Genomic DNA, 72,089 nt, shown 5'->3' with positions numbered 1-72,089 from the left:
AGGGTCCTGATATGGAAAATCACAAAAAAGTTTGCTGGAGGCAGAAAGACTATCAGTAAGCCTGGAGAAATAAAATTGTTGTGTACAAGAAGTGGAGTACTTGGGGCATACCCTGTCTTTAAATGGTATCAGGCCCAAACTGCAGTTGGTCATGGCCACTGAGAAAGTGCCTTCACCTACAGACGGGGACCAACTTTGGTACTTTTTGGGTTTAGCAGAGTACTCGTCCAATTTTTTAAAACACGTCTCCGACAAGGTATATGTGTTGCACCTATTAATGAAGAAATGGGCAAAGTACAAATGAACCGAGAAATGTCAGTTGGTATTTGAGATTGTCAAGGAGACTAATGTCAAGGCTGTAATTTTGAAACCTTTTGACCCACAAGACAGGACTATAGTGGTTGTAAATGCTAGTGTGTATGGTCTTGGAGCTGTGCTGATGCAGCAATAGGGAGGTCAAGAGAGGGTAGTCACATTCACATACTCTACCTTAGAGAAGTAGGCATTAGCTTGTTGGTGGCATGTGCAGCATTTTAAGATCTTTGGGGCCGATTAAGATGGCAGTGAGGACCACCGGCCCGGCGGTCGTGGATTAACCGCCATCACCGTTGAAATTTCCACAGCCAAATTAGGATGGCGGTGGGAAGGAGAAAGGTACCTCGCGGACAGAAAGACCTTCCGCCGTGGTCCCGCAAGGCGGACCCTTTCTGCCCACCTCACGGGCCCAGGTACAATGGGTCAATGGAGGCGGTGCCGTGCAGGCACTGCCGTGGGCATTATGATGCCTGTATTTTCCGGCGGAGTTCCCGCTGCAAAAAGACAGGCAGAAAATGCCTTAGGGGGCCCGTTGCGGACCCCCAGGAGGGTGAGGGGTGTGGGGGGCTGCACGTAGGGTGTACCTATAATACCCCCTACATTTGCATGTACAAGGTGGCAGGCACCGCACTGTGCCTGCTACGTTGTACATGCAAATGCAAAACATGTATTTTTACATTGTGGCGGGTGCTGCCACCTGCCACAATGTAAACATAGAGGATGCGCCCGCCAGTGTGGCGGGTGCATCCTAATTCATTGTACGGGACCGCCTCACCTATGGCGGGCGGTCCCTTTTCCAGCAGCCATCTTAATTGGCCCCTAAGTTTGGGGGACTGTGTTTGAGTTGTACACAGACCACAAGCTTCTCCTGATGCTTTTCTTCATAAAGGGAGCAGGACGAGCATCTCCAAGAATAGCCAAGTGGTTGTATCGACTGTAGGATTTCAACTTTGAAATCAAGCAAGTTTCGGGCACGAAGAACGTGTATACAGACAGCTTGTCTCATTTGTCTATTCAGTGCGAGAATGAACAGAGGATGGTGATTGGGTAGTGACCAGAGTTGAAGGGCCATACAGAGGTGCTATTTCTCAGAATGAGAGAGGCAGACAATGCCATCTGGAAAGACTCTCCAGCTGCTCATTTCTTGTTTGTCTCAGACTGGTAATATAAATGAAAATGGATTGGCAGAGTTGTGTGACTATAAGACTATGGACTCAGTTATCAGTGGTGGATGGTATAGTTAGAAAGTGCAATAGGTTGGTGGTGCCTGTCGGAGTGCATTTGAGGCTAATAAAATTGCTGGATGGAGGACATGGTGGAATGTCAGCCATGAAAAAGGACCGTAGGTGGATTTTTGGTGGATAGTGATTGGCAGATAAAAAGAGACATTTGTGAAGGATTGCTGTGCATCCATGTGCAATGTAAAATCACATACTGTGGTTGAAACTCCCATTCAGGCATGAAATGTCTTTCCAGTGTGTGACAAAGGTTGGGAATAGATATATTTGGTCCCTTCCATTGTGGACAGTTGGAATTCCAAGTGCCCAGAGTTGGCATTCATGAAGGAGATATGAGCATCCAATGTTGTAATATTTTGTGAGGAGGTATTCAGGAGAGAATGTTGTCCTGAGTGGATAGTGTCAGACAATGGTCCACATTTTGTAGCCGAGGAATTTGAACAATTCTTGGAAAAACATGGTATAAGGCACCATAAAACTGAGGTATATTATCTCAGAAAAAATGGTCTTGTGGAGCGATTCAATCGAGTGTTGAAGTAATGCATACTGCTGGCTGTTGAGTCTTGGCCAGATTGCAAAGAGGAAGTTAAGAATATGTTGTCGAATTACAACACACTCCGTCACTGGTGAAACACCTTTGCATCTGCAAAGAGGAAGGGTTGCATGTACGAAGGTGATAAGTGTTTGGATGGAGAGAGTGAATCACAAGTGTGGATAAGGATAAAGTGAAGGAAAGTGTGAAGGGGACCAAAACAAAAATGTGGAGAGGTACAATGACAATTTGAAGAAAAAATCTCAAAGCCTTAAAGTGGGTGAGTGGGTAAGAGTTGGCGGTATAAGAAGATCTTCAGGATGGTCGAATCCTCAGAAAATAAACGCTGTAAAAGGAAACACTGTTTGGTTGAAGGATGAAAAAAATAGAATGTCAGGGATGTCACAAGATACAATGATGAAGAATGCGATGCGTGTTAAGAAATGCTGCAGCTCTTGTGGGGCATCTGGCAGCGCACAAAGTGACTGGTGGTGCCTGAGTTGCAATGGAATGTGGGCATTTCAATGTGCTTATGACTCTTTGTGCTCTGCAGCCTGACTCCAATACACATCTAGGGCTGGGTGATAGCTACACTTGGTGCATGCTTTCCAAACCACCACCATACAGGAAGGGCTGAGCGCGACAAGGGTTAAATCTGTATTCTTCTGAGTACTGATGGTCTTCCTGGCCTGGGCTGGGAGAAAGAGAGAGAGTTCACACTTTCCATTTGTATAGGTTGTGTCCTGCCCTCACACAAAGGGCTGATTGATTTACCCCATACTGATGTCTTGAGCCAAGGCTAGGTTGAAGGGTTGTTGCACACTTCTAAAGTTTCCTTTGAAGTCCCCCTCGAACAAATACTTTTTTGAGTACAAGTACAGAAGGCTGACCCCATGATTTTAGACACTGCATGGGACTTGTAACCGGACGCTGCTGGCTAAACATTCTGCACATTGCCAGAGGACTGCTGTGCTGCCAGGTGGGTCTGCCATTTGGACTATTAGCTTGTTTTTTTGGCCTGTTGGGCTGTTGGAGAGACTGCTACCTTGCAATCTGCCTCAGGCGTGGGCCTCGGGCCTGCTCCCTGCTAACTGTGTGTGTCCTACCAAGAGTCTTGTCCAAGGCATGCTGGCTTTTCCCCTGCTGCTGGGAATCTACCTCTGCCTTAGCACTGTTCAGTTCGGCAAGTCACAAACAAACAAACGTCCTGCACCGCGCTGTTGCTTTCTGCAGGACCGGCCATCTAACTTATGGGAACTGATGCCACAGCACCTGCTAAGTGAACCTGACCGGACCTCCTGTGTGTTGATGAGTATTACTGCTGAGCTGAGGACCAGAGACCGGCGCGTTCCACTCGTGACTTGTGCTGCATAGCTTGTGCACATGGAGTCCATGAGCCATGCCTTGCACAAATCGCAATCACCCCCTGTGTGCGAACCAGCGCAGATCGCAATCCCAAATTTGGGTAACAGAGGAGTTGTCAAGCAACCCCAGGAAACATGAGGGAGCCTCCCACTAAAGATTTGAGTCTCGCCTTCAGATTCACTGATGCCCACATTGCCATGGGACTTGCAGGGCCGACATGGGAAAGAAACACTTCACTCATCTGAACTTCGGGAGTGCTGGACCCTGAAGATGCTTGCATGGCTGGTGAAGTCACACCTGCCTTCCTCACATGAAATAGTACTTTGGGGGCTGAGTCAGATGCACCACTGTTTCGTGTTCCTTCCCTGGTGGTCTGGCCACTTTTTAAAAAGTAGAGAGAGGCTGTGCTAATTTAGTAGCTGCACTGCACGCTCACGGACAGCTGCCTTAGGTAATCCTGCACACAGGAGACCCAGCAAGTCCTCACCGCTAAAAACTAGTTGGTGCCACCCCTTACATTTCTTGGGGGAGCATTTGCTTGATTATTGCAATCTTGGGTGAGACCTCAACGGAGGTCCCCATTTCTTTGTTTGAGGGAATTTACTGAAATTACTGTACCACTTCTAGCAGGCACACAGGTGCTCCTGCAGCCTAAGTATTATGCCAATCTATCCTTCTAAGCTCACACCAATTACTGTAACACTGCTACAAGGGGTGCAGGGGTTCCTGTGCTGTGTGACTTATGGTTACTAATGTAATTATGGTGATATTTTGTGATTTATATACTACTGGTAATAGTTGGTGATTCATGTGTTTTTCATCTCACTAACTGCTGCATTTCATGCCTTGATGTGATAATATGTATAGTTTTAATTTTTTATATTCTCAGGATAACAAGTACTATTTTAGGATTTGCATAGTAAAGTTTTGATTTATATTTTAGGTACAATATACTATCTATATTTTCATACAACCCTGTGTAAAGTCTCTTTTGTAGTGCATTCATTGTGTTACTCGATGAGTGTGTCGCATAAACGCTTTTCACATTGCCTTTGATGATAAGCCTGACTGCTCTGTACCAAGCTACGAGAGCGTGAGCACAGGTTATCTTTGTTGTGTAACTTACTTGACCTGACTAGAGTGGTGAGTGCTGCCTGGCTTAAGTTCATACCCTAGCCAACCAGAAACCCCATTTCTAACATGAGACTTGGGGAAGCCAAGCAAGTTTGATGGCCACTCATGTTGTTAAATCTTATTATATAATAAATCAATCTTATTATATATTGAATGCATTTAATGTGTAGATTCATTGCATTTATTTAATATTATAAAAAGGGGAATGTGTTATGACTTAACTGACAGCCACATTCTCTCTGGTAACTGTAGAATTCCAGAATGTGCCTATGTGACAAATGGATTGATCTGCCAGGGGTTGGATGACTTGCGTCTAGCTGTCTAATAAAATATGTTTATAACTAAATTTGAGTGGTTAATCTCAAATAGTAGATGTGAATTTCTCCTCTGGAAAACAGCAGTAATTCAAAACCATTACCAGAAAAACCTGTGAATCAGGCACGAGATCAGGTAAGTCCAAGTTGTGATGTCTGATACCCTCTTCAATCCATTTGCAGACCTCCTGGTAAATAATAGTGCCAAAGTAAAGGCTAGGTGGATGGTGTGTTAGAGCATTCTGTTTTCCAAGTTTGATAATTTGGAAAGGTTTGCTGCTCCTGGGAATCTGAATCTCTGAGTATAGGTAGTAATTAGGGGGACTAGTCAGTGCCTATGTGAGAGGAGGTTGAAGAACTTCGGAGCAACTTTATTGTCATTTGACACAATGCAACACAACAACCAAAGTTCTCCGCAGCATTGTGTGGAAGGAATACAGTAGGACAGCACCATATCTACAAGCATATTGTATGGTGGGTCACATTTCCAGCACGGTGCACAGTCAGGCTGCCTAGCGTCATTTACACACCTTTGCACCATGATGTAAAAGTGTGTTTGTGAGCCTAGTATAGGATTTGTACTGAAAGGGTACCCAACAACTTAGACGACGTTTAAAACGTTTCCCACTTTGAATGTCTGGTGTAGAGTGCACCATCTATCCAAATGTTGAAAAGTTTGGAGAAATAAAACCTTTTGACCTATTTTGCCCCTGCCTCCAGGAAGGGTAATTTCTGGACACAAGGCCCTCTCTACCAATGTTATGAGATAAGGCTTTCAGTCAAAAACATGCTTAAGTGATAGCGTGGCAATACCAATGCAAAATGCTGAAATTCTGTCATAGAATTGTTTGAGGAAAAATATACACACTTATAGAAATTTCTGATCTTGTAATCTTTAATGTAACATTTGGCCATTTTGTTGTAATGAACTTGAAACTTGAATATTATTTACAGAGAAACATAGGTATTTCTGTTTTGTGACATTGAGGATATGAAGCTTTAGCTTAAAGAATGAAACATACTCAATCTTGAAGGATACTTACTTTATTAGGAGACACAACTGGAATGGTAGTGCTTTAAAATAAAGGAATAAACATTGTATTTGCTGTTTTTAAGTAGCTTTACTCTGCCAGATTTCAGTCTTTGAGCAGAAAAATGACGACTCCCTGTCGTCAGATATGGAGGTGGAAAAAATCTGTCTCAAAGATCACAAGTACCCTATTTGTACTGCTCCTCACTAGGGAATTCTACTATAATGACAATTCAAGAGAATTATGTTTACAGTTTAGATGAAGTCTCATTAGAATACTATAATGTATTCTCTAAACTATTTGTCCAGATGTTGATATAGACTGGATATGGATATCAATAGAAGTTCAAAAGTTTAATTATTGAAGCCAGCATTAATAACACACATCAACAATATAAGTGAAGGCCTGGAGGTCTGAGGGGTCTGTAGATGAGAGTTCCTCTGAGGGTGGTGTTGGGGTCGGTATGGATCTGGAAGTGCAGGTGTTCGGCAGTGCTGAGGGTGTTGTCGGTGTAGGTCGTGTTTCTGAGAGTGTTCCTGTGGACGATGGTGATTCCTCCCCCTACTCCGTTGATGCAGCCCTTGAGGGTGATCTTATAGCCTTCCAGGATGGCTATGGAAATGTCAGGTGCTGAGGAGGGGTTCAACCAGGCCTCTGTAAGGAAGGCGACATCTCGGGTGTTGGAGTCGAGTAGGTCCCAGAGTTCAATGGCGTATTTGCGGGAGGAGCGGGTGTTGAGAAGGATTCATCTGAGGTGGTTGAGTTCTTTGGTAGGTGAGGTGGCGGGCCGGATGCTGGGGAAGCTGCAGTTCCGGCAGGAGAAGGGTCCTTGGGTGCGCTTTGGGCGGCCAGGCAGCAGGTGCGTGATCGTCCGACGTTGAGAGCGTGGAGGGTGCTGAAGTTGTAGTGGAGACGGACGTCGTGGCGGTCGCGGGGGTCTGGCACTGGGTGAGGTCAGGGGCAGATGGGCTTGCTTCGGGCGCACCTTCGGCGCGCCAACGGTGCGGCCGCACAGCAGCCAGCATATATGGGGAGGTGGGAGGGAGGAGCGGTAGGAGCGGGCCGGCGAATGGGCGAGCAGGGGGCAGGGCCGCAGGGACGGTGCGGCAGGAAAAACGAGTGGGGGGCGGCGGGAAAACAGAGGGCAAGGGGCACAGAAATCACAGGGGAGAGATCCTAGCAGTGTTTGTGTGGGTTGTAGAGTGCCGATCTCTGTTGTTGACACGCCCCGCCTTGCCTTGCCTCGCACCGTACTGCCGTCGACGTGGAGGTGGAGGAGGAGGAGCGTGTGATGCTCGGAAGCTCGAACGCCTGGAGCAGAGGACGAACGCCGTGAAAAACGTAGCGGGAAACGCCGCGAACCTTGAATTTAGGTCTGGGGACTGTGGCCCAGCAATATGATAGCTGCCCCACGGAGGGCTCGGAAAACATTAAAAAACGGAGCGATAAACGCCGATAATCACCGTTAATCACCGCAGACCCCCTAAGGCATTGACAGCTAATGCAGTATATAGTGCAGCTGGTGTACATGTGCAGAGAGGTACACCCCCCGCAATCTCCCTAACCGCCTGGGCTGCGTAGCGCTGCACGGAAAGTGGTGGGTGGATTTGTTACCTTGATTCCTGATTTTAGAGGCCCCAGCACGCAGCACAAAGAGCCCACAAAGAGCCCCCAAATACCTCAGGTCGTGGCGGAGTAACCGTGGACTGGTGGACCAAGAAGGGCGCGAGCAGTGGCCAGCAGCGATGCCAGGGGGACATCGCAGAGTAGGACCTCGAGTATATCATCAAGGCTGAACATTTCCAACAAGCCTGAAACTGTTGGATCCCTTGAAGTTCCGGTTCAGGGGTTAAGACAGGAAAGACTTCCAGAGAAGGAAGAGAAAGAAGAGTTCATCACTAACCCTCGGCAAGGCAGGCTGGTGGTCAGTGCACAACAGAGGTAAGTGAGCGACAGTGCTGAGAAGTGTGGATGAGTGTTCCGAACAAGTTAGAATTTATTAATATCAACCGGAGATTATTTTCTCACATCTTAAAGTAAGAAGAAAGGAAATCTAGTAAAGATAAAACAAACAACCCCCACAGTTAATCTTATAAAAGGGTATGGGCCCCAAATTAAGACAGAAAGTACGGAAGGTCACGCAAGACAACAGCCTGGAGACGAGTGAAATACCGGCAGAATCCAGGACAATGGAAAAAAGTCAAGAGAGTTTGATATCCCAGGAGAACATTCCAGAGGAGAGACGAAAGAAAGGGAAATGCAAAAAAGGAACAAAAAAGGCCCCGCAAGCGAAAAAGGGGTGCTCCTCAGTATCTGCGAAAAAGAAGACAAGTGAGTCCTCTAACCCTGTAAAGGAGTTTTTAGGTAAATACTATAAAGTCCAAAATGTGGACTCGGATGAGGAGGAGTGTCCCGAGATAACAAATATAGAAATAGATATTGAGGACCAAGTGGATCCTACCCAGAGTGAGTTATCAGAAAAAAATCTGGAAGATGATATGGAGGATTTTAAGTTATTAAATCTATCACTCCACAGTCAGAACTCAGATCTGTTGGTACCACGTCTCTCTTCATCCCCAAAACTGTTTTCCCTTCAAATGTTAGGGAACAATGAGCATATGAGAAGAGACAGCCTCGAGACAAGTTTCGTTTGGGGGGCAACCTCAAACCAAGTACAACGGAGTGAAGAAGGGGGGAATAAATCAAATACGCAGAACCCGGGAAAAACCGGAAGCCAATTAAACCCTGAGAGAAATAGTCAACAGGATCACGATATCTCAGCTGCCCCAACCACCTCTATGATGGACCTGCTCCTAATGCTACAAAAAACTCTGCAAGGGATCCTTGAAGTTACATTGTTGAACAATGGGGTTCTGAATGCCCAAAAGCAACACCTAAAGAAGATCGAGGTTGAGTTGTCTGGAATTAATAAGACCAGTAGGAACTCCCCAAGTCACTGAACGAAGCTTGGGAACTGATCTGGTCGAGCCGTTAGATAATGTGTATATTTATAGGCGCCCAATGTTGGTAAGAAGGAGATCCAATCATGTAAGAGGTCACACCAAATGTAGGGCAGGTAAAAAGCAGGCCAGACAGGTAGCGCTAAGGGAAAAGTCGAAGACAAAGGAACATAGAGGTACATTAAATGCCACGGCCCAGTCCTTTGTTCCATCCAGACCCTTGGAAATAGAAATGAAAAGGAACGCCCAAAACACACCGAAAAAGAGGCTGATTGGCAAGGTACCAAAAGAGACAGCAGGAAAGAATAAACCTATAAGTCAGAGAATAACTACCTCAGTAAAAAGCCAAAGGCAGACCCCCTGAGAAACCGTAACCTGGAAGATTTATCCCAGTTGCATAAGCAACTAAAGGGAGCAGCAGGGAAGAAAGGACTAACAGCCTGATTCATCATTGTTAAATCCGGTCGCAAAGGGCCAGATTCTGAGAATCTGGCCCTTTGCGAGCGCTATTTTTGCATTTGGGATTCATCATCCCAAATGCAAAAATCGCTATTTAAGAATTCGCATATTTGCGAGGAATAGAATTTAAGGAATCTCTAGTAGAGATTCCTTAAATGCTATTCTTGAAACATTTTTAAATTGCGAATTCGCAAAAATTTCCCGCTAGTTACCGCGAGGTCAAACCTCGTGGTAAATAGCGGAAACTTAGACAAATGCATTTAAATGCATTTTTCTAAGTTTCATGTTACACACACATGTCCTTGGGACATGTGTGTGCGCAACACCAATGTAGCATACATTTCAGGGGTGCTACAGGGTGTCCTTTGGACACCCCTGTACCCTTGAAATCGCAATTTCAATATGCGAATCGCTAATTGCGATTCGCACATTGAAATGTCTTCCCATTCATTCCTATGGGCCTTTGGGCCCATAGGAATGAATGGGGAGATATTCCTTAATTGCGATTAGCAATTTGCTAATCGCAATTAAGGAGTAATTAGAAATCGCACTTTATTTAGCGATTTCTTTGTGAATAGCATTTTGCTATTCCTTAATAGCGATTCCTTAATAATCGCTATTAAGGAATAGCAAATACTCACCTTGATGAATCAGGCTGTAAGACAGACAACTATAGCGTCCCCCGAGGAAGGAGAAGACCAGGTGATCAATAAATGGGTCTATTTAGAATCAGCGGAAGAAGGCCAAAGGGGTAAGAAGTCAAGAAAAATAAAACCCATAAATAGATTACAAATTTTGGCGATCTTCTCTAAATGTGTAAGCCTGAGTGGGATCGATACAAAAGATCTAAGACAGGTGGGCTTCATAGACAGCATGCCAGGTAGAGAAATAACAAAGGTCTTGTTGTACTCAGATCTGGTAAAAAAGACAATTTTGAAGGCAGCCAGTGAGATCCTCCTAGAGGGAGTAAAGGTGTACACTGAAAAGGACTTAAGGGGGAATGCACTGCCAGGGAGGGACTTCCTAAATTGCCACGCTGGTCTGAGGAAGAGACAGGTGAGACTACATCAGGGAAATGAGGAAGGGGGTAACCGATTAAAGGTAGTGATAAATAACACTGCGAAAGAGGATTGGTGGGGCAATTGGAGTCAATGCAGTTATCTAGGTGATGCAATCGAGTACGGGCTGGATGGAAGTGGGGTCGATGGGGGATTAAGCGAGATAGAATAGGAGAGAGGGGTGCCCGCTGCCCTAAGTCTCTTAACATGGAATGTAAATGGGCTAGGCAATGACGAAAAAAAGGAACAGATAAAGTCTCGAGTAAACGAAGTAGCAATTGCCTGCCTACAAGAGACTTGGGCGTGCGGCGAAACCCCTACCTTCGAGGGCTACTGCCAGCTAAATCGACCGGCAACAAGACAAAGACTTGGTTGCCCTTCGGGGGGAATAATGACTCTTATCTCAACGAAAACATTAAGGAATGTGACATTGTTAAAAGCAAAGTGTAAATGGTCATTGGTGTGCAGGATAAACACTCTCTCCCAGGATAAGGCTTATGAAAAGCTAATTGTCATAAATGTATATATACAGTGGGACAATAGAAGTGACTATGTAAGAGAGATGGGTAACTTCAAACAGGATGTAGAGGATATCCTTGAAAAGTACTCCTCAGACACAATATTAATCTTAGGGGATTTTAACCATAAGCTATATCCAATGAAGACCGATTGTTGGAACACGGAATTACTAGATATCTATGGAATAAGACATGCTAACTTCCTATTATGTGACCCTTCAAAGCTGGATTGGGAATTGGTCAACTACTTGGGGGAAAAGAAACTCTCTTGCCTAAATGGCAGGTTTAAATCAGACTGCCCTGCAAAGAAGACTTTTAAAAAAGGTTCACAAAATTCCCCAATTGATTATGTTTTTATGCCAGCTTGGAACTTCCCCTTAGTGCAAGACTTTAAGGTATCACACGGTGAGGGTAGTGACCATAACATACTCTCTGCGAGATTAAAATGGGGAAGGGCGGAACTAAGGGAAAAGGTGATTCACCAAGAAGTGGATTACCCTATAAAGGCAACAACCAGAGTAACCGAAGAGTATGTGGAAAAGTTAAAATCGTTCCAAAAAAATACAGAATTAATAAACCTGGAAAAAGTAAATCTAAAATGGTATGAGGAGAAAATTGCCCAATCAGTTCAATGCCTTAGGATAGAACTGAAAAAGAAGAAAAGAAAAGGATTAAGGGAACATGCCAGCCGTCTGAAATGGTTTTCAGTGGACTGCCAAACAAAAAAAAGGGAGATAAGGGCAGAAGCTAGAAAACAGAAGAAAGAATTCAACCCAGAAAGGAAAAAACACATTATTTCCATAAAAATAGAGCTTAAAAAGATGGTACTCGACGCGAAAAGGGAATATAAAGAGAAATGCTGGGGAGAGCTGCTAGAATCAATAGAAAACAAGAACTTAAGACAATTCTGGAAATTGATAAAAGCAGCATCGTCTCCAGCCGGAGACATGATTTGCGTCGTAAGTGAGGCAGCCTGGGACAAATAGATAAGGGAACTGTACGAAGCCAGATTAGATCCAGGAGCAAGTGTACTCCCAGACTGGCAGGAAATTTCAGATGATTTTAAATCAGACTTCACAGAAGACCGTGTTGCAGAAACAATTAAGAAGTTAAACCTAACTAGAGCGGCAGGGCCTGACAACCTTCCAGCCATAATTTTAAAATCCCAAATAAAATGGTCGGCAAAGTTCTTTTCCCACCTATTCCTTCTAGTTCTATCAGAGGGAAAAATGCCCACAAACTGGAAGGGGGCAATAATCAGACCTATCCACAAAAAGGGTAGCCCAGGGGAACCACAAAACTATAGATTGATAAATCTCCTGGATATAGGGGAAAAGGTCTTCTCAAAACTAGTCTTAAATAGACTAAATGGCTGGGTTGAGGAGAACTCAATAATACCGATCGAACAGGGAGGGTTCAGAGCAGGACACTCAACGATAGACCACTGCTTCTCCCTATGGGCCATAGCAAGGAAGTCTTCTGATCAGAACGGAAAACTCTGTTGCTGCTTTGTGGACTTCCGAGCAGCATTTGACTCGGTGGACAGGGACTGTCTTTGGGAAATACTAACAAAGAAAAATATCCCAAAAGATCTGTTGACAGTACTAAAAGAATTGCACCGGGAAAATTGGGCCCAAGTGATTAGAGATACTGAGTGGTCATTAATGCCGAAAATTCCAATTGGAAATGGTCTTAGGCAAGGCTGCGTCTTGGCCCCTCAGTTATTCTCCATCTTCCTATCCGATTTACCAAAATGCCTAGAAGTGAAGGGTAGTACCAGCCCAAGAATGGATGGAAAAAAGGTACCGTGTCTGCTATACGCAGATGATCTAGTAATAGTGGACCAAACAGAAATTGGCCTCCAAAAGAAACTAAACTCTTTTAATGAATACTGTAAAAAGCAATTTTTAAAGGTAAACCTAGACAAGACGAAAATTCTGTGCTTTGGAAAAAAAGCAATTAAGTTTAACTCCATGGCTGCTAAGGCAATTCCCCTCCTGTGCTGGGAATTGCTATTTGACATTATTTTATGACGAGCTGGGCTCGTCATCAGTGTACGAGGAGGCTACACCATGACGAGCCCAGCTCGTCATCAGCTTGGAAGGGGTTAATTGGTTTTTAGGGGATCTTAAACTAGAATCTGTACACGAATACCGATACCTAGGTGTGTGGTTCGATGAAAAATTAAATTGGCAAACACACCTTGAAGCCCAAAAAGCAAAGTCACAAACTTCAATTGCTGGTTTAAAAATGTTTAACCGGGCCTAGGGGGATAGGTCTCATCGACCACTATTGTAAGCTTACAATGCGATGATCCGACCACAAGTCCTCTTTGGAGCAGAGATCCTTTATTTGAGCGGTAAGGGAGTCTGGGACCTGGAGGAAGGTAAATGCTTGAAAAAGCTCTTATCCCTACCCCCATCAGCAATGGTGCAAGCCATAAGAATAGAGCTAGGGACAACTGCCTGGGGGGTCCAGGCACAATGTGCAGCAATTAGATTTTGGAATCGCCTCGAAAATGATCAAAAGGTCGCCCAATGGTGTTGAAATGAGATTCAACACAGTGACCTAAAATGGGCAAAAATGTGTAGGAAGAGATTATTACAGGCCTGCGAAAATATAAATGTGGATATATCTGGTGCTTCGCTAACAATCGAGTGCTCTAAACAAGAGCTAAGAATTAAAGGACAAGTGGTTCCTAGAAGCACGGACAGGGAATATCTTGGTAAAAAAGATTGGTGGAGTTCATGATGAATGCATGGGCAAAGGAAACCTGGTTCCCCTACTTGGATCTATTGCCTAACCCGTGGTTTAGACAAGAGATCCTAAGGTTACGTATTGGGATCAACCCATGGATATCAAATAAAGAACTCAAAACCAAAATGTTGGACCCAAATAGGCACTGTAAATGCAGGTTGGGCACAAAAGGGGACACCTTACACTTTTTGTTGGACTGTATAAATATTTTAGAACAACGTAAATTTTGGCTGCGGCCATTATTCGTAAAATATGACATAAGGAATTGGAGTTCTGGACTTTTTTGGTTCCGTCCAGAGGTGTCAGGGAACAACACCCAAAGACCCCGGAGTTCCACCTGTCTTGGTGCACAAATAAACAGAAACACGGGCTTCTCGATGGTGGCGTCAAAGACCAAAGGTTTATTACTGCAGGGACACAGAAGTCACAGAAACTACACAAGGGCAGTGTCTAGGAGCCTGTTCGATTTGTACAAAGAGGGTTGCTCCTTATATACTAAAAATTGGGCTTCAGGCGAATTCTTCACATGTTAGTACATTCCCAAACCTTTGTGTCCTAAACAATAAATATTTGGTGTTGCACAGGAATCGTCGACAATATCTGATGTCAAAACATTACGAACGAGGGGTTCCCACTTTTCCATCATAATCTCATGTCAAGTTTTCATTCAAGACCCGGACCGCCTCATCGTAAAGTTTGTTACCTCCCCCTAATAAAGGCCCAGAAGGAAAGGAGTAGAGCCAGGTGCAGAAGATAGAAAAGCAGGATAAGGGATGTTTGTGGGTTGTAAATGGGCAAGGCTACCAGCTTCGGCCGCCTAATCATGATCAGGCCAACGACCACGAGAACCAGTATAGCAGGACTAGCCTCGGGCAGAGGAGGCAGCCTTTGTCGAGTCATGCAGCTACAGCGTGTTCTGTTCTAAGGTGCACGTGTCACTAGAGAGGTGAATCTCCGGCTAAGGCTACGTGTCCTTAATCGAAGTGAAATGATCAGAGGTTATTGCGTATGTGAGGGCAAGAAACACAAAATGGCTGCCATGATCTAAGATGGATGCCATGGGTAGATCGGAAATATGTTCGTAACAGGAGTACTCTTGCTCGTAGCGTAGCGAAAACACCAGGATATGCTAAATGGATCATTTGCGGTTCGCTGATACTAATATAATGTATTTCCGACAATATTGAAAACACGGGTTCAAATTGTCACGGACCCTCAGACCCTCCTTTTGCCCTTACATAGGCAATTACTCAGTCTATGTCAGAGTCTAATTCTATGCTCATCAGGTCAGTGACATGTTGTTGTATCATCATCCTTTCTCGTGCCTTTTCTCCAAACGCAGGTGGTTTTCTAAAACAGGTTGCAGCACAAAGACTACACAAAGCTGGACCACACTGGATAATCAGGCAACATGAGAATAGGAATACTAAGATGACACCAACGACCATTAGAACCTTCCATCCCCACGCTGATATCAGAGTCCAAAACCACTCCATGAAGGACCAGTTTCCCTTGTCTACGTGTATAGAGTCGGAAATCTTGTGTAGCTTAGAGATCGCCTCATAGACTGTTGGAGCATTATTGGGAATAAAGACACAGCAGCTCGATTGGATCATTCTGCATACCCCACCTCGATCTGCAAGTATTACGTCTAGAACCATACGGTTCTGCAACGTCATGAGTCTATCCGCCTGAAGCTCAGCTGTCAAATTGCTAAGGGCACCAGCAGTTTTGGTGATAGTAGATTCAACTACCCGTGTTAGCTGACGTATGTTTCTACTATTGGCCATAGGCCCCCAGAACGGAAGGAAACCTTTAAAGAAGTCTCCAGCTTCCTGACCAGCAGTATCTTCCTTGCTGAAGACACCTCTTGCTACTCTGGTCTTGTGATAATCGGGTGAAGCAGTGTATGTTGGAGGCAACAATCGAGCAATATAACATGAACCTGAAAAGTCGGCAGGCAACCATGTATACGCTCTGTCTAGACAGATGAAGTAAGTACCCCTAGCAGTAAGAAAAGCAGGGGAAGAGTTAGCCGGAAACACGTAAATCTCTACGCACTCACTCCTCCCTAGCTGAGCTCTCGGATTTCTCCCATTACCTTGCAAACAGACTTGACCTCGGTGAGGTACGACCCAGATTGGAGTTGAGCTTTTACGCTTGCTTTCTCCCAAACTAAGGCGATACTCTGAAGAATTCCAACTTAAATATACCCGCAATTCGTCTCTAGGGTAAGATGGAGTATTATTGACGTCCTTGATCATGTCAATAATTCCCTGGACTAAAGCTTTGTTGGCAGAGTTATATTTAGTGGAACGTGGTGGACGCGGAGGATAGGTTTCAAGGGCATAAGCAAAGATGGTTTGAAAGGCCTGAAATGATCCATTATAGCTGAAAGGCAAAACCAGATAGGGAATACCTTTATCCATAGTGTGGGGTATCAAGCCACACACCCAGCAGTCTGTAGTGTTAACTACTAGTTGGTGTTGGTGCAAGAGCTGTACAAAAGTGTTATTGATAAATTCTGAGCGTCGAGCTTGCTCATGTTCAGGAAACGAGTGAAAAGAGTGCATAGAAGAAACAGTAGAAGTAGCAGGATCAAGGGGAGGTACTGTAGTTACTGGCACAAAGATCAATTTTATACCAAAGACGATTCCACCCACTAACGTTATTAAAACAATAAAAAATGTAATGGCACATTGCATCAAAAAGCATTTGCTATGAAGAATTCTGTAAAGTCTGTTTCTGCGAACATAAATCACATTCTCTCGTTGCAGCGCAGGAAGCTCCATCTTCTACAATCCGCTCGCGACCACTGATGATGTGTACGTAGATGAAAATGCCTCTATTAGCCCTGGGAGTTCCCAAAACCAACAGAAAGATCGACCTTGTGTCAGACCCCCGCAAATTCAACTAGGCACACAGCCACGACCCTACGGCTACCCAGACGGCAAGGCAATTTTAAAAACAATAAAACAATAGCAAACTTCCTGGCTGAAGGCAAAAGTTCAAAATTTCAAAGTATCACAATAGGCAGTTGCCTGCTTTATTTGTCCATATTACGAGGTCGTAAGTTGTATCTTAGTTTTGCAGGAACTGTTTGATCGGCAAATAACGTATCACTAGTAGTTGTTGCACTGTTCAGGTTCGCAGATGACAGAGTTTGTTCTGATGCAGTGGACAAATGTTCAGAGTTCAAAGGAGTCTTTTCGGGAGGATAGTCAGAGTTCGGAGTGTCAGTTATCAATTTGGCATCGCTGAAGGGGATAAACTTTGGCGTTTGTTCAAATTCAGAGGCACCAATTCCCTTCTTCACCCAGTCGTCGTAAGGAAGTGGCAAAGGTACACGTTTGACATGAGTTGCGTGTATCCAGTGCTTACGTCCAGCCACACGAACGGCAGTTCTCGTTGCAAGCAGCACCTGGAAGGGGCCGACAAACTTGGGTTAAAGGTTCTTCGTCCTCGCGAAATTTCGTACCACAACGTGGTCACCGGGTTTCAGCTGATGACCTGGACTCTCCGGAGGCTTTGGTAATGCATCGAAAACCTGTTGGTGAATAAGACTCAATTTAGCAGTCAAGTCGTAAAGGTAATCGAGCAACATAGGATATTCTAGAGAACAAAACTCCTTTGGCCTAGGCACTCCCCACACATTTGCCGGACGGCCAAAAACAATTTCGTAAGGGCTAAGCCCTACTCTAGAATGTACAGTTGCTCTCGTTGATAACAAAGCCAAGGGTAATGCGTCCGGCCAAGATAAACCCGTGGATGCTTGTATTTTAGCAAGTTTTAGTTTGAGGGTGCCATTGTAACCCTCAACCAAACCAGCAGACTGGGGATGGTTTGCACTGTGGAACTTCTGTTTGATCCCTAAACCGGCACACACACTCTGCATAACTTTCCCTATAAACTCACTTCCGTTATCTGACCATACAATCCGTGGCATTCCATACCTAGGGAAATATTCTTTGAGAAGAATTTTGGCAGTTGACAGGGCAGTATTGTCCTTTAGTGGATATGCTTCGATCCATCTGGAAAAAGCACAAACTACCACCAGAACGTATTTTAGATTATTACACCGATCCATGTGTATGAAATCTAACTGAATTACCTCAAAGGGGCAGGAAGGAGGAGCGAAGTGACCAGCAGGAGTTGGGGTTTTCTTGCCAGGATTATGCATCAGGCATACCATACAATTTTTCACCACTCTCTCTGCACATTTACTGATCCCATCATTCTTCCAGACTGGAGCCAACATCTTACAGATTCCTTTAGAACTTATATGCGCTACTCCATGCGCCATTGCCACCACTGCAAGCACATACGCATCAGGCAACATCCAACGCTGTTGTTCTGACAGATCAATCCAACACCCACTCGAATCCAACTTGCCCGTACTTTCTTTCCATGCACGTTTTTCCTCCTCAGTTGCCTCTTTCTGAATCTCTTTCACACTTTCCACTGTATCCTCACACATTCCAGATTCAGAAATCCATCTTGCAGACGTAGCAACATACATTCTACTCATCATGTCTCTAGCTGTCTGTTTAGCAGTTTCATCAGCAAAAGCATTCCCACGACCAACATCATCCGTGATTGCTTTATGAGCACTGCATTTCACAATTGCAACTTCAATCGGCAAGGTTAGAGATTCCAACAAGTCGTTAACTAGCTGACCATGTTGAATCTTAGTCCCATGGGACGTAATGAAACCTCTTTCTTTCCACAAACGGCCAAAACTATGGGCCACGCCAAACGCGTACTGACTATCTGTGAACACATTCACTCTCTTTCCCTTAGCTAAAACACACGCTCTTGTTAGAGCTATTAATTCTGCAGCTTGGGCAGAATTCTGACTCACTCTTGCAGTCTCCACAATCGTTCTCAAAGTCGTTACCGCATAAGCAGCAGTCACATCACCACTCTCCAATTTAAAACATGACCCATCCACATACAACGTGCCATCTGGATCTGACAACGGAGTGTCTTTCAAATCAATTCGTCCTTTTGTCTCTTCCTCAGTTCTAAAACAGCAATCATGGGGTTCGGAATCACTCGACTCTTGATTAGCCGGCAACAATGTTGCTGGATTCAATACATTGCATCTTTTGATTTGAATATGACTTGCTAGAAGTGTCAGCTCGTAGCCAGATAATCTCGCACTGGTAAGGTGTTGTGTCTTGGTTCGATTCATGAGTGTATCCACAGCATGAGGAACCATAACCACTAGCATGTTGTTCATCACCAAACCAGCAGATTGTCGAATGGAAGCCGCAGCTGCCGCTGTAGCTCTCAAACAACTAGGTAACGCTCTAGCTACCGGATCCAATGTTGATGAAAAATACGCACAAGGGCGTTGTTTATCACCAAATTTTTGTGTCAGAACACTCAACGCGCAACCTTCTCTCTCGTGAACATAGAGCGTGAATGGCTTGCTGTAATCAGGTGTACCCAATACAGGAGCTGAACACAATGCTTTTCGTAACTCAGAAAAACTCTCTTGACATTCATCAGACCACGGTACCGGACTCGGAACATTTTTCCCAGTCAAGGCTACCAATGGTTTCGCTAAAAGAGAAAAATTTGGGATCCACTGCCTACAGTAAGAGGTAATACCTAGAAAGGCACGTACTTCTCTCTGTGTGCGGGGAACACTCATCTGCGTAATTGCTTTTATTCTCTCTGGGGTCAACTTCCTTCCCTCCTTTGACAAGAGATGACCTAGGTAGGTCACTTCTTGGCAGCAGTATTGCAATTTCGAAGGTGACACCTTGTGATTCAAATTGGACAAATGATGCAATAACGAAATTGTAGCTGCTTTGCAAGTTTCCTTGTCATCGGCAGCCACTAGAAGATCGTCTACATACTGCACTAGGGCAGAACCTTGAGGAAGGACAAAGGAATCTAACTGACTTTTTAACGCTTGACTGTAAATAGATGAGCTCTCACAATAGCCTTGTGGAGCGCGTTTAAATCTGAAGCTTCGACCTCCTAGACAGAAGCCGAAAATATCTCTACTTTCCTCGGCTATCGGAATGCTGAAAAAGGCATTCTTTAAGTCGATGACTGAAAACCATGTTGCTGTTGCAGGAATCAATGTTAACAGGGCAGTAATGTCTGGAACCACAGGGAACTGTGGGACCACAATCTTATTAACTTCTCTGAGGTCAATGACAAACCTATATACTGGAGGCTTTGTCGGGTCAGTACGTTTTAAAATCGGTAATACAGGACTGTTACAGACGTTTCCTCTAGTTTCTTCAACCACACCTTTCTTAATCAAATCTTGCACAATCAGTAAAAGTGCACGTTCACCTTCACTAGATATTTTGTATTGAGGAATTCGTGGAAATTTTACATTTGCTTTCAAAGTGACTACATATGGTGGTATTTCCAAAAGGCCTACATCATTAGGACCAGTCGCCCAAAGAGTATCAGGGAGTGAACGTAGCTCTGGCGGGAGTGCATCCATTGACAAGTACATCGGAGAGGTGATTCTATTACCCAATGTAAGCTGTACTCCTTCCGGAGAACAGTACAATGTCGCATATAGGCGTTTTAACAAGTCTAAACCAAGTAGATTTTCATTACAACCTGTCGTCAAAATCAGGGGTGCTTTCAATTGACACGGTCCAACAGAAATAGATAAAGGACCAGATATGGGGTTGTAAACAGGGGCGCCTGAGAAACCTACAGAAACATTTGTTAAGCCGGACAAAGGTGCGCCAGGGAGTTTCGCATGAATAATAGAACTTTTTGCGGCACCAGTATCCAACAGAAACGGTTCGACTACACCTGATGTTGCTACTGCGACATAAGGCCCACTCTGATCCACTGGACCTGATACTACTCCCTCTCTCTGTCCATGGCTGTCCTAGTACCCATTTTGCTGAAATCCCTCATCCACTTCACAATAGTCCTCAACAAGATACTGTTGAGATCTATTTTGCTGGACAGACTGTCCATTTCGTTGATCAAAGTGGTTGGAAGGGCGATCATTCGTTTGTGGAGGCATAGCACCTCGTCCTCGACCTCTAGAATTCTGCACAAAACCACCACGACCTCTCTGAGCTGCTGCTGCGTTATTTTGTGCTAAGACCGGACACTCATTTTTATAATGACCTTCTTTCTTACAGTACGCACACTGGTTCCACTGATATTGAGGTCTTGGTGAACTATAATCTGCCCTTTGGTACGACCCTTGCTGCGTATTAGTCTGATTCATGCGAGGCGGATACGCCTGTTGCAAAAGAACTTTAGTCTTTAAGTCTTTTGTTTTCTTATCTGATTTCTCTTTCTCCTCTTTATCCCTATTTTCATAATATTGTGCAGTTGCAAGTATTTGCGCAGTTGTAGAGACAGCCCACGCACTCTCGGAATCCTTTAATGTATTGCATAGTTCAGGTAACAAATTATGTACGAATTTATCGACAAACAATCTCTGTCCTCCTTCTGTGCTCATATCCTGACCACTATGATCTACAAAAGTCTCTTCGAACCTCGTGAAGAAGTCAGAGACACTTTCGTCTTTCTTCTGCCTGCATGCGGACAACTTGTCCCAGTTAACGCGCAATGCGGGCATCAGAGTCTTCATTAAGTCGATTATCCTACCTGGAAGATTAGCAACTAGAGGTTCGGGTTTGGAACCACCTATTTGCTGACCATCTGCTGCAATGATTGCTGCCCAATCACCACCTAGGGCAACTGGATGATTCTCTTTACGAATTTTAGCCCAAATTGGCTGCGGAACTACATTACCAAATAACATGTCAATGTCCGCCAGATTCATTACACAAGCCTCAACTGTTTGTGCTAACTCCTTATAATATCCAGCAGGATTCTTACGCGGATCTGGCAGGGCCTGTTTTACTGCTAACACTTCGGCTCGCTTCCACGGAATGTGTATCCACACTCTATGGAATTGCGCCGGAGCGGCTGCAAAACCATTAATGGCATCAGCTTGCACAGCTTCGCGCCAAATAGGAGGAACCTCCCTCATTGGATATTGGCCAGTCCGCTTCGTACTACTTTTCTCTAAGTCTCTCGGTGAACGAAGAGATGGATCATTTCTGAAACTTAAAATCAGTTCCATCGCTTCTTTTATATCTTGACCGACTATCATACCTGCAGCAAACTCTTTTTGAACATTAATTAATTCTTCTAGGTTCGATTCAGAATCATCTTCTTCTAACTCATCACGCAACAGGGAGCACATCTCGTCAAAAACATATCGTTGCGTTGGTTCCTTCCACTGCATAAAAGTATCTAGTACATCTCTCGTGCTATATCTCCTACTCTTCGAAATCCATCTGAGAGCCTGTTATGGCTGTCTTTTTGCTAGCTCTCTGGAGAAGGAGAATGATGGAGAGTGACTCCAGCCTATCACCCCCATAGCATAGGGATTAGGCCGATAGACAGGGACTCTGTCATACATATATAAAGGCATTTGCGTGTTACTTCCCTTAGAGTAAGGCTTATGAATTTAAGTGAGGGGTTAGATATATAAGTATTAGTCATGATTCACTCATTTGCTAACATGCCGATCTGTTTTTCATGGAGCTATGCATATTATGGGCTCCGTAGGCCTTAAACGAGACAGACTCCATTTTGCTTTCTGCCTGGTAGCTCGAGAAGGCTTTCTAGGTCAAGTGTGATGTTTTAGTTTTAAGCTGTTGTTCGCTTGGAGAGAACCGGTTCAGGCTGACCCTTATCGAAGGAATGTATTTTTCTCCACTCCGAAGACACAACTTCAGGCCGGCCGGCTGGGAAAGTGTCCTTGGTACGGGGAGGTACAAGAATTTGGTGGGCGGCAGGTTACTGGCCGTGAATTTCCATGAAGGAACGGGCTTTGATATTAGCGAAGGTGTTAGTCTTTTTGTCAGTTAGTCCGTAGGCGGCATCTAGCCGTTAGCATCTCTGCCATTATTCACTTTCATGGTGGACAAGTCGCCATCTTTGAAGTCGGAGAAAGATTTAAGACCGAAACTCTCTGAAGATAGACTGAACGAGAAGTGGCGCGGAGCGCACTAATGCAGAGAGAGAGAGAGACGGTAGCTAATTAACAGCAAGGTTCCGAGGTCCTGAGGGAGAGCAGACGAGTTTGAGCCTAGCAGTGCAGACGTGTACTTGTGACGGCTGAGGGTGACTGCGAGGCGAGCCAGGACCCAGAGACGAGACAGGAGCCTAGATGACTGCCGATTCCCGATTTCCCATTAACCAGGTGAAGTCCGACCGATTCTTATAGTATGTGCACCCTAACCTTTATCTTTTATTCCCTTTGCAAATGTATTATTGCATAGTAATATGATTCATGTTTATCGTTAATAAATATCCTAATTCATATAGAATTACCGTGTGCCTGGTGCTTATGTTCAATCTTGGTAAACGATACTCCTAGGTGAAAACTAGGCACGTGAATGGATGAGTAATCCCAATCAGGTAAGTGGTGATCACACAAATAGGGAGTGAGTGAACCTTTGATGCCAAAAGCAGCGAGTACACTATACAATCTGGACCCATATCCAAAGTCATTATTGTAGTTTCATTCCGAGTAGACAGCTGAGATAATATCCCTATATATATATGTATAGGTGTTCATAGGAATGTGGTCGTCGTTGATATGCGGCGTTAATGAGAGCACTGGGGGGTCGAACCAGTGTTTATACCCACAGGATTGTGGCTTGAGGTAATGAGAGCACTAGGTGGTCGAACTAGTGTGTAGGTTTCGCAGGATCGCGAACGGTTTGGAAAAGGGAGCATTGGGTTCTGCAGGCCCGTGTGTAGACGCACCAGATTGTGTGTCAGATCTGCCCTAGGGTAGAACGGTCTGGGTCGGGGTGACCGCGAGGCCAACTGATGTGAATAAGATATTGTAGAAAATCTGTATATGTATATTGTCATTCCCCATTCTTAGGTGCAACTTGTATATTTATCTGTATATTTACTTATTGTGAATACGATCTAAGAAGGGAAGGTGAGTACGTTTTGGCTGGGTCACAGGGGCCCCTGGGGGCTGATCCCATCTAAACAGAAAATCCAGCCATTACATCTGGCGTCACGAACTGTTTACGAAGCCTGTGTGCATTGTGTTGTTTTCATCTCGTTGGTTTGCGCTCGGCTTGTACGTATAAAATTTTGTTTATAATTGTGTATATAATTTTTTGTGTGTCATTATGTTTGTGAAAAAATCACCGTCGGTTTTTAAATTACCGATCCAGATTCCCGGCTAAGAGTCTACGCCTTACGAGGCTTTGGCCCGTGAGTGGGCTGATTCTACTGGTTTGAGTGAAAATTGGTCTTCATTCTTGGAGCAGGCGGAGCCTGCTGATGTGATTTCGTGCCTACAGAAAGCGCCAGTAGTGAAGGGTGATGAGCTTCCTATTTTAGGACGCAGAGGGTGGATTATTCTTAATGCATACAGAATAATGCATGAGAGGTTTGTGCAACTACAGAAACAGTTTAAAGATTCGGAAGGACAGTGTGTCGAGTTGCAAAATGCGCACACTTTGTTGCGTTGTCAAAATAAATTGCTTGCCGATAAACTTGAAACATATCAGACCATTGCCGAAAGGGCTGCGGTCCGTATTGCACGATATAAGTATAAACATCGTCGTGGACGTGTGTCTTCACGCAAAGTGCGTATGGTTGTCGCAAAAGCTGGAATGGATTGGAACCCCGATGAGTGGGACGGTAATATCTGGGATTCTCATACTTCTGACTCCTCGGCAGAGGAGGGTGACAAGCGCGAGTCTTCTCGCTCCGGACGTGATTGTAAATCTGCTTCGTGCATTGATTCAACTCCCGATTGTGACCGTGCTCGTTCTTCCCGTGCGGATAACGTAGCTTGCCCTGATTGTGCTGTTAAATCTAAGATGCGGGCTTCCTCGGAGGCTCTTCCCGCAGTTTCTGCTCACCCGATCTTTCGACGAAAATTACAACAAGCCCCTGGTAATCCGGGTGGTATTGCTCTTGACTGTATTGAAGATTTTACTCAGCAGGAGATCAGCGACATCCTGCAACGATTTAAACAACGGCCTGGTGAGACCTTGCTTACCTGGATGGTGCGCCTTTATGAGCTTGGCGCTTCCGGTATTATGCTCGATGCTGTTGATTGCTTACGATTTTGCTCTTTGAGTTCTGATTCTACTATTCAGGACCATTTTCGGAATTTTAATGGTAATGTCCAAACTTCTTTGCTCCAGCTTGCGTCTGATGGCTGTAATCATAAATATCCAACTGAGTCTGATTGGCCCTCTGATGAAAAGCCGTGGTATACTCTGCGCGATGCGTCGCAACGTTTAAAGGAAGAAGTCATGAAAACGTGTATCTTCCTTAGTACTGCTGACAGATTATTGGATGGTCTTTTAACATCTTCTGTGCGTAACCGCATTATACGTACTTCTCCTGTTGCTTACAAGCAGGTCATGATGACTTTATTGATTAACCAAACTGGCAATCCTTTGTCTGCTGTGCTTGAGTCTGTTCGTCAGCTTGGTGAGCTGGGTGAATGGTTTAAACCTGAAAGACAATCCCGACCTGAGGGTCGTACTGGTGGGGACTATAAGTTCTCTAGACGTGACATGTTTTTTGCTCTCCTTGCGGATGGTATCAAAAGGGAAGAGATTGATGGTGAACCTAATAATGTCCTATGGGATATGTTTCGTAAGCGTGGTTTGGATCGAAAGGAAGGTGCACGTCGTGTGCGAAAGAATGAGTATGATCGTGGTTCGGATGACAGTGGTGATGAGAGGCGACGTGTGAATTCTGATCGCCGTGATGATCGGCGCCATGAACGTGGTGGTTCCCCCCGTCGTAATGAGGGGAGGGGGAGAGAGGATGATCGTGAGAGGGGAGGAGATGATCGTGGCTCTAGCGGACGTGGAGATGCAAGGAGTTATTCCCCTGACGTACGAAGGAGGGAGGATCGTAACAGACTCTCTGACCGTAACTCACAACTTTTTGAACCCGATACTAATCCGTTTCGTACTGGAGACGGATATGAACAAGAAATTCTGATACCCAAGAAAACTGAAAACATTTACCCTGATCTGTCTTGGTTGACGGAACGCAGGAAAAATGACTAGGAAATAGGTCAAGCTCCGGTACGCAGGTGGGCCCACAGAGATTACAGACCCTATGTAGATATTGAGATTTTTTGGAAACATCGTAATATCCAAAGGGCCCGAGCGTTAGTTGATACTGGGGCGGAGGCCACTTTAATTCATGGTAAGTCGAGAAAATTTCATGGACAATCTTTTACAATTACCGGTCTGGGTGGTAAAGAAACACCCGCAGTTCAAACTGCGCTTGAAATTAAAATTGGTAGGATTCCTCGTAGAGAATACTCTGTGTTGGTCGTGCCACTTTTGGAATACATTATTGGAATTGACATTTTGAAAGGTATGGCTTTGCATTTGGATGATGGTTACTATCAATTTGGTACTAGACAGTACATTTCGACCAGACCCGTACGGGTTGGCCGTTTACGCATGCCACCTATGAAGATCCCTTTAGCGACGAAAGTGATTTCTCAGAAACAATATCGCATCCTGGGTGGTCATGAAGAAATTACAGCTACGATTCAGGATTTGGTTGACGCGGGAGTCATTACTCCGGTCACATCTGCTTGGAATAATCCTGTTTGGCCCGTGCGCAAAAGTGACAACTCTTGGCGCATGACTGTTGATTATCGAGAATTGAACAAACATACACCTAAATTGACTGTTGCAGTGCCTGACATTGTTACACTGATTGAGAGAATTCAAAAGCATCCAGGTACGTGGTATGCTTCTATTGATATTGCTAATGCATTCTTTTCAATTCCGATTGCCCCCGAATGCCAGGAGCAATTCAGTTTTACATGGAATGGACGTCAAATGACGTTCCGGAGTCTTCCTCAAGGCTATGTACATAGTCCTACGATCTGTCACCGGCTGGTGGCGGAACATTTGTCTGAAGTGCCTACGATTCCACGAGTTCAGATTTGTCATTATATTGATGACATCTTGATTCAAGGTGAAACACAAGACCAGGTACAGTCCCATTTAGATCAAATTATTGATTGTTTGCGAGCGAAAGGTTGGGAAATTAATCCTGACAAATTACAAACTCCATCCCAAGCTGTAAGATTTCTAGGAATTAATTGGCATGAGGGTCACAGAGAGGTGATTCCACAGGTTAAACGAACAATACTTGATTTTGCTGTTCCCAGAAATAGGAAAGAGGCGCAATCCTTTATCGGATTGTTTGGATTTTGGCGTCAGCATATTCCCCATTTGAGTCAGATTTTGGCTCCTTTGTATCGAGTCACTCGTAAAAAGAATGCGTTTGAATGGGGTGAACCTCAACAGACTGCTTTTAATTTGGCTAAAGAAGCTATTCAGTATGCTTTGGATTTGTGGCCCGTGAGTGATGGTGATGTGGATTTGAATGTGTCCGTGGAAGGTCTGTATGCCAATTGGAGTTTGTGGCAAAAGCAGGGCAGACAAAAAGTGCCATTAGGTTTTTGGACCAAAAAGTTGCCAGAGGCTGGTGAGCGTTACTCACCTTTTGAAAAACAGTTGCTTGCTTGTTACTGGGCTCTGGTGGATACCGAGCAATTGACTTTAGGCCATGCTGTGATTTTGAGGCCTGAAATTCCCATCATGCAGTGGGTTTTGAGTTCACCGAAGTCCCATCGAATTGGACATGCTCAGGAGGCTAGTGTGATTAAATGGAAATGGTATATTCAGGACAGAGCACGTGTGGGTCCGAAAGGTGTGGCGGTTTTACATGAGCGAGTGGCGCAGGCGCCCTCCAATGAGGTTGAAAGTGAGTGTTCGGTTCCCGTAGTGCAGGAGTCTCCCGTGAAGTGGGGTAAATCATTTGATGATCTGTCCGCGGAGGATAGAAAACATGTGTGGTTTACGGATGGTTCTGCGAAGTTCATTGGTGACAAAAGACATTGGAAAGCTGTCTCCTATAATCCGATTACACAGAAATTATTGAGCACAACTGTAGACGGTAAGAGTAGTCAGTATGCTGAACTCTATGCAGTTTACCAAGTTTTGAAACAGGAGTTACCAGGTACATGTCATATTTTCACTGATTCCTGGTCCACTGCAAATGGACTAGCGGTGTGGCTGCCGACATGGCACTCGCATAATTGGGAATTGCATTCAAAAGAGTTGTGGGGTAAAGAGTTGTGGCAAGATATTTGGGAACTGCTTCCGCAGAGTACTGTAACAATCTTTCACGTGGATGCTCATACTTCGATTGACTCCCTTGACAAATTTTTCCATAACATTGCAGATGAACAGTCTAAAATTTCTGAGGCAGTGGTTGACATGCAAGAATCTGATTTGGCGGGATTGGCGAAATGGGCCCATCAGAAAGCAGGACATTTTGGAGAGAAAGCCACTAACAGGTGGGCTGCTGATAGAGGAATTCATATTCCCTTTTCTTTAATTAAAGATGCCATTCTACATTGTCCCATTTGCCAACATTCTAGAAAGAAGGAGGTGCCTCAAATTGTTCGAGGTCACTTACATCGAGGTAAATTGCCCGCCCAAATTTGGCAGATTGATTATATTGGTCCGCTTCCCATGAGCAGAAATTGTCAATACATTTGTACAGTGGTTGATACTTATAGTGGCCTTTTGGTCGCTTTCCCTTGCAAGAATGCTACCCAAGTGAATACTATTAAAACCTTGGAGCTAATTATTCTGTACTATGGTGTCCCATTCCAAATTCAATCAGACAATGCATCCCACTTTCGTGGAAGATTGGTGCAGGAATTCTGTATGGAGAATAATATAGATTGGGTGTTTCATATTCCATATTATCCACAAGCTTCAGGACTGATTGAGAGAATGAATGGCTTGTTGAAAGAACAGTTGCGCAAGTTGACTAATGACCGTTACAGCCAGTGGAGAGATGTCCTACTTCAAGCTTTATTAATTTTAAATAACCGTCCTTTGTTACATGCTGAATCTCCTTTGATGCGTTTGTTTCCTCCACATGTTGATGCGAAACCTAATTCTATTGCAACTACGGTCACATATTGGGAAATTACCCCCGGTGCTCTGGCTCCGTGTAGAGCAACCCCAGGCTCCGCAGGCCTCGACCTGCATGCATTAAATGATGCACACTTCCCAGGAAAAGATCGAATCATTGTTGAAACTGGCATTGGTGTCTCTATACCTGCCGGTAGTTTTGGATTAATTGCCCCTAGATCTGGCCTGGCCCTGAAAGGTGTACAAGTACTCGGAGGAGTGATTGACAGTGATTATCAGGGAGAGATTAAGGTTCTCTTGCTTAATAGCAGTGAGACTGATTTGTTGATCAAAAAGTCTGACCGTGTTGCTCAGTTACTGATTATGCCTGTATTCAGTGGTGAGATCAAGAAAGGCTCTGCCCCAACGTTGCTAACTGTGCGAGGACAAAAAGGCTTCGGATCGTCTGATCTTCCTGGAGCTAAAATATGGGTGCAATCGCCTAAAAATCCTCCTGAACAGGCTGATATTATTGCGACCGGTCATGACAACACCGTTTTGGTGATGAAGCCAGGGAGAGATGGCTGGGAAGCTGTCCCAGCTGATAAATGTTACTTACGAGAATGATTAAGGCCTGTGTTTCTATTCTTTCAGATCATTCTTTGGACTGCTGCTGCAGGATGTGTCGGCGTTGGACTCCTTTTGGCTTGCTACGCCGGGAGAGGAGAGGATCCACCGACGCCGAGTGATGGGACAATAAGAGCCGCGCGGTCCGCGTGGCGCGCCTCTTCAAATTTTTGGATCACACTCGCGAAGCGAGTGACGAACTCTCCGCATTTTTGCCTTACCCCCATGAAGTCCGTCACTGACATTTTAGCGACCTGTTTGGTTGCTGTCCCTGCATCTACTGAAACTCTTCATTATGTGTTTAATGTATCTAATGCCCGACCTAATGTTATTCTGGGCGATTTCGCGGCCCATGAATTTTGTCCCTCATGTACTCTTCTTCCAGACCTGGATGTCCCTATTAATTCCAGGATTACTACTTTTAATATTACCCCTGGTGATCTTTGTTTTATTATGACCTGCAATCCTAAGGCCATTTCTGAGTGTCTGCGGTTGAAACTCCAAGCCGCTACTACTTTTTCATTTCATCAACGTTTGCTGTGTTCAAAAGGACTTCCTAATTCATGTCTTTCAGTGAATAACAATATGACCTGTAAAAGTTTGGTTGTAGCCACTAGCCATTATCGTTCAATGTTATTACCAGCTGGATGGCTCTTTTCCTGCGGGAATTCATCTTGGCCCTATATTCCTGCAAATATCTCTGGTGGCCCATGTGCTATCACTAGGTTAAGTTTGCTAATGTTTTCTTCACGTCCTTCTTCCCATTCTCGTATTGTCCGAGACTCTATGTCATTACATGAAAATTGTGATTCCTCTGTTCATCTTTTTTCTAGATCTGAATATCTTGGTTTAGCTTTTTCTATTATTGGTGTTCCGGCATTGGCCGTTTATAATGCCAAAACAATCGGCAAAATGGCCTGCTGGATGGTGAAGTCAATCAATCAAACGTCTGCTGTTTTATCTGATTTATTATTAGATTCCCAAGGTGAACGTAGAGCTATTTTGCAAAACCGTGCTGCAATCGATTATTTGTTGTTGAAACATGGGCACGAGTGCTCTGAATTTGAAGGTCTATGCTGTTTTAATTTATCTGACCATTCTAACGATATCCAATCCCATATTAATAAACTCCACGACTTGACTGCAGAAATTAGAGAACACATAGATCAGGGTTTCTTTGACTGGCTTTTTAACTGGCTCCCTGACATGCATTTTTTACGACAAATTTTGGGAGGGGTTATTGTTGCTGTTTGTATCCTTATAGCGATTTGCTGCTTTATTCAGTGTATCCCTTCCCTATTCCAATTTTTTAGACTTACTAAGACTCGTAGATCAGTTAGTTTTGTTTCATATTATTCGTCTACTGACGTTAGTTCCATTTAGTCGGTGGATGATAGACTGGAGTCAAGGGGTGTAATGTTATGGCTGTCTTTTTGCTAGCTCTCTGGAGAAGGAGAATGATGGAGAGTGACTCCAGCCTATCACCCCCATAGCATAGGGATTAGGCCGATAGACAGGGACTCTGTCATACATATATAAAGGCATTTGCGTGTTACTTCCCTTAGAGTAAGGCTTATGAATTTAAGTGAGGGGTTAGATATATAAGTATTAGTCATGATTCACTCATTTGCTAACATGCCGATCTGTTTTTCATGGAGCTATGCATATTATGGGCTCCGTAGGCCTTAAACGAGACAGACTCCATTTTGCTTTCTGCCTGGTAGCTCGAGAAGGCTTTCTAGGTCAAGTGTGATGTTTTAGTTTTAAGCTGTTGTTCGCTTGGAGAGAACCGGTTCAGGCTGACCCTTATCGAAGGAATGTATTTTTCTCCACTCCGAAGACACAACTTCAGGCCGGCCGGCTGGGAAAGTGTCCTTGGTACGGGGAGGTACAAGAATTTGGTGGGCGGCAGGTTACTGGCCGTGAATTTCCATGAAGGAACGGGCTTTGATATTAGCGAAGGTGTTAGTCTTTTTGTCAGTTAGTCCGTAGGCGGCATCTAGCCGTTAGCATCTCTGCCATTATTCACTTTCATGGTGGACAAGTCGCCATCTTTGAAGTCGGAGAAAGATTTAAGACCGAAACTCTCTGAAGATAGACTGAACGAGAAGTGGCGCGGAGCGCACTAATGCAGAGAGAGAGAGAGACGGTAGCTAATTAACAGCAAGGTTCCGAGGTCCTGAGGGAGAGCAGACGAGTTTGAGCCTAGCAGTGCAGACGTGTACTTGTGACGGCTGAGGGTGACTGCGAGGCGAGCCAGGACCCAGAGACGAGACAGGAGCCTAGATGACTGCCGATTCCCGATTTCCCATTAACCAGGTGAAGTCCGACCGATTCTTATAGTATGTGCACCCTAACCTTTATCTTTTATTCCCTTTGCAAATGTATTATTGCATAGTAATATGATTCATGTTTATCGTTAATAAATATCCTAATTCATATAGAATTACCGTGTGCCTGGTGCTTATGTTCAATCTTGGTAAACGATACTCCTAGGTGAAAACTAGGCACGTGAATGGATGAGTAATCCCAATCAGGTAAGTGGTGATCACACAAATAGGGAGTGAGTGAACCTTTGATGCCAAAAGCAGCGAGTACACTATACAATCTGGACCCATATCCAAAGTCATTATTGTAGTTTCATTCCGAGTAGACAGCTGAGATAATATCCCTATATATATATGTATAGGTGTTCATAGGAATGTGGTCGTCGTTGATATGCGGCGTTAATGAGAGCACTGGGGGGTCGAACCAGTGTTTATACCCACAGGATTGTGGCTTGAGGTAATGAGAGCACTAGGTGGTCGAACTAGTGTGTAGGTTTCGCAGGATCGCGAACGGTTTGGAAAAGAGAGCATTGGGTTCTGCAGGCCCGTGTGTAGACGCACCAGATTGTGTGTCAGATCTGCCCTAGGGTAGAACGGTCTGGGTCGGGGTGACCGCGAGGCCAACTGATGTGAATAAGATATTGTAGAAAATCTGTATATGTATATTGTCATTCCCCATTCTTAGGTGCAACTTGTATATTTATCTGTATATTTACTTATTGTGAATACGATCTAAGAAGGGAAGGTGAGTACGTTTTGGCTGGGTCACAGGGGCCCCTGGGGGCTGATCCCATCTAAACAGAAAATCCAGCCATTACAGAGCCGTGGAATCTAATATTCCCCGTTCCTCAGTACTTGGGAGCTGACTACGTCTTTGTACAGAGTCAGAAGTAGGAGTCTTAATTAAAGTTTTATAGAGAGGAGACAGAATGCTAGAAACAGAATCAGTAATTTTTCGACGAACAGAAAGCGGAGTCAACATACTGGCAGATGCGGAGAACACAGTAGTAGTTGGAATAGATAGCGGGACAGTAGGAGTATCGAGGAAGATAGTTTGTGGAATAGTAGGTGTAAGCGACACAGGTATAGGTAGAGAAGTCGGCAACCCAGGAAGAGGAGGTGCCGTAGGTACATTCACATTAACCACAGGAGGTACAGGAGCTTGATTCTGAGGGGCGGGAGCAGGAATACCAGGTTGTCCAGCAACCAGTAATTGAACATTCGGTACAGGTGGAGCCGTAGCACCTTGTGCATACGGTGGAGGTGACCATAACAGATAAGACAACAGAGGATCGTTTTCGGGATCCTCCAGTATCTTAGTTGTTTTCGATGGCAAGGCAGGATAGCACTTGTCGATCGCTAAATTATGCTCTCTAATGGCCACCTCTATGGCCTTCTCAGACTCGTTGACTTGCAGCTGCTTAGCCGCTTGTTCTAAAGTCAACTCTTCTTGCTCTTTCTGTTCTTTCTTTAACCTTTTAATTTCTCTCTGTTTAGATTCTTTTTGCCAGTAGCGGAACGAATCAAACATTGCCGGCCGGGCTTTCTTCCTAAACAATTTCGCTTCTAAATTGTCAAGGATTTCTGGTTCAAAACTACCATGTAGTGGCCAACTAAGGACACCATCCTTTTTAGTGTATCGGACCCACACCTCATTATAAGATATAGGGCCCACACCATGCTTACAGTACAGATCATATAAGGGAGTCCCAATCGGAGGAACCAGACATGAGTCCTCCAATCGTGAATCACTGTTGCAACCAAAACAGGACAACATACAATTTCTCCGACTTACCATTTTGCAATCCGGAACACAGAACAAACAAAACAAGAAACAGATATGTGCACCTGAACCAAGAACTTAGGCCTACCAAAAGCAAACTGGATACCCAAACTGAACCAAATAGATTATCGTAACTAGAACAACCAGTGATAATCTTACAAAACCAAACCAAACCAAGAACCAAAAAGGATTTTTTTTCAACCCTCACGAAGTAACCAACTAGCAACCACTAAATACTTAACTGAGGCACTGAAGACGTCACCAAGGAGAAACCCGTCACGTTTCGCCGTACTAAGGACTGCACCTCGGGTCCAAGACAGGGCGACGGTCAAGGCAACGGCCCACTGCAGCCGTCCGAACGGGAACCCTCGTGGAAGAGAACTTCGGGCCACTTTTGCGATATGCCGGGATCGATGAAGTGGGGCGCCTCCCTCAGGAATCGTCACACGAAGCTTCTCGAACTCTTCAGGCTTTTGGACCGGTACCGAATGACGTCGCCCCACATTGGGCGCCAATTGGAGTTCTGGACTTTTTTGGTTCCGTCCAGAGGTGTCAGGGAACAACACCCAAAGACCCCGGAGTTCCACCTGTCTTGGTGCACAAATAAACAGAAACACGGGCTTCTCGATGGTGGCGTCAAAGACCAAAGGTTTATTACTGCAGGGACACAGAAGTCACAGAAACTACACAAGGGCAGTGTCTAGGAGCCTGTTCGATTTGTACAAAGAGGGTTGCTCCTTATATACTAAAAATTGGGCTTCAGGCGAATTCTTCACATGTTAGTACATTCCCAAACCTTTGTGTCCTAAACAATAAATATTTGGTGTTGCACAGGAATCGTCGACAATATCTGATGTCAAAACATTACGAACGAGGGGTTCCCACTTTTCCATCATAATCTCATGTCAAGTTTTCATTCAAGACCCGGACCGCCTCATCGTAAAGTTCGTTACCTCCCCCTAATAAAGGCCCAGAAGGAAAGGAGTAGAGCCAGGTGCAGAAGATAGAAAAGCAGGATAAGGGATGTTTGTGGGTTGTAAATGGGCAAGGCTACCAGCTTCGGCCGCCTAATCATGATCAGGCCAACGACCACGAGAACCAGTATAGCAGGACTAGCCTCGGGCAGAGGAGGCAGCCTTTGTCGAGTCATGCAGCTACAGCGTGTTCTGTTCTAAGGTGCACGTGTCACTAGAGAGGTGAATCTCCGGCTAAGGCTACGTGTCCTTAATCGAAGTGAAATGATCAGAGGTTATTGCGTATGTGAGGGCAAGAAACACAAAATGGCTGCCATGATCTAAGATGGATGCCATGGGTAGATCGGAAATATGTTCGTAACAGGAGTGCTCTTGCTCGTAGCGTAGCGAAAACACCAGGATATGCTAAATGGATCATTTGCGGTTCGCTGATACTAATATTATGTATTTCCGACAATATTGAAACCACGGGTTCAAATTGTCACGGAACCTCAGAATAGGAGTCAAGCACTTCCTCTACTTACGGAACTTCCAAGCATTGACATTGTAATTGCACTAGGGAAATTATAAAGGTTGTACAGAGTTTTTTAATACGTCAGAAATAGATTTTAAGGTTTTAAATTGATTTGTGTCTAGAGATAACCGGTTTTATGAATTTTATAATGACATAAATTGTTGGGGTAATTGATAATATGTGTGCCCAGCTTTAAATGTCATATGTCTGGAAGAAGGCCATTCACACATTCTCTTTAAAGGAATGAGAGTTCAATGAGAATTTTGTATGTATTACTGTTGATGGACATTGTCTCTTATTTTTTTATCTTTAATGAAAGTAAGTACTGTGTATTGGTTTAAAGATTACGATCTAAATAAACTAACCCTTTGAACTTGAATTTGAACACAGGGGAAAAAAACGAAGTTAGGCAAGGTTAGACACAGGGCACACAATAAAGAAGCGCACAAAATGAAAAGGGCACAAATGAAGTACAGGGCGCAGGACAGAGGAGCAGTACAAGTGGCAATGAAGCGCCAAGGCAGTACAGATCAAGAGCAGTGAGTGAGCCTCAAACTCGCGACCGGTAGCAGTGGCGAGCTGGGGGAGGGTGCTCACACCAAGGAGAGCTGTAGCGGAGGTGAGGGGAGCAACCTGCCTGCAAGACTATACTCTTCCGAAGACAGTTGAGAAATTGACTATACCCAAGATAACTGCACCATCTGCGTCCATGCAACAGAGCCCTGAAAACAGAAACACCCTCATGTGTAATCTTCAGACTACAACCCAGGAAATGCAAAAAACACACCCAGCAAAGTACTTTCATTATGCAGGTAAGCAGAAAAGGCTGACATATGGTACGCTGTGGCATTATATGATTGTATACATCCATATATAATTGTTATGGTCCACAATAATACTTACTGTCATAATATAGAGAGGTCAGCAACAAACTGTATCTTAGACCTATTAAATTCACATAATACATGTTTTCTATGAGGTTTTTCCATCATTAGCACTATACAGACAAAGCTCCAAACACCATCAAATTAACAACATATGAGGCTGTGTTCTCAGATGTGATAATCAATCAAAAAAAAATGCGAGGCTCAGAAGTGTAAGACTCCCAAGTGTCAATGGCCTATTTTGTTTTTGTCTGATTTCAATCGATCAATCAACCATTTGTTGAGCGCGCTACATACCCAGGTCTCAAGGCCTAGGGGAGGGGATGGGGGGCCACTAATGATCAAACAGCCAGGTCTTGAGAAGTCTCCTGAAGGTCAGCAGGTCTTGGGTCTGTCGTAGGCTCGGGGGGATGGTGTTCTAGGTCTTGGTGGGGAGGTGGGAGAAGGATCTCCCGCCAGTGGTTGTTCTTCGGATGCGCAGGGCGGTGGCGAGAGCTTGGTCGGGGCTCCTGCGTAGAGGGCGTTTCTGTAGTCAAGTCTGCTGCTGACGAGGGCCTGTTTGACTGTTCTTCTTGTATCTGTCGGGATCCACCTGTAGATCTTGCGGAGCATGCGGAGGGTGTTGAAGCAGGAGGAGGAGACGGCGTTGACTTGCTTGGTCATGGAGAGCATTGAGTTGAGGATGATTCCCAGGTTGCGTGCGTGGTCGGTGGGTGTCGGGGCTGCCCCTAGTGCCGTCGGCCACCAGGAGTCGTCCCAGGCTGATGGGTTGGAGCCGAGGATGAGGACCTCCGTTTTGCCCGAGTTCAGCCTCAGTCGGCTGATCCTCATCCAGTCGGCGACAGCCTTCATTCCTTCATGGAGGTTGGCTTTGGCGGTGATGGGGTCCTTGGTGAGGGAGAGGGTCAGTTGAGTGTCGTTGGTGTTGGAGATTATGTTGAGGTTGTGCTATTTCAATAATAGAATTTGAAGATCCATGTCCTATATTGGAGTTTTTATTTTTAAGAATATATTTAGGAATTTCTGGATGTGGGATCATTATGTGAATATATGGCCACCCTCTTCATTGCAAACACTAGACCGCAAATAAAAGTTCCTTAATTATATTTATTGTGTCACAATTCTGCATGTGCTTTCTCAGTATGCACTGGAATTTTTTATCCTACTCAAATCACTGGTGGTGATGACAGCCTTTTTTGTATTAGAACCTCAGGATGTAAGTATCTCAGGTTAATGCAGGAAAACAATGACTAGCCCTACAACGGAAAGGGACTGGTTAGTATAGATAAGGGTAGGGTCCAACATAAAGTTACTGGAGACGTGTAAGGTTAAGGAAAACGGGATTAAGGACGTCTCCCTTCATAACTACAAAGTAAATATTAAAAATAAACAAATTAATTATTTAATATTTTAATATTATTCGGGAAATGTAGAAAGGTTAAAAGCTTAAAGAAAGGGAGCAAAGGGGCTTCTGAAAATATACAACTCAGAGGTATTGAAAATATAATAATACAAATATACTGAGATTAATCACCTCGAATATATTCGCTCTTCGAATCTCGATTTGAATAATCACTTTGAGGTAAAGTACATCAAAGTGATTATTGAAATCGAGATTTACACATGGAATCCTATGGGGAACAAACAGGCAGATTTCTCGCAGTTGCCTGTGCCAGAAGCAAGCTCTGCGTCTGCAACCCTCTAACTTAATAACACAATGTCGTGCCTTAGACGAACAGAGGGCCCTCGACTTCCAAATCCATATGTGAAATAATCTGAATTCCAATGGCAATCGGTGGAACATTCTCCCTTAGGAAGAATCCAGAGCAGGAGGAGTGAAAGGGGTGCATTAATATTAAAGATCTCACTCCACGAACAAGTTTAAACTCTCTGTAAAAATGTGCATGGAGCTAAAATAGAATCCACTCCTCAATCCTCAGATATATATACATTATATCTCAGCGGCTAGCGTTGTCTACTTTGCAGCAATGCACAACGTTACTAATAAATCACTGAAATCACTGCATGGACTGTCACAGCCTATACCATTTCACTGGATTTTATTATAAGGCAATATAGTTTATTGCATCATCCTCGCCGAGTGCACCTCAATAATTAGCCATATGGCAAGGTATATAACAGGCATAAAATATACATGAATCATTTGCTCACCAATCATACATGCTATATGTCTTTGAGGGTTATGAAGTAGCTGTAATTCAAAAAACTTCAACCAGATGCCTCGAGCTTCTAACGTGGTGACAAATCGTCAGAAATTGACTTGAGAAGACAAGCTGCCTTACTGTATCGCAGATTCCTCCCCCTGGGACATAAAGTCCTCCAACGCACAAAGGGTCTTATTTAGAGTTTGGCAGATGGCATACTCCGTCAAAAGGTGACAGATATCCTGTCCGCTGTATTACTAGTGCCTAGGGCTGTAATGCACTTGTAATACAGTGGAAAGGAAACCCTCCTACTTTGTGATGGACAAGCTCATCCGTTGAACTCTAAATAAGGCACAGAAGGGCATATTATCAAGAACGGAGTTAAAATTATAGTCGCTTTAGCGGGAGGAAACTGCAGCTAAAGCGGCGATAATGGGCTTGATAATATGCCGGAAAGAATTCCAATAGAAGCCCATGTTCACACCAGAACATGGGCTTCTATGGGAATTCACAAGGGCATATTATCAAGCCCAATGTTGCCGCTTTAGTGGCAGTTTCCTGCCGCTAAAGCGACGATTATTTTAACGCCGTTTCTTGATAATATGCCCCCAAGAGTACAAGGGCTGTGTCATTTTACACCGTGCGAGAAAAAGCCGAAGTGAATGAAAGAATGCAAGGCAACAGAAGGAAGTTGGGCAATGCAATGCTAGACTGCATACTTAAAATACTTACACAGCCAGTTTTGTAATCAGTGGAAGAAGGATGCAGTTTTCAAGGTCACACTGAAAAAGTGCTAAACCTGTGATAGGCAGCAGCACTCTCTTCTGAGGACCAGAACGTAGGGAGTCATTTAGAGTTCTGCGGACAGGTTACTCCGTCACAAAAGTTATGGCTTTCCCTTTCGCTGTATTCCAATTGTCATAGGATATAATGCACTTGTGATATGGCAAACGGGATATCCGTCACATTTTTGATAAAATAATCTGTCTGCAAACTCCAAATCAGTACCTTAGTTTTCATCATCAGACTTGACCCAGAGCAAAAAAGAGGAAAGGAAAAGGAAAGAAGAAGGTGGAAGAGAAAATTGGAGATACAGTAACAAAAGGAGAAAAGAGGGATGAAAAAGAACCGACAACGTGTAAGAGTGAGATAAAGAGAGAGGAATTGAAGAGTCGTGAAAGACATAGGCATGTGTGAAATTAAGATAACAGCAACCTTTGTATTTTGCAACCCTGCAGCTCAAGCTGTGGACTCCCATAAAAATAATATATTTGTGTACCTATTTTTACAAATTATGCACTGTGCTAAAAAGACTGTGGTTCTCTTGAACAAAAACAGATGTGTTTCCAAACACTTATGTACCACCTGGAGGAGGGCGTTCACATCAATTGCGTGCCTTACTCACAAAATGTTCATACAGATGTAATAGTGAAATTTAATTATCTTAAGGACATGTTATTCCAAATAAAACACATTTGACACCTTTTTCGAAATCCTGGCCCATATTTACAAAAATGTGTTGCACGCACTTGCACCACACCACACAACTGAAATGAAAGCATAAGTGTGCTTGTCTTTTTAAAGGTCCACATGTAGAGCGTTAAATTGTGTTGTCAAAAACGGTCACCAAATCATTAGTAAAAGAGGGCCTCTACATGAACTTATTTCATGCAGTGCATTAAATAAATATCAATTAGCCATTTTGAAAATCCTTTTTTGTTGAAAATAGTTTTTCCACCATGCTTTTCCTACCCACACCCTGTGATATCTGTGGGTAGTAGTGCATTTTCTCAAACACTCATGAGTACTTACACTTAGACAGCAGCGGCCCATCCACGACGGTGGAGGGACCATGTCACTTCACCTTTTGGCAAAATGTGCAGGTTCTTGGCTGTCTAAGATGAACTTGTTGGGCTGGGAATGTCACAACTTCTGTGGGTGTGGCCTCCTCAGCCTGAAATAGGTCCTTGAGGTCCTCCCCAAGTGATGAGGGGGAGTGACAGTGATAGCCTCATAAGTGACGTTTCAGTTTTAAGCCCTGAAATGGCCAGAGCTGAGTTTCTATCACTGTCAATGTGTCACAGAGTGGGGTGGGGTCAGCAGTCTCACTGACCCCATCCTACTCTGTGAAGAGGTAAAGACTGCAGCCTTCCCTCATTGGCTAACTAAAGGCCTTGGAATAGATCAGCCTCTGTGCCTCATATCTTATGAGGATTTTCGTGCTTGGCAACGCACCTAGTTTATTGTTGGTGGTAACTGTCTCAGTCTGGGTGAACGTTGCATGTTATTTTGTATGAAATTAAACCTAAGGTCAGCCAATGAGGGATGGCAGCAGTCCCAAGCCTCTTGGCACCTTAGAGGCTTCTCTCCCGAGAGCTGCAGCAGGTCAGTGCTGTGTTTTATGTGACTGTTTGGTGCGAGCGTGTATGTATGAATATATGTGTATTGTGTGAGAGTATTTGCATGTGGATGCATTGGTTAAGTGAAAATACATATGTGTGTGTGTGTCTGCACCCCTCTAAGCTGTACTTACTGGTACATACTAGTCGCCCCCGCACTTCGATGTTTTAAGACTTCTTTCCAAGTGATTATTATTGTGAGAATTAATTCTGCTCTTTTACCCAAATATTTTCTATATAACACTTTAGTGGATGTTGGCCATATGTCCATGGAACATCTCTAACTACTCCTCAGACACATCTCTGATAACTTTTTGAATGTGTAAGGCATATGTGTATGTATGCAATGCACTATTATATCTATGATAACAACACCATTAATCATGCATCTCTGTCGGATTCATAACTTACATGTTAGCTAATATGTCAAGGGGGAACTTCCAAGGAGGACACCATCACGGCTATTAAAGCCTGATCATAACCGGCAGCAGTGCACTCCCATTCCACTGACACTGGTGAAATGGTGTTGGCAATACTAATATATAAGGGTACGCTGGACAACATAAACTAAGGGCTTGGTGTCCAGACTATTTTGTGACAATTCTGCAGGATATGTTGACCTATAGGCCAGCTAGCTTACATTGCCACCAGAAGCTCCCCCACCAACCTTATCAGTGAGTGAATGGTTTCTGGCAACTACTGAACATGACAACCCTGACCTCTCTGGGATTATGGAAACAGTACAAAACCTTTTGCTCAGACACCTGTGCTCCCTTATTCTTACAGAGGTATACAGAGAATACACAGTGGTACGTTTTCAATATATTTATTGAACCAACATTATTCTTGTATAAAATGCAGGTGCTGCAATGTTTACCATACAGAAGCAGTTAAAAGTTATTTCAAGCACCAAATTGTGAATTATTTATATATTTCTACCATGGTGCTAAGACAATGTATATATGCAGGCATGTCAAACAAGGCAGTAATTGAAAGTACTCCGATTAAGCAACCGCTACTCTAAGTGTACTCAGAGTGTCTGTAGGTATAGAGCAAATAACCCCCCTAAGGGACGATCCACCCCCATTACCTGGTGGGAGAAAATGAAGGACCCCGTCTTGGTCATGAAATAACACCCCTCATGGAATGACACTACCACTGCGTGATGAAGTCTCAGCATACAAGGACCCTCGGTGTCAGCTTAAGTGCCTCCTCTCCTCATCTATCGGGATGCACATCTTTTATAATAGAAAGCAGCCTTGCGATGTGCGCATAGATTAGTTATGTTATTGATATGTAGATAGCCCTGTTTCCCCATGGATGAAGATAGGGATGACATTTGTATATAGTTCGAGAAGAGACATTGTACTTGATATTCATGGCGTTGTGAGAATGTTGTGCAAAGCTAGATGTGTAAACAAGTTTAGCTGCAGGAAAACAAACACAACATTGTCACGTATGTGCAAAAGGACACTGCTGAAAAATAGGGCAATGTAAGAAATAAGTTGCTTTACTACATGGGCCCAGCTCAGGAATATAACACCCACTCATCATACTAAGGGTCCGTACATAAAAAGCTATCTGGAACCATTCTAAAAAAGCATGAAAGCCATGATAATATATAAGATAAAAGCCTGAAAACTGATGAAAAATCATTTAAAAGCAAGCTTCCCTTAAAAATATGTCATAAAAGTCGTAAGAGTTAATATACTGTTTGAAATAACAAGCACTCAGAAAGCCATGGTGCCTAGAAGAGAGAAAACAAATTGCTGTTTTGGTTCATTTTGTTTAAAAACAGGGGAAATCGTTCCCACACGGAAAAGACAATTTGTTTGAAGTGTTTTGAATGGTAGACGCAGCATTGCAGTTGCCAACAAGGTCAGACGATGATCTCAGAGGCACACCTTGAAGCAGGATCATGGAGCAAAGGTGATTCCATCCAACTCCCACAGCACCCGCTGAGGGAGGTGTTGTTACTCATAAGTGATCTGCAGAGCCGCTGTTCACAACACTAAGAGCTGAGGCATTCCAGGGTAGCTCCAAGAAAACATAAATCATCAATGGAATAAGCAGGGGACAACAATACACATGGGCCTTTAAGGGGTCCATCAGTACTTCACTGAACAGTGGTGCAACCAATTGTGATTCAAGATATATATTCAGGACACATTTGTGGCTGAAAAGCAGACAGCAGAAGTCAGGTTCTATGCAGTCAAGTCAGACAGGGCTGAAGGATAGGAATCAGTGCTCATTTTGCTCTTGAAGCCAAGGTGTGCCAAAGCACTGTACCATTTGCTCACTGCAACGCAGCACCTGCAGGGCTGTATCCATTCCAGGTTGAACTGAAAACATCCCTGAGATCCATGTCATCAGAAAGAAAGGACAAGTGTTGCTTCACCTGGGAAATTGTTGTGGTTTTTAGCCAATCTAGGCACAACTTCCCATTAACACCTTGTATGCTCATGACGGAGCCGCTCCGTCATGAGCCGCGGTTGCGCTGTGCTCATGACGGAGCGGTTCCGTCATGGCCCTGCCGCTGCGCCTGTGCGGCATGATTTCGCGCCTGCGTGGCGCGTTCTATTAAGCGGGCGGGGCCATGACGGAACTGCTCCGTCATGAGCACAGCGCAACCGCAGCTCGTGACGGAGAGGCTCCGTCACGAGCATGCGAGCGCCGCTCGGGCCCCCCCAGCGCTGCGGCAGAATTGCCGCCGCAGTGAAGGGGTTAATATATGATGTCGCCACCCCAAGGGTCTTGTTTGTACATATCGCTAATCAGACCTATTGATCCTAAACCCTTCAGTGCAGCCCAGGAATATAGATTGACACCTATTTGTGGCATAAGGCCAAACCAACCATCTTTTCTAATTGGGGTTTGATTAATTGAAAGAACCATTACGTATCATGGTACCTAATGTATCCTCATTGAAGTGCGTTAACTGCTGCCAACTCTCGAAGTGCGAGATTGCAGGAATCCGTGGTGTGTTCTAATCTTTAATTTTTGCTATACCAAGACATGAAGTTTGTTGCACTTTTTTAGTAAGGAAAATCATTTGGTGTACTATGAGGCATGCTCTAAATAAGGCCTCTGTTCCCTGTCTTTCCAAAAGTCAAAACCCTGTATAGACACCTGTGAATTAAAGGAAGTAAAGTTTATCAGCTTGACATTTGTTAGCATATTCTTCTTTGCAGGTGTAGATGCAAGCTTATAATAATACGAGGCTGGGTCTGATGTTTCAAAACCTGAAAATAAGTAAACTTTTGTGCAAATGTCTTTGTAGTGTTGGGCAGTGTTACCATTGTGTGTAATTATAAACAGCATGTGAGATATTAGCTTGGTGTGAAAAATGATAAACATAATGTTGGTAACAGAACATATCATCATAATTAGATGTACCATCATTCAATTCATCAAAGAAAATGCAGCACATTGCTTGGTTTCATCATCCAACTCTCCAGAACACCCCTCAGGTCAATCAAGTGCTATTTCAGTTTCTGGCTGTTCCTCTACAGCTTGCTTAACTCACTCCTGTGATCTCTTGACCACCACTGGCTCTTCTGGGAGAGGTACTGGTATTTCATCAAGTGGACATGAAACCCTGCCAGTATGGCCAGCATGGATCTAACTGGGGAGACCTCTGCACTTCACAGCAGTTTTAGTCATGAGTATGACCTGGTATGGGCCTCACCAATGAGTTTCCAAGCACAACTTCCATACGTACTTCTTCACCACAACCCTGTCTCCAGTACTTAGGTCATGACACTGCTCCTAGTTTAGCAGGGCTATAGCAGCTTCAAACTGATGAGACACATTGCACACCACATCAGCAAATTCTTTGCAATAGACTAGCATCAGTCCATCAGCAAAGTTCACGTGGAAATTTGCAGGTACAGCTGGCAATCTCATTGCCCTTCCCATGATGATCTCATGGAGAGACAGTCCTGTCCTACGTTCATGTGTGCTGTGGTGGCTCATCCACACCAATGGCAAAGCATCTGGCCATTTAAAAGACTTAGAAGCACATACTTCGGCAGGTCTTGATTTCAGTGTCCCATTGACTTCTTCCACCAGACCTGAATCCTCAGGTTGGTAAATACAACAGAGTCTCTGTTCAACCTGCAAGGCAGCACACAGCATCCTCAGCAATTTGTTATTGAAGTGTGTGCCTCGGTCTGATTTCAAGGAAGCCAGGAAGCTGAACCTTTATATCAACCACCTAAACAACAGCTATGCATCATTCTGACCTTTCGTGGGAGAAGTCCAGTGAAAGATTAGGAGGGTCCACTGAGCGTCGCTGTTGCAACAGAGAAACTAGCGGAACGAGCGGAACGAACGGAGCACGGAGAACGAGAAGCAGCGAGAGCAAACACTGCAGAGAGCCGCCCAAACCCGCCTGCTTGCCTTGCCGTGCCCTGTTGTCTTGCTGGCGGTTGGGCCACACAGGGGGTGCCACCGCTACGGCTACGGTTGCTGATGGTTGCTGGAGGTGTTCCTGCTGGGAGCCAGCACCTGTGCCTGCCGCCGCTGGAGGAGCCCTGCTTTGAGCCCACCTCTCCGCAAGGAGCCCCACGGAGTGAAGCCAGCGCTGTGTCCACGGCCCACGCGCAACGGTGAGCTACCTCCGCTGAACCGCAGGATAGTGCAGCTGGGAGTGGGCGCGAGGGGGGAGAGTGGGAGAGCAGCAAGAGGCTCAAAGCAGATTAAAATTCCGCCACAGCTTGACCCCCAATGCCTACAGTTACCAGAGACACTGCCTCAGTAAGGAGGAACTTTTATTGCAATTTCCGCCTCAACAATTTGAGCAATCTCTAGTGAAGTGCAGCACTGCAGTCTTTTAAGTACCCTTGGGTGAAGTTGTTGAGCTTATTTGAAGCAGTGATAAGGACTGGAAGCAGTGACGAGGAGAGACCAAAAGCTCCTTCTGACACCGAGTGAGGTACAAATACAGTATTCACGACCAGAGCCCTACCTGACAGCGCCTCGACGAGGGAGCGCTCGGAGAGCAACACTTTGCGGACCAGCAACCAACACCGGATTCCCGCCACCAGTCGCGCCGCCGCCTCGGGACTACGTTTCCCATCAGGCTCAGCGGCGGCGCGTTCCCCGACGCGGCAAAAGCGCCGGGAGGGGCACTACTAATCTGTAAGCCCTCGGTGGAGCGGGGGGGAGGTACAATCACAGGATTCACGACCAGAGCCCTACCTGACAGCGCCTCGACGAGGGAGCGCTCGGAGAGCAACACTTTGCGGACCAGCAACCAACACCGGATTCCCGCCACCAGTCGCGCCGCCGCCTCGGGACTACGTTTCCCATCAGGCTCAGCGGCGGCGCGCTCCCCGATGCGGCAAAAGCACCGGGAGGGGCACTACTAATCTGTAAGCCCTCGGTGGAGCGGGGGGGAGGTACAATCACAGTATTCACGACCAGAGCCCTACCTGACAGCGCCTCGACGAGGGAGCGCTCGGAGAGCAACACTTTGCGGACCAGCAACCAACACCGGATTCCCGCCACCAGTCGCGCCGCCGCCTCGGGACTACGCTTCCCATCAGGCTCAGCGGCGGCGCGTTCCCCGACGCGGCAAAAGCGCCGGGAGGGGCACTACTAATCTGTAAGCCCTCAGCGTCGCGGGACGCGAGCGGGACGCCCGGGGCGAAGCCCGGGCAAAGGGCGGGCCCTCTACGGCCCTCAAAGGCCAGATAAGGCCAGGCTGGGCCATATTCCTTTGCAGCTAGGATCATGCCTACATCAGGATCTGCCGTTTTAATACCTGCAGCAGAGACCCCTATTCTCGGACCCCTTGATAAATTCTTCTTCAAGGCAACAGGTGAAATTGACAGAGACCTGGCCCTGGCAGAGCGCCGTATTGAGCGGCGCCAATCCATAGAGTTATTAAAAAACATCACTCTATTACCAGATCCGACTCCTACTCCTGAGCCCCTTCCTCTTAACTCGACCCTAAAAAACATTGATGAAGATCTAATGAACACGGACAATGTTCCCTCAGTGTTCCGATCCTATTTTTCACCAAAAAATGGATCTTCTCTCCCATCCCCATTAAAATCCACTCACAATACTACCTCTGCATCCCCCGATCTCATCGATTTGGTTACTCCAAATTTGCCAAAGAATGCAGAGTTCGTCCCTCCCGAAATAATTGAAATCCCTTCCTCTTTGCCCACCCAAAAAGTAACCATGTTTCAACCTTTGCCACTTGTTTTAAAGTTAGACAAACCTCAACTCAACTTTCTAAAAATCAACCCAATAAAAAACAGGTTACTATTAGATCTCCACCCAAAAAAAGAAGTAAAAAAGCCGCTATGAAAACTATTCCTAAAATCCAAACTTCGGCTAAAGATCTATTGACCAAAGAACTACTACAAATTGTGGAAGGAACATCCAGACCATCTAGGGAAAGCTTTACTTCCTGCGTGCCCCCTACGATTAAAGATTTTGTAGACGCCATGGAACACCTTGTTAAGGCATTGCTAATACCCATACACGAGAGAGTCAAAAGAATAGCTACCCAACTTGACACTCTCTCAGAATCACTGACCCAAAAACAACCAACTAAGGGGGCCGCAAACGCAGTCTCAAATTTCACAGTTGGTAACAAACCTAGTCATGATCTAGAACTTAAAACTTCAAATACAAAACTCACTACAGGGGGAAACAAATTCAAAAACAGAAAAAATCTCCAAAACACAGAAATCAAACAAGCAATCTATGGCTTCAAATCAGCAAAAAACCCATCCCCCAACACAAACAAAAAAGACAGTAACCACTCATAATCCTGTTCCCCCTCCAAAAGTGTCTTCTGATACTCATTCAACACAAATTAATTCCCTCATAGCTTCAGCTAAAATGGGCAAGGCACAAACCACTTCTGAAAAAATGCAGCCGCAGCCCCACAGGAAAAACGTCCACCCAAAAGATATGTTGACTTACCCCCTGCTGCAGCACAGAACGTTATCGTTCTGACGGGAGTGTTACCATTACCTCCTACAGGAGGCTATGAAAACCATCACAGCCTAAAAAATAAGGTGATTTTTTGGCTCAGAGAAAATAGGCCCCTACCCCCTCACATAAATGGTGACATAATAATGGTAAAAAGAACCCATTGGATTGGGATCCGCCCCAAAGATATTGAAGGGGACGTAGTAATTGTTACTTTTAAAGACCCAAGGGTCATTACGCACATTATAGACTGGTTTTCGGGTCTTAACAGGGGTCCTATTTCACCAAAACCCCTAGCCTATTTTTATCCTGAGGCATTAATGCACCCTAAATTACATCAATCAAAACCTTACTATGATAATCCCACGCCTGTGCATTACAGGAATTACAACCGAAGGAACGGAATAAGAGAACAGCCATTTTTTCCTCTGATTGATTATACTCATCTGGGCATTACCCAGAGGGGTTCCTTCAACCCCCCCCCGTTCGTTAATCCAATATGGAATTTACCTTGCCACAACTACTATGAGACACTGAACGGGCTGGACGACGTAGAATGACTCAATCAATACAAGGAACTAAATCATGATAGGGGGAGTCGGGATCATATAATTACTTATACTGATGCCATACAGAACGATCCACTAGATGGGTCCATTAAAAACCTTACAGTAAACGAGTCTAGAAACAGAGTAACAATTCTAGAAAGGGGTAATCCCATAAGTCTATCCTGTCTTTCCTTAAATACATCTGACAACCTAATCTCCATCCAAAAGGCAGACCGAGACAATACGCTCATCCTCCAATTCCTTTCATGGAATCTGGCAGGACTCTCTTCAAAAACTACAATACCGGACTGGCTACAGGTTGTTAACCAATATTCCATCTTGTGTTTTCAGGAAACCTGGGCCATTTCTCCCATCCATCTCCAAGGTTTTCAGACATTTCACTTCCCGGCTGCCATGAGTAAACAGGGCAGACATAAAGGGGGGCTATGCTCTTATATTAGCGTAGAAGCTGCTCATAGGATTAGGAAAACAATACTGAGAGACTCTTTTCAGGTAATTGTAATGGACATTGCCCCGTCACTGTCATTGTTAATTGTCAACTTCTACAACAATCTCCCGGTAGAAAAATTGGGGGCTGACTTGGAAAATCTTCATCAAGCGTTGCTAAATATTAAAGAATCATCTGGCGGAGAGTGTGCAATAGCCTTCTTGGGCGATCTCAATTGCCATATTTGCCCACACATGGTTAGAGACGATTGTGACATCTTCGTGGCATATGATTCAGACTCTGTCAACGCTACGTTTAACCATTTTTTGCACACAATACCTGGGGATCTTTTCAATAATTTTGTGACCTCATTTAATCTACGTTTTGTAAATGAGCTTCTTCACACCCCGCGACCTCACAAATCAACCTTTCATGGCAGAGGTTTAAATACCACCATAGATTTTATTCTATTCTCAAAAACACACGCAACGTTAATACAAAACTGGAACACCCTTGACCACCTATACAGTGACCACTATCCTTTGTCCATGTCAATCGAGCTACCGGGTTCTATGAAAAATCAAAGCCCACACAAGGTTAATTATCAACAACCTATTATAATGGGAGCTACAAATGGATATTGTGTTAAATGGTCCAAAATCAATCCGAATAACCTTCTTAAAAACTTAGTCGAAAACAGGAAGGAGGAGATCTATACCTGTCTTACTATTAATAACAACCCCGATGACATTTGTAAAGCCTTCATCAAAATTCAGGATACTCTGAAAGAACTTCTAACAAGACAGTTTAAACCAGGTCCCATTGAACATAAAGGATGGTTTGATGCAAATTGTTCGAAGGCTTTGAAATATCTAAAAAACCTACTGCATGTCATACCCAAACCCCAAACAGAAATACGTCTGGCAAGGATTCAATACCGTTTAGCCATAAAAAATAGGAAAAGGACACTAAAACAGGAGGCATGGCAGAACTTGGTCATAACATCAGAAATGGGTGATATGTCAGCCTTCTGGAGACTTATTAATTCCCCCTTACCATGGGTGAAAATACCTGAAAGGAACTTGGATATGGCAATAAGTGGAGAGACGTGGGTGGAACATTTCCAGAAGTTATATTCGAATCCCACATGTTCGAATACTCTGGAATTAGAATGCCTCTCTTTATTAAAGTCAAACCCACACCAAGAAAGTCCCCGGATAACCCCTTTTTCACTTTAGGAGGTGGAACTGGCGATCGCAGAAAGCCCTGCAGGGAAGGCACCTGGCCCGGATGCAATTCCTGCAGACGTATACAAGGCGGAAATGGAATTTTGGGTACCTCTTCTGACCTCTGTACTAAACTCGATAAATATGGTCGACCTCCTTCCAACATGGGGAGAGGCAATTGTAATTCCAATTTTTAAAAAAGGAGACAGACACTCGCCATCATGTTATCGGCCTATATCCCTCCTCGATACCCTGATGAAAATCGTCGGTCGAATAATTCTGAAAAGACTTACCATCTGGCTGGAGGAAAAAAACGTATTGTCGCAATTACAATATGGCTTTCGGACAGGTAGGGGGACGATTGAACAGGTCCTCAATCTGCATCTAATTAAATCCAAATACATCGATATTAAAAAATGCAGCCTGTACATAACGTACATAGACCTCACGTCAGCATTTGACTGCGTCCAGCATGACCTACTCTGGGACACATTACAACAATTTGGGATAGATCCATCAATCCTACTATTCATTAAGGCGCTGTACAGAGAAGCCGGAGCTAGAGTTAGATTTGGTCTGAGGGGAGAGTGCTCGCCACGTTTTAACATCAATAGAGGGGTCAGACAGGGGTGCATTTTGGCACCTCTGCTCTTCTTCCTCTATATAAATGCGATTGGCGAGCATCTCAAAAACATCGAGTGTGATTTCCCAAAAATAGGTGGACAACCGATTCCAATCCTGCTATATGCAGACGATGCCGCAATCCTATCCCAGACTAGAATGGGCCTACAAAAGGCAGTCTCAGAGTTTACGGTATTCATGAAGAACAAGGGTCTTAAGGTAAATATAGGCAAATCTTACTCCATGCTAAGCAATAAAGGACATAAAAAAAAACCCTGCCCTATCTACATCGAGGGCCAAAAATTGGAAACAGTGGAGGTATTCACCTACTTGGGTATCTGCCTTCATAGAAAGTTATCCTGGAAGGCGGCAATAGTCAAGAGGAAACTTGCTTTTGTGAGTGCAATTGGCGGGCTCCGTGATTTCGCAAGTAAAATAGGAGGAAGACCGGTGAAACAATTATTAACAGTATATAAAGCAAAATGTGTTAGCACTGCTACATATGGGGCAGGCCTTTGGGGAATTGACAAAAACCTCTCGCCAATACAAATTGTGGAAAATAATTTTCTTAGGTATCTCCTGGCCTCCTCAAAGGCAACTTCGGTGTATCAGATGCACATCGAATTGGATCTATCCTATATATCAGATCTTATAAAATCTGAACCTCCCCTTCTTTGGCACAAAATTTGGACTACACATGAGACTGATTTTAATAGAGAGGTGATACAAGACATCTTGAAATTGGAAGGGGCTAAACATTCTCTACCAAAATGGTTGGCCTACGTGAAAAAGTTCTTTCTGGAAATTGGGCGCCAAGAATGGTTTACAGATCCTTCTTCTTTAGAAAATATCTCACGGAAAGGCCTAAGAAAGACGCTAATGGCCCACCTGGAAACAGCCAAATGGAATAAACAGAAGCACTGTGATACTATTCTGGCATATCAAAGGGTGACACCACACAAGGGCCTCCAGCTTTACCTTTCAACAGACTTCTCGTGTTATTCAAGGATGCTGCTTACCAGATTCAGACTGGGTTCTTTTTTTCGTTATGTAACATTTCCATTAAGTAATGATTGGTCTCGGACTCTTTGCTCCTGCCCCTGTGATAACATATCTCAACAAACTAATAACCATACCATTCTTTTTTGTAAATATTATGGGTTATTGAGAAAAGCTTTATTATTACCCCTGCTCAAAAGATGGAATCTCAGGTCATGTAAACTTGCCTATGAGCGGTTACAGGAACTCGAAGACAGGGAGGTGATAACAAAAATGGAGCAGTTTTTAAAATTATTGATAAAATTTAGGAATACTTTAGACTAATATCGGGAAAAACAATCAGTCTTGTTTTTAACTGTCGTCTTTTACTCATTTTTAATAGTCTTTATACTAATGCTTTTTAATTTCTTTTCGACCATTGGATGATTTTTTATCTGTCGTATTTTTAATGTTTTACAAATCTGTATAACAATGTATGCTTATATGATATTTGTTTGAATATCGAATAAAGCTTATTTTGAACCAACAGATATGCTACTGTGAGACTATCATTCCTTCTTGTGGAATATGCCTCAACCCATTGTGATAAGATGGACACACTGTTGGACGTGGCCCTTTTTGCAAGGTCATCCCTGAGCTTTTTGCCTTCCTCCTATATTTTTTTCTGACCTGTTGTTGTCTATTTTATGACTATGGGCACTTCACCACTGCTGATCAGTGCTAAAGTGCATATGCTCTCCCTACTGTAAATGAATTTAATAATTGGTGATTCCATGATTGACTATTTGGGTTACTTGTCAGACCCTAGTACAGTTCACCGAGTGTGCCCAGGGCGTGTAAATCCAAATGCTGCTAGTGGGCTTGCAGCACTGGTTGTGCCACCCACAGAAGCGTCCTTGTAAAATGTGTCTAAGGTCTGCCATTGCAGAGCTTGTGTGCAGACTGGTACTGTCATGCTGACTGGGCAAGTGCACCCACTTGCCAGTCCCTAAACCTTCCCTTTTCTTCATATCAGTCACCCCTATAGTAGGCCCAAGGGCAGCCATTTTCGTTTTTCACTATTGCAAGGCTAACTGTTCTCCATAGGCCACAATGGGCCGTTAGAATTATTACATTTTATAATCCTAACCGACTCAGAGAACATGGTAGAAATTCGAGTTTATTATGCCTGGACTCAGAATGATAAAATACATTTTTTAGTAAAGTTGATTTTAATATTCTGTGTTTGCAAATACCACTTTTAGAAAGTATGTATTTGCTTGCCTAACCTTTCAAGCCTGCCTCTGCAAGGTTGTGTATTCCTTTGTATGGTTTTGTGAGCGACAGGGCTGGGGGATTCCAAGAGACAGGATGAGTCATCCCAGTGGTGAATAGAGAGATCTGCATCTAGATGGGAGGGAGAAGTTGCACCTGGGACCTGAATAGGACTGTGCTCGCCCCCACAGTGCTGGCTCTACCCCCTGTGGTGCGTCTGATGTCTCTGACTTGCACATTGAATGAAGAGAAGGAAGACTGTCAACAAAGTGCTCCAGGGCTGTACTTGCCTTCCACAATGCTGGCTCCACCTCCTGTGGGGCGTCTGATGTTCCTGCCCTGCACTGTGAAAGGAAAGGAGAAGTCTGGTAAACAGAGTGCTGCAGAACTGGTTTGGAGTAGGCACAGGCCCCTCAGAGAACAAAGGATTTTGGGGTATAAATATAGGGACCCTGATCCCATGAAATTAGATCATTTTTGGACTACAAGAAGAAACTTATGCTGAGGAGAGGAACCTGAAGAAACTGAGGGAAGACTATTCCCAAGCTGAAGTGCTGCTTGGGGGATTGGCCTGCAGTGGTTGCCTGACTGCCAAAGGAAGGAGAAAGAACTTTGTGTACTTTATTTTCAACTTGTGAAAGATCTCCAAGTGCTTTGAACAGATCCTGCCCCCTGACTGAAGTTCCCGGGACCAGTGGACTTCGCCAGCCTTTGTGAATTGCTGCTAGAAATGCTGTTTCAGTGGCTACAGAGGCAGGGAGCTGTTACCGACTCTCACAACTGGCCCGGTATCCTGTAGGCACCGCATCAAGCAACATCCGCCTCGAACAACGCAAGCTCTGCACTCACCGACTCTGTCCTGACGCCGTCACTGAGCCGTAGCCTGCACTGCAACTGGTGGACACCGCGACGTGCAACGCCTCGCTACACCGACTAGTACTGGTCTGACCGAAGAGGTCTCTGCTGCTGACTCTGAGTCCTGTGACCACACCGGAGTTGGGCACTGCCTTGCACTCTTTTCGACGCACCGCCCGACTCGCACCGCTGTCCGGACTGATCGACGCCAGCTCCCGAACTCTGGCTCTGTCGCCGCATCGCAAGTTGCAAGCACTGCATCGAAGCACCGTCTCGCCCTGCAACACAAGTCTTGGATCCACCGACTCTGTCAACAGGCCGCTGCCTGCACCGCATCGAGGGACAACGCGTCCTGCTACGCTTCCTTTCTGCACCGCGACAATCACTGTAACTGGCTCGCACATCTGCGCCTTCCACCCAAAGTAAAAGGTACTGTGACTGAGTGTGTCAACAGGCAGCACTGTAGCCACTTGATTAAACATGGCTGAGAAGTAAGTAACTGATCTTTGGGCACCTACATGGTTCAGAATTAACACTAAAAAAGACCTCAGCTCCCTCTTTCAATGTAGAAAAGTGAAAACTGTTTGTTGTAATCAGGCATTCCTAGTGGCAGGGACTTTCTCTCAACTCTAGGAAGGTGACCAGACAGTCATTGTCCCAAGGCACCGGATCTGATAGACCGTTGTGTGTCAGCCTCTGTAAAGGCTTGTCAAATAGTGAAAAGTAGCCGTAGAAGTAGCCCACCATTCCCAACAACATCCTGACTAATTTCTGTGCTGTAGGAGGATTCATTTGCATGATCGCCAACATTATCTCTTGTGACACCCTTCTCTCACTTTTCTTTATATGATGACCAAGATATTGGACTTCTCTCAAACAGTACTGCAACTTATTAGGGGATACCGTATGGCTATTCTCAGCCAAGTGGTTTAACAATGCAATAGTTTTGCTTTTCAGTGCTTCATGAGTATTTGACGCAACCAGCTGGTCGTCAATATATTGGACTAAGACAGATTTGTAAGGCATAACCAAAGTCTCCAACTCCTTCTTGATGAGCTGGTCATAAAGGGAGGAGCTCTCCGTATACTGTCCTCATGCAAGGGTATAGAGAAGAAAACTTGGCACAAATCTATAAGTAAACCACTTCCCCTAACATTGAATTTGAAACAATATTACAGCAGGACTCAGTAGCACATGACAACAGTGAATCACAATGTTACTGATCTTGCAAAGGTCCTGCCCTATGCGTTACTTACCGCTAGGCTTCTGCAGGCCTATAATGGATGAGTTACATGGACTCTCCATGATCTCCTTCAGTATACCTTGTTGAATCAGTATCGCAAACACTGGAGTTATCCCAGAAAATGTTTCAGGGGTAAAATTATACTACAGTGTTCTGGCATATTACACATTTGGCTTTATTTGTATATGAACAAGCTTAACTCCTTTAATGAGTCCAATGTCCTTTCCTGAAAATCTCAAACTTCTGGTCTGACTGAAACTCTGAGATCGTAGGCAAGTTTTCTGTTGACATAATTGCATACATTTCAATAATTAAATTCCGATTTGCCAACTAAAAGGCAATGCCCTCATCACAGGTTTGTAGCTCTATTACTTTCGAGGTACAATTCAGTTTGCACAATAAAACATATCGTAACAATTTCACAGGACTCGAATCACAAAACACCAATTGATGATTATCCTCAAAACATCCCATCATTACAGGGACATCCTCAGTAAGGGGGCTCTTCATTTGTTGATTAGCAGCACCAACAATTTGGATAGTTCTTCCAGAGAGGGGTAGATTTGGGACTTCCACTGCAGGAGAACAAGTATCATCAGTATCTACCAAAAATAAAATGTCATAGCCATTTACCTTAGCATCTATAAATGGGCCACACTAGTCTACCTCCAAGATTGCGCCAAACAGGCAATGCTCCTCTCCTTCAGGCACCGACAGGAAGACTGATTGATGCCAACATTTTCACTCGTCTCTAACATGGGAACTTTTTGATAAGCATTAGTATTATGGAAAACATTATCTTTCAAATTCAGGACCTGCTTTAAATAAAATCTGGAAACATTAGCACCTTGCTGTGGCATCGGAGGTTGGGGAACCTGTCAGAAGTTAACCTGGCATATGGTTTCCACTAGTTCTAATGGGCACTTTGCACCCGTCTAATCGACCCTTATTGATGATGGTTGTAAAGTCAACCTTATAGAAAGCTATCCTAGTGGTAGCATGAACCAGCAGTCTTCAGGCTAAGACTTCAGTAGGCGAGTTAAGCAAGTTGTTTTACCAATTATAATCCCTTGAGTACCAAATGAAAGGACACCACACAAGGAATATATCAAATATACATGTATTAATCTAAACACAACCCCTCTGCACTCTTTATGAGGTCAGAGGTCAGAATGCAATTCAAGTCACACAGTTAATATACGATAAGTTGCACAGTATATGTTATGCCCTGGGGCCTCACAAACCATATACTAAGAAAGTGGTATAAGTACCATGAGAGAATTAGAAAGCAGGCCTAGGGCCTGTGGAATCGCTGGGGCTACACTAATCAACCAAAGGTTAGGAAGTAGGAGGCCCACGGGAGCCTGGTGCAGTGTCTAAACACAGGACTAGGATGGAACCCTTTTTAAACTAGGACACTTCGAGAGTCAAGACCCACGGGAGCACTGAAGTACTTGTGTTACCTCACCCAGGGAAGCCGGGTGCAGAGGTGTCTTTTTGTGTGGGGTTTCTTCGTAGTTGTTTTCTATGGAGAGCTGCTAAGAAGTGCTGCAGGTGGAAGAGGAAAAGTGTCCGGGTGGATCCAAGGGTGGATTGAAAATCTGAAGAACCTGAAAGCAGAAGGGATAGAGTCTGGGTCACTAGCCAGTGACCAAGAAGGAACCAGGCGATGTTGGGTGATTCCAGACAAAGTAGTCAAACTTGTCTCTTCAGCCACGAGATCCAGGAGGCATTAATGATTACCAGGCACTGGAGTCCGCTGTTCCACAATGGAGATAGATGACTGCAGTGCTGGTATCCGGATTGAACCCAACAAGCCTTGGCAACCGCAACCCATGCAGGATGTCAAGATTGGCTCTGTTACAGACCAGCAAGGCTTTTGGTGCTTCTTCTTTTCAGGAAAGCTGAAGCAAGCCTGGAGCAATAAGGAAAACAAGTTAAATTCAAAGAAATGTCTTCAGGGGGCTCACTAGCTAACAGACTAAGAACCGGGAAGATGCATCAATCTCAAATACAAAAGCGGGGCCCATGGAACACTCGCAGAGTGTGGGGGCCTGGGCTTTGGTGCAAATAGTGCTCGGGGCTAGGGCCTCAAGCACCCCAAAGCACAACTTCGAGATACTTCGTTGAAGGAGAGCAGCTTGCAAAGTGCAGAATGCCCCAGAGTTCCGGTCCCACGTCTCTCGTGTCCTCCACGGGTCTCAGCTTTGCAGTGGATATGTGTCGGGGTCAGAAAAGTCTGGAAAACCAGTTTCTGTATTGCAGATTCTTTGGGATCCAGCAGGAGCCTCAAAAATGTAGACTGACAAAGTTGCTGTTGGTGCCTGTTTGAACAGGTTGGTCACTCCTTGATCAAAAGGGAGATATCTTCCAGCTTCCAGTCAGAATGGAACGTCGAAGGTCCAGGATATGTCTTTCAAAGATTCGTCCAGGGTAATCTAAAGTCCTAGGGACACAGCTCCTATACTTATACTAAGGATGGGGGCTGGACTACCTGGCTAGTTCCCTCCTATGGGTGGACCTGAGAAGGAGGTGGCCCCAGCAACCGGTTTGAACTGGGCTATGCATTGAACACCTTGTGTGCCCCAGGCAGTGTGTAGAAGAATTCACTGAATGCAGCCCTCCCTGCCCCAATACACAAAACCCCTGTCTGGGGAGGAGCCAGCACCTCCCAGAACAGGAAGCCTATTGTCCAGGCCTCCCCTGCCGGAATTTTGTACAGCAGCAGACTCGTGTCTGTGGCAGCAGCATCCATTTTGTGATGCTGAGGCTCTGTTTAACTTTAACCGGGTAAAGCAGTAACTACATGTCTTCTCCTTCTAGAAGGGTGGAATGCTACCCCCACCGCCAGGACTGACGGGTGGGGTAGTATTCCAAAGTGTTTAACACCTTACACAACATGTTTTGATAAAGCCAAACCAAAGTTAGCATTAACCGCAAGGATTATAATGCACTTAAGAGTATATGGTATGGCAATATCATAGAACAGCTATAAGAGATGGTTCCGAAAGCTTCAGAGGGGCTCAGCTCATGCTAGGGTACCCTCTCACATAAAACCAAGAACTCTGCCTCCAGGATTGTGTAGGCCTACCATAGGAGTGACTTATAGGTGTATATGTGTCTATATGTAAAGGTAGATACAGCAATACTATATCTGAGTAAGGGGTTTACACCGCTGATGGAGCAAGGATTCACACGTGAAGTGACTTGCTTGTATTCATGAACCTCGAATAACATTAAAAACACTAATAAACATGTTTGTCTTTTTTAAAAATTACATTACATGACTCTCAATGGGTGTCAGAGAGAAGCTTGCTTTATTTTTTTTTAATTTTTATACCAGGCGAAAAGCAGGAATCATTTTACAATATTATAACAAAAATACCAATATATAAGACAGGTAATACAACAATACAAGCAAACAGCAGGTATTAAAATTCAAGGAGTGGTTCAAGGATCATGATAAGACAAGGAGGATGAAATCAAAGATCAAAATTAGATACAGCACCAAACTAATAAACCCTAAGATCATTTGCAAGCATTTTTCAAAGTCAGCCAATGCCGCTGGGGATAATACAATTTTTCCATTCAGTTATTGGACGCCAAAGTGTATCCCCGCGTAACTTAGAATGTATTCCTCTTGTTTCAAATATTGCCATTTCATATCTGTAAACTGCCAATAAGCGCGCTAGCCACATCTGGAAGCTTGGCGGATCTACCTCTTTCCATCTTGCAGATAAAATTATCCTAAATACTGCCATATCAATAAAAATTAGTCTTTCTTCAGATTTTGTCAGATTTAAAGAATGGTCATGGCCGAGTAAAAATAAAGTTTCTGATTCTGGTATTTTGTGCCTAAATATTTCTTCCCAGAAGGAAATTATCATATTTTTGACTAGAATCAAATCAGGGCAAGTGTAGAACATATGAGTAAGAGTTGCAGGCCCTTGAGTACATCTAGGACATAAATCATTCTCACGTTTACCCCACACAAACAGTTTAGCGGGGGTGAAATAGAGGTCAAAAACAGTTTTATAGAGTTGTGCTTTAAGATTACTCGCCATCAGTACTTTTTGACTCATATTTAATACTTTATTGATGTCTACATTAGGATTATTCAATTTTAAGGCCCACTTTCTTTCCGTTTTATCAAGATCATCATTCTTCATGCTTAAAAGAATATTATTTAAAGTTCCAATTCTAGTATTTGATCTAAATATTACATCCATGATTTCAACTTTATATAAACAAATTAGGGATTCTTTGGCCTTTAGTTTAGCAAATATCTGTGCAAATTTTAGAAAATCTCCATTGGGTAACTTATATTTTACTTTTAGAGCAGGAAAGGTTGTGTCATAATCATTTATTAAAAAATCGCCAATTGTCCTAATTCCCGCTTAGCCCATTGTTTTAAGGTGCCAGTGAGATCATGTCCCTGAATGGCGTTAGAGTGCAAAACGGTGTATATCGATTAATTTTCTCAATTTGCATATATTAAGCAATTTTATTCCAAGTTTTCCAGGCATTAACCATAATTTCTCCTTTAAAATCTTTATAATTTCTTGTCTCGGTCTTTCGTAATAGTAAACCATTAGCCTCCTGACCTACCAAAAGCTCATATATTGAGGGTATTTCAGCAGGGCCTTCTGAGTTCTCTGAATTATAGCCTCTAATCATAGGCGTAAGTTGTTTTATCTGTGCTGCCCAGTAATATAATATCATATTAGGTATAGTAAGGTCACTTTATCAAGAGGAAGTGATAATAACACAAGGGATCTCCTAATCTTCCCATTCTGCCACACAAACTTAGATATAAGTGAGTTAATCAATATTAATGTTTCATGTTTGATAGCTAATGGAATTGCTCGAAACAGGTAGAGGCATCTAGGTAGCGTATTCATTTTGACATAATTAGCTCTTCCTATAATGGAAAGATGAAGACTGTTTCAAAATCGTTCTTGATCTTAATCAGTAATGGATCAAAATTGATTTTTGGGATTAACTTAGTGTTTGCGCAAAGTTCAATTCCCAGATATGTAGCTTTTTCAGTTCTTCGTTGGTCTATACAGATTGTATTAGCTGTACTTATAATAATCGTCTTTCCTTTATTAAGAGAATATCCTGAGTAGGGTCCAAATTCAGAAGTGACTTTCTCTATTTCACGAATAGCCTCTATCGGTTCAGATGTAATAATCGCGATGTCATCGGCGTTGGCAAATACTTTTGTTTCAAAGTGATGACTAATAACAGGTTTAATATTAGTACTTTCTAGTAATTTCAAAATAAGAGGATTAATATATAATGCAAATAGTAGAGGCGAGCATGGGCACCCTTGTCTAGTGCCTCTTGTTATGTTAATATATCCAGAAAATAGTCCTGCTGCCAAAACTTTTGCTTTGTGGCGGTGATACATTGATTTAATAGAATTAATACATTTAGGGCCAAAATTATTGCGTATCATAACTTCCCAGAGGAATTTCCAAGTAACACGATCAAAAGCTTTCTCAGCGTCAAGCAGGATCATCGACATTCGTTCCCCCCTGGCAGCCGTGGCATCGAATAGGGCAATTGCCCTGCGAATATGTTCTGTGGTTCCTTTCCCAGGAATGAAGCCATGCTGCCAAGGGGAAACGAGATGTTCAACGACCCTACTGAGTCTGAGCGCTAGTACTTTTGCATATAATTTAGAGTCCGAATTAATTAGGGATATGGGGCGATACGAGGTGAACTGTTCAGGGGATTTTCCCTTTTTAGGAAAGACGATTATATTAGCCTCCTCCCAAGAGATTGGAGGTACACCATTACTCTGTATCCCAAGAAATAAATCATGCAAAATAGGAACTAATTGATGACTAAGAAGCTTAAATAACTCAATCAGTATCTTATTGGGGCCTGCTGCTTTGCCGGATGCCAATAATGATAATGCGGCACCCACCTCTATGAGTGTAATTTCTCTTTCAAGATCATCCTTTGTGGCGTCATCTAGTAATTTCGTGGCCTCAGGATTAACAAGAAAAATATCTAAATAGTCTTTTATATCCTCCTTGGAGATTATAGCTTCCTCAGTATACAATTTCTGATAGTACCTCTGGAACTGAGAATTAATTTCGGCTGCATGAGTAAAGGTCTGCCCATTTTCTATTATAGTAATAATATCTTTTCTTGCAGTTTTTTGTCATGTACTAAGTGCCAGTTGTCTGCCCACTTTCTCTCCACTTTCGTATATTTGTTTCCTATGTGATTGATATGTCTGGGCAGCTTTCTGGCTAAGTTTAGAATTTAATTCTGATTTCAGTACTGCTACCTGCATCATCACATGACTAATATCTTGTTTTTGTATAATTTTGAGAGTATGTTCTTCCTCGGCTTTAGCTAAAGCTGCTATTCTTATTTCATATTCTTTTTTTTCCTTTTTCCTGATTTTGGATTGGTAGCTGATAGTTTCCCCCCTCAATGCAGCTTTATAGGTATCCCATTCGGTGTTTCTTGGTGCACTAAAGCGATTCATATTAAAAAATTCCTCAGTCCAGATTTTACTATGATCAATATATTCTTTGTTGCATAGCAGTTTCCTATCAAAAGACCATGATGTTTTTTGGGTGAGATTAGTATCATAATCAATTAGTAATATTAAGGGATTATGATCCGATATTATTTTTGGGAATTTATCTATATGTGAAGAAGGTGCTAAGTCTCTAGAAGTAAAGATATAATCTATTCGTACATGTTTTTGGTGAGGATGAGAGTAGTAAGTATAGCCAGGGTCAATTGGATTATTTTGCAGCCAAATGTCAGTTAGTCCAAGACTACATATTAAGCTACTAATAGCGCGATAAACCTTCGGTTTCCGGCCTATGCATTTAAGTTTAGATGCATACGGCGATAAGGTTGGTATCAAGGAAGTGTTAAAATCACCACAGAGAATTAGCGGACCTTGCCACATAGCTAGTTCTGTTTCCAAAGTTTCAAAGATTGTAGGATCATCCTGGTTTGATCCATAAACAGAGCATAGTGATTCCACTTGCTAATTTAGCAATCGCCCACCTTCCATGTGCATCAGATAAAAAGCGTGTTCCTTGCCCATAACAGTTTTTAACAAAAATTGCCACACCCCTAATATTTGTTGATTGAGATGAAGCTACCATTAAATTATATCCTTTAAGTCTTAATAACGCTCTTTTACTATAAGAAATATGGGTCTCCTGTATACACAAAATGTCTACAGGATGTAATTTTACTAATTCCTCTAACCTTAAGCGTTTATCTCTAGCCAGTAATCCTCCTACATTCCAGGTTTGTATACTAAGCTTACCCATTGTTGATGTAATAACGTTGTCTAATAACATTGCTCAAATAGTACTCCATATCCATGTCCTGCTGTGTCTTTTCAAGAATTAATTTTATTCCTGCTGTTAAACCTGGTTTGTTTTTCTTATTTTCCGCTTCCCCCCTTTCTTCTGTCCCCCCCGCCCCTCCCCACTGTCCCTCCCTCTGACCCGCCCATTGCCCCTCACCTTTTCCCTTCCCCCCCCTTACACAGGCATTTAGACTCTACCAGAGTCTGTGTGATGAAGTTGCTGCACTTCTACTGAGCTACCGCTCCTTGCCATAGATAACAGAAAATTTATATCATATATCTTAACTATGTTCATCCTGTCGTCCACATCTAATCTATGCCTCAACAGACTCATCAGGCTTCTGTCAAATTAAGCCAAACAATTTCTTAAAACATCAGACAAGCTATCAGAAAGAAGCAGAGAGAAAAAGAAACACTGAAATCTCATTCTTTCCCTCCCTGCGTATTTGTAAATCATGTAGTATGTAAATTATTACTGTTGTCATCAGTGACTTATGTCCCAAAATTTTGTCTAAGATATTTCATCTAGATACGCTTTTGCTTTTATCTCAGACTGAAAAAACTTTGTCTGGCCACCATGAATAATCTTAAGTCTAGCAGGGTTGTTCAAAAAAGCCAGAGCACCCTTTTCCTGAAATGGTTTGATCAACAGTCGCAACCTCCATCGTCTTTCAACGGTTGCGTGACAAAAGTCAGGTCTTGAAAAGAAGGAAAATCCACTAAAAGTTATTTTGCGATCCGGTCTCGCTTTCTCCGCCACTGCCTGCCTAAGTAGAAAATTGCCAAAATATACTAAGATAGCACGTGGGTATACCCCTGGCATCGGTGGTGGATTAAAAGGGACTCGATGAGCCCGTTGGATTTCCACTTCCCAGTTCCAGTTCTGTATTTCAGGCATAGACTCGCTAAAGAGTTTAATAATGAAAGCTCACACGTTCTCCCCTTCTATTTTCTCCGGTACCCCTAGGATGCGGAGATTATTGCGACGTTGTCTGTTTTCAAAATCTTCGAGCTTCCATTTAATATCCATCAATTCTGCCTCCTGAAGCTTGATCCTCTCATGATTTTCTGAGGAATCTTTCTCCGCTGACATCACCCTTAGTTCCATTTCAGTTACTCGTTCGCCAATATGAGTACATGTTTTAGAGAGCTTTTTGACAACCCCCTGCATTTTACGCAATGCTGCGCGAGATCTTCTGCTATCTAGGGCGGTCTCTTCCCTATGGGCTGCTATTGCTTGTAATATGGTCTCCACTGCCGTGGGAGTTATCTCTGGAGTGTCTGGAGTGTCTGAGGTGGCGCCTTGATTGGACTCAAGATGTCCTTTAACTGATTTATTCTGTGTAGTTCTAGCATTAGTTTTAGGCTTAGTCTTTACAGTATTAAGTTTCTGTCTTCCCTCACTGTAGCTGTCTTCTGAGGAATATATATGCGGTTCTGATTCCTCATCATCATCCTCACCCTCCGTAGATTCAAAGCTCTCTGACCACTCCCCTAGTGCATCTACTTCAGCCTCTCCAGTTTCATCAGAGAAAGAGTAGAACTCACTGTGGTCTTTTTCCCCCTCCGGTTGTTGTCCAGTTTGCCCAGTTTGTAGCGGGGCTGTACTCGGTAATGAATCATTAGTACCTTCACTTATTATAATCTGTTCAGAGGTTAGCTGTGGGGATGCCCATGATATCTCTTCCGGGGCTATTAAGCATGGAGTTAGTACTGATGTTATAGCCGCATTCTGATTAGTGATTAGTGTTGCTTCTGCAGTCAGATTAGTCTGGTCATTTTGTACGCCTAAAATATTGCCACCGGGGCCCGAGAATGACATTGCACGGCCCTCCTCAATTTGCTTCTCGCCATTCCCTACTCCCACTGTTGATGCATCAGTTTGCCCGGACTTAGAACTCTCGGTAATTGTAGAATTAATAGCACCCAGGTTTTCCATGCTAGCTGCAGTCAAAGAGGTGGCAGGAGCATTTGAGGGGCCAGACAACCCTTCCTCTAAATCTAGAGTGGTAACGTGGTTAAAATATTCTGCTCATTATTCACTTTTGGGGTAGACAGAGACTCAGACTCAGCCTAAGTCTGTGAGCTATTTTGAATTGGTATTTTTTTTAACAGTAAATCAAGCACAGTCCTCCCACCTGTATTACTTAACTTTCTGCGTGATGCTAGGATTTCTTGCCTTGAGGTGCTAACTGGAGACACAATCGCTTGCTTCTTAGCTCTTGCAGATGTTATTTTTACCTGTGTTTGGTCAAAGTCTTCCCCGTCCAATAAGCCTTCTCATTGTTGTCTTTCTGCTTCCTTGCGAAGCACCCTTGCTGCCTTCGCGATCCTGGCTCTGGTTGCAGCAGCTGAGGCGCTTTTTGGTGGCATTGCTGCTGTTTTTGTCTCACTCAGCGTTTTTCCCCTCACACACTGCCGTGCTCGCCAAACAAAGCCACACACCGTAGAGCCGGCGTTTTGCCGCGAGGTTTGCAGCGTCTGACACACCCCCTGAAGCGCTGCTGACAGCGTTGATCCTGATCCCTCGGAGACGCCGTGTGAGGAAGCTGGAGACCACCAAAGCGTGAGTAAGTTTAAGCGTTGATGATTTTTCCTTGCATTGTAGCAGTATAACATTGTTCCAATCCTCGTGGGTTTTTGTCAGTGTATCTCATAACCAGAGAAGAGAAGCCGCGAAGCCGTAATCACTCGTAGTCAGTGTTTTCCCAACGGTGCGGTAAATCAGCGTGTTTGTTTGTTTGTTTCTTTAGATCCCGGTCAGAGGTTTCCCCCCATCACTCTGCGTACTCCGTGCCTCGTAGCGCTGGGGGTCACACATCTATTAATCCAGTTTCGGCAGCCGATTCTATCAGGAAGTCGTCCGGTCATTCACTTCCATCGGAGCTCAGTAGAGTGCTGCAGTCGGTCTAACGCTTAGACCGCCATCTTACCTCGTCCCCCTCCGAGAGAAGCTTGCTTATGTGTTTTACTAACTGTAATACGCTTGCATCTAAAATGGCTGCTGCTACGTGAGGGTTTCTACTGCGCATGCATCTGTCATACTCACGTGACATGATGTATTCTTTGCTTTGGAGGGAATCTGTCGCTTCTGCGCACTAGAACTAAGATGGCTGCTCTGTGTTCTCACATGCGAGAAGCTTTCACTGCTGCTTTTGCTAAGCTGTTCGTTTTGCCTAATCCTAATGCTATAGTTAAATATAAAATAATGGGTATAGAGTAGAGATGCATGGTATACAGTGTATTCCTTTATTCTGTGTTCTAAAACTGCTTCTTTTCCATTTCATGTTACACTCTGAAAACTGGTGTGATTTGTAACGCTGTACTCCAACTTTTTTTAAACTGCGGCTGCGCGATAGTCTCAAGTCTCTGGAACAGTGACCTTTGGACTACAGCCAAGGAGCTGACTGACTATAAGATGCTCCTGGGAACATGAACTTGTAAACCTAAATTTTTACAATGTTATACCAATGCATATGTCAATAGAACATCCATTGTTGGGTGGAATAAAACGTCATTAGAACCTAAAATTGATGGGCAAAAACATAAATTTGAATATGAGACGGTAAGAGTCTCATTTTTGGTGTGGTGTCACGACCTCTCCTTCTCCTTGACCAATCAAAATTGGGAATCCTTACACTTGCCACATTGGGGGTGGTACCCTGACCTAGAAAAAAGTATAACTAGGGTAGGCTTAGCTAGTTAATTTGTCCGACTTGTCCCAATAGCTGACCTGTCACTGACCCAATGCACTGAATAGGTGACTAAGAGCAGAGGGCTGCGGAGCACTCTGTCAGAAGATTCGCTGACCCAATCGGGGTTCTGGGAAGCTGAGTTGCTGGCGAAGCACTTTGTCGGTGAAATCGATAACCCAATCGGAGTTCTGACTGTTAGCTGCAGAGAGGGAGTAGCGCAGGCGTTGCAACTGAACTGCGGGTGCTGGTCTTAACCTTTGGTGCTCCTGTCCTGATTCAAATCTGGTTTTCCTGTCCGGATTCTGATTTGAAACTGCTAGCCTACTGGCAACTGCAACTTTAGGGGTTTCTTGTTTCTTCCAACTGACCCGTTGCCAGGGTTGGTCTTCACACCATTCTAGGTAAATATAAATCTGTGTGGGTTTGTCATCGTATATCCTGTTCCTTCTCTTTACCCTCCCAAAACGTAAAGCTTGATTGCAAATATATATATGTTCCTTTTTCTTACCCACCATATGGTCAGAATCTTTTGCAAATTATATTAACATGTGCCCTTTTTACCCTCCCTTTGAATAAATGTTTGAAATCTTTTCTTGATTAGCATGTTCTTTTTCTCACCTTTCCTTTAAAATAGTTGAATGGTTTTTGATTTACTTAGAATGTTCCTTTTTCTTACCCTTCCTTTTAGTAAATGATCAATTCGTTTTGATTTAGTAGTGTTTTCCATTTTCTTACCTTCCCTATAGTTGAATGATAACATCGTTTTACATAGCGTGTTCCTGTTTCTTACCCTCCCTTTAAATTAACTGCTCGAACGTTTGAATATATAGCATGTTCCTTTTCTTCCCTTCCCTTATTTGTTAGATGATAGAAATCAGTTTAATACATCTTTTGCATAGTTATATTCTGGTCCTGATTTTTATTATTGAGAGTCTTGTGGTGTTTATTCTGTGGAACATGACCATTTAAGAAATTTAGATAAAGAGTTTTAAACCTTCCCGAGTCTGTGGTTATTATATGAGTGCAAACGTTATTTTCCTATTATGCTAACACCATGATCCAATATTTTACAGGTACCAGCGACAAGGATTTGTAAGTCAATGGTATAGGACCTTGTAGGTAAAATGAACTGGTAGTAGAGCGAAGGTTACCTGACCAAATTATTGAGGTATTGATTTATGGGCCCAGGTGAGTATGGTAAAATTATAGTCGGGTGACCTGCGCGCTCTATCAGTATATTCTTTTGGTAGCAGTAGTATGGTTAGGATTTAGTTAAGATAGGTAGTTAGTTAAGTTATGTACTGAATATTGATCGATCAAATGTGATATTATTCAAATATTATTGAAATTTTATTGATTCCATAGCTGCTATATTGTTTTTATGTATTAACAAAAGTTGTTCGTACCTGTTATATGTTTTTTCTGGGTTCCCCGGAGGCAGAATAGCGGGTGGTAAATGGAAGCCACACTGCAGTGAGGTCACTTACCTAGAGGAAGTTAGTGCATGGTTAGGTAAAACCGGAAGCACTATTTAGGGTTTTCTGTATGAATGTGTGAATAAATGATAGCAAAGAGTTCGCTAGCAAAACTTTTGTTGTGATATCACCTAGAAAGGGTCACACAGAAGGAGTAACAGGTTCATCTGAGCTTGATTGATAGCAAAAGGGTTCGCTGGTGAAACTTTGGTCTTAGTATATATCCCGGAGTGGATAAGTCTGAAGGAGTAACAGGTTGTCTAATGCTTGCAAGAAGGGCAGGCGGAAGGGATCTACTCGTAGTATATGAAGAGTAAACGGAAGGGATTTACTTGTAGTAAATGAAATTCATCTATCCTTTGAATTAGTCGCTCAGGTACAGTGGCGAATGTTTTTACGTTGTTGAATAATAAAATCTGCACTTTAAAGAGAAAAAAGAGAAAGGTTTTCGTATTACCCTGCAAAGGAGGGAGTCAGTTGCGGTACTGCGCTGACGTCACATAGAGCCACGCTGGTATTGGTTGAACCAGCAGGCGTGTAGCTGAGATAGTAATTGTAAAGGAGGGGTGAGCGCAGGAGCGTGGGAACTCGTCTCACGAGAAAAGCCGCGCACTCATTGGTTAGCATTATTTGAAACTACAGTGTTGATTGGCTGAAGAAAAATAAGAAATGCACTGGTATTGGAAGCACTTTAAGTAAACAAAATGAGTATAACGGAAGAATAAGAAACCTAGTGAAAATATATGTGGCAGATAGGTCCTTTTGACGGAAACAGACCTGATAGGAGATATTTAGGTTTTGCCAGAGAACAGATGATAAGGGGCAGACCTTATACTATGTACGGAGGTGAAAGAAAAATATTGTTTGTTAATAAAGTTAAGAATTTCTTTAAAAAGGATAAACCAATTAAAACTATAGAAGGAATTATCATTCCACCACCGAATACTCCCGCATCATATATGATGTTTGATAGGGGCTACCACACTTGTGTATGGTTAGAAAATTGGGTGGAATACACCAAAGATTACAGAGTTTTGGCATTTCCCCAAAATGGTACTTTTAATGGCAGAGTTCTGTTCAATTTAAGGACCCGAATGAATGATTTAAATCCCAGACCTAGACTAACGCAGTATGAGGCATTAGAGGAATGGGAGATGGAAGCTTTTGAGCGAGACAGACCCAGAAGTGACAAAGGGTTGAGTAAATTCTACCCTAAGTATCCACGAGAAACTAGAGATAAACAAATGAAGCAATGGCGACAGAACATGATAGTGGAAGGACTATATCCTGTATTAACTTTAGAAGAGCCCACAGGAAGTAAAAGGACAGAGAAAACAAAACATTTAATGACTAGTGGTGAGTCAGATGACGATTATATGGAGGATTTGTTAATGAAAAATCCACTACCTTATAATGAGGAACCAAGCACAGTAAACCCAAATGCACCTTTTCTGAAACCACCTCTGATTCCGCAAGTGGTACATGAGACTTCAATAGAAAAGGTATTACAAGATAGAGAGAGAGAAGCAATAAATAAGCACAGAAGTGAGTTAATTCAGAAAATTTCCCAGTTAAATACAAGTCCTGAAGCCCTGACAATACCAGTAACCATTGGTCCAGTTGTTCCTTTGTATGGAGACAAACAAGCTAGTCCTAAGACTCCCGTTTTGACTATACCGGTAGTGCAACCAAGAAAATAACCTATGATAATAGATGATCAGGCAAGTGAATGTGAATCAGTAATCTCTTTAATGGATTTACCAATAAGAGAACTAGAAAGCAGCTCTATTAGGAAAACCACGCCTCAACATTTGAGAGAAGAACAGATGGAGACATCTTCAGGTACAAGAAGTGCCACAGTAGTGACCCCAGAGGAAATAGATGGACACGAGAAATAGAGAAACCAAAATCACAGCCAAAGCCATTAGATATACATATATAAATTAAGAATTGAATTAGAGGAAATGATGGCTGAAAATGTGGGAGGTTAAATACATTTAGTGAAGATGAATTATTATTTATATGTAAAAGCATTACCAGAAATACAAAAGTGTTTCATGAAAAATTAATGGACACAGCAGCTAGTATGGGAATTGATATTGGCAAATCTAAATTATTACAAAAACCATATTGGGTTGAATTTTCTGACAAAGATTTAGAAAATATGAATGTGTCAGGTAAAAAGGTACAAATCAGAAAGCTGATGACATTATTGCAAAAATGGGGAGAACTAGAAAAATGGAAAACCAGATGGGCAAAGCAAAAAGGAAGAGGTTCGAGCAAGACAAATTGCTTCTGAATATGTATTAAAAGAGACAGAAAAAGTGGAAAAATGATGTCCGATAAGAGAGGTACCAGGTGGCGGTTATGTACATGTCCCATGGTCCCGACAGGATATTTTATCTTTTACAAATTATTTCCCAAAACTTCGTGAGAAACCTGTAGAATGGTACAGACAAGTCGAGAGATTTGTGAAAGTTTCAAAATGTCTTTTAAAAGATTGAGATGGATTATATGACATTGTGGTTCCTGTAGCTTTGTGGACAGAATGTTAAATTGCTGTTGATTGGCCTAGTGATGAGTACCCTGGAGACCCAAAGACAGGGGCTCCTTCTGAAGAAGTTATGAAAAAGTACAACCAGGTATTACTCTACCTCAAGGGGAAGGTGCCTGCAAAAGAGACAGATTGCACTAGAATAGACATAACTACACAGAATAAAGATGAATCAGTGCATGCATACTATGAAAGATTATTACAAGTGTTTAAACAGTATCGTGGTCTGGACAACATTGATATGAAGGACATGACACATTTAATTTATCGATTTGTATCAGGATTAAGGCCAGAAATGTCACAATGGATTAAGGACCAGAAAATGTGTTGGCAGGCAAAACCTATAGATGAAATCCTTAAATATGCAAAATATTGCGAAGATGAGATTGACAATAAACGAAAAGAGTTAAAGGAATAAGTAATGTGGGCACAATTAAAATTAGCAGAGCAACAAGAACTTTAATTAAATAGTAACCAAAATCAGGGTGATGGAAATGGAGGAAAACCAAGGGGAAAATTCAATAGAGATGAGGCAAAACGGAAATGTCCTTGTCATGGGTGTTGAGGAAATATAAATTTTATGGTCAAGATGTGTTCCCTAGCGCGCACCCCACCGTCTCCATGTACGAATTAAGGTGCATGTAACTTCCCTCCTGTACCAGCTATGAAGACGCAAATACATTTGCGTCCAACGTTAACATGTCCTCTTTCAGACCCACCCTGAAGGGGTTGAATGGTCCGTCCCTAAGTATGCTATGCCAACGTCTTTTTGTAGTGTACTTCTACGTTTTTCAGCTCTAGCTGAGTAGGCCCTGAATTTCTGCCACCGAGCCTCTTTCCTGGCTTCTGACTCCAAGGGGCCTCTGCCCAGGCTGCCTCTGTACCCGTGAACTCTGACTTACTTTCAGCGCGGCCCCTCGCGCTCAGCTCAGCCTGCTGCCTGCCAAGATTGACTATAACCTTCGAGTTATCTGTTCCGCTCCTCGAAAATACATTCCTGCCTACTAGCTTCAGTAAACATCCTCCCAGCTGCAGAGCCAGAGGGCCGACCTGTCTCAGTGCAAGTAATTCATAGCTCCTGTTAACATGCTTCCATGGAAGGCCCCGTGCCCCACGCTTTCTCATGCAGACACTTAGGCGCCTATACACGCATCCACAGTTAGCATAAGAATAGCTTCTGCCCTAGAGACCTTTCCGCTCAGATAATATGGTTCCTAAACATCAGATATCAGATATGATAGACGTACAAGTTGATCTGACATGCCAGACTTCTGTCTCTTTCCGTCAGTGTAAATGTCAAGTCCCCTGCACCCCTCCAATCACACGTCATGCAGCTGCGCGCGCATCCAAGCTTCCGATTTCTGCTGACATTGCCACATTTCTGCTTAGTGCCACCCACCCGTGACACCTATCAGTGACGTTTCTAGCACACACCTCTAGTTCACGCCTCTTGATTACGTACTAGTACCACGTGTATAATGTTATCTTGTTTTCTCTCAGCTGTTACGCCTCCTGCACTGTTGCTTATGGCATGAATTAAGTATATAAGCTATGTACTGTTAATAAAATGTAGCGCTCTATCCCTTCTGACACCCCTGTGGTGGTCAGAACCCGATATCCTGGTCATGACCATTCCTTTTTAAGGAATAAAACCCCTAAGAAACTCTAACACCACGGACTCTGTCTTTTTTCTTCCGATCTGAGTTATTATTGATTAAGTACTTACCTGCATAGAAATTAAGAGAGTAAATGAATTATTTACATCATTTTGGCGCCCGAATAGGGACCCCTCCCCCACCTCACGCGCCGGTTGGCGCATTGCAAGCTCTGTCCCCTGCCATCAGTTAGATGGAACCTACGCGTACCGGCAGGATTTCCTGCATCTCCCTCTGACCCACGGAGGTGACGAAGACTGCGATCAGTGCCCAGACGAGGCGGTGAGGAGTGCGGAGGATCCCGACCAGAGCCTAGCCGAAAGAAGCAAGGTCCGAGGTGTCAAGAGGCCCACCAGGTTTCCGAGGTTTTCCGAAGTTTTCCGAAGTTTTCCGAAGTGTCGAGTCGAGTCCAGTCGAGTTTTCCGAGGCCTTCTGTTCCGTGCTTCCCGGTGAGTACCATTGCTGGGACGTATCTAGACGGGTTTGGGTACACAAGTCCGGTCTGCACTGTTTTTAGGCAGTGTATCTGTACTGTTTAGCAGTATATCTAGTATTCTGAACTTCTGAATTTCTGCACTGCTACACCAGTGTATCTGTACTGTTGAGCAGTACATCCAGTACATCCAGTATAGGGGGTAGTCATCTATGTTTCAAATGTCTTTTCATGTGATTAATGTCGTGGTATGAATGTGAATGTGACCGTTTTTTGTGAATTATTGTGTCTCTTGTAAAATTAGCCATACCCAGTATTAAGTAAACTAAGGATTGAGCATTCAGTAATAAGTAAAGCAAAATGCCGTTTTTTAACAAATTAAAGCAGATAGGAACTAGGAAAGGGATACTAGAGGAAGAAATTCCTATCCCCCCTAGGGACACTCC

The sequence above is a fragment of the Lissotriton vulgaris genome, chromosome 2_1 (assembly GCF_964263255.1).
Source record: "Lissotriton vulgaris chromosome 2_1, aLisVul1.2, whole genome shotgun sequence".
Classification (NCBI taxonomy): domain Eukaryota; kingdom Metazoa; phylum Chordata; class Amphibia; order Caudata; family Salamandridae; genus Lissotriton; species Lissotriton vulgaris.
The sequence above is the reverse complement of the archived record's forward strand: the minus strand, read 5'-3'. Positions refer to the sequence as shown.